General features: G+C 41.2%; 2 protein-coding genes across 5 annotated transcripts; both read left to right on the forward strand.

Moving 5' to 3' along the window:
• Nucleotides 1-2,652: 2,652 nt before the first annotated feature.
• On the forward strand, nucleotides 2,653-33,412 carry LOC101746814 (apyrase). Of its 3 annotated transcripts, none has more exons than XM_038012060.2 (11): nucleotides 2,653-5,302; nucleotides 23,102-23,324; nucleotides 23,620-23,817; nucleotides 24,612-24,742; nucleotides 25,025-25,172; nucleotides 29,040-29,166; nucleotides 29,722-29,876; nucleotides 30,375-30,465; nucleotides 30,969-31,115; nucleotides 31,911-32,077; nucleotides 32,884-33,412. In XM_038012060.2, exons 2-11 carry the CDS (start codon nucleotides 23,298-23,300, stop codon nucleotides 33,019-33,021), a joined length of 1,329 nt encoding a protein of 442 aa, XP_037867988.1. In that variant the 5' UTR covers nucleotides 2,653-5,302; nucleotides 23,102-23,297; the 3' UTR covers nucleotides 33,022-33,412. The 3 variants fall into 3 exon arrangements, with proteins under 3 accessions (XP_037867988.1, XP_037867987.1, XP_037867989.1); XM_038012059.2 differs by lacking the exon at nucleotides 2,653-5,302 and adding an exon at nucleotides 20,688-20,940; XM_038012061.2 differs by lacking the exon at nucleotides 2,653-5,302 and adding an exon at nucleotides 20,951-21,095.
• Nucleotides 33,413-35,752: 2,340 nt separating this feature from the next.
• LOC101746956 (apyrase) lies at nucleotides 35,753-49,843 on the forward strand. Of its 2 annotated transcripts, none has more exons than XM_012694840.4 (11): nucleotides 35,753-36,062; nucleotides 37,725-37,947; nucleotides 39,238-39,435; nucleotides 40,004-40,134; nucleotides 40,725-40,872; nucleotides 41,677-41,803; nucleotides 42,607-42,761; nucleotides 43,135-43,225; nucleotides 43,746-43,892; nucleotides 45,101-45,267; nucleotides 49,669-49,843. In XM_012694840.4, exons 1-11 carry the CDS (start codon nucleotides 35,965-35,967, stop codon nucleotides 49,804-49,806), a joined length of 1,623 nt encoding a protein of 540 aa, XP_012550294.1. In that variant the 5' UTR covers nucleotides 35,753-35,964; the 3' UTR covers nucleotides 49,807-49,843. The 2 variants fall into 2 exon arrangements, with proteins under 2 accessions (XP_012550294.1, XP_012550295.1); XM_012694841.4 differs by lacking the exon at nucleotides 45,101-45,267 and adding an exon at nucleotides 46,968-47,134 and having other exon boundaries at nucleotides 35,754-36,062.
• The last annotated feature ends 22,246 nt before the right edge of the window (nucleotides 49,844-72,089 follow it).

Consider the following 72,089-nt stretch of genomic DNA (forward strand, 5'->3'; position numbering starts at 1 on the left):
TTTGAATTTATACAGGTGTGCAAAGGTCTACAGGCTGCGTCTGACTTGCGTGCGTATCGCGTCTGTATCGCTACGAAGGCGCGTCGATGGCGCGTTTAAAAAACGTGGTGTGCACAGGCCCTTAGGTTGCTTAACTTTTCATCGTGTTCCAAATCACACGAGCGTTAAGATTTTAATAGCGAAAGCGTAGTCAATATAACGATGATTCTTATGCTCTCCCCGACCGTATATTTTGGCCTTGTACTGCGGAGTTACGCAAACACCATATCCTTAAGAGAAATACCGTGAGCACACTGGAAGTATTTGCTTCACAGGACTTCGCACTTCGCAAAGCTCTTAAACGTGTTTAAATATACACTAAAGGTTTTTTTTTCTCTCTTTTTTATAACTAAAGTCATTCAGAAACGAGAATTCAAGTTATTTGTCTTTTTATTTATTTCAATTGAGTCTGTAATGATATTACTGAAGTTGGACGTTCTTAAAACATTTTTTAGGTGAAAACTGTGGCCTCAAATGACGAATAATTGTTTAATCAATATATTAATACGTGAAGCAAAAACTTTGTACCCCTTTTTACGAAAATTGCGCGGACGGAGGAGTATGAAATTTTCCACACTTATAGCGAATATAGAGAAGGAGTGCAGAACGCTAATATTTTTTTTTAATTATGCTTAAAAAAATACATTAATTAAATCAACAAAGAAAACATTACACACACTACCATATATTTGACACAGCACATACATATAACTATACTCTTTGTGTATTGTCAATTGTCAAACTTTTGTTATTCTTTAAAGTCAAATTCAAATTGAGAATAGATTAATTATGGTTTGTCTTTATTAATATCTTTATCTAAAGTGTAATCTTGGCGAAATTTTCGATTATAATATAAAAGTATAATAGTATTTGACAGTAGAATCATAATAGTGTACAAACTTATAATTTCAATTAAATATAGTCGAATTTCGACTACTGCGGGGACCACTAGTTTATATTATATTCTGAATAATTATTTTGCCTGATTTATGTTACAAGCAGTTTCATTTCGTTCTTTTAAACACGAACCAAACAATTTGAGGCGCGATGTATAATTAATGAGTATGAAGAAATATACGCAGTGGCTTAATCAAAAGCATTAAAAACTTATTTCAATGATATATACGTGACTGCATCGCGGTGAATATAGGCAAGAAGGTAGTGCCTAACCCTGAGGGCTTACAACGCATCGTACAGCCAATCAAAAAAATCAGTTTGCGAATTATAATTTAGTTTATCTTCTATACTATAATAATATTATAAAGAGGAAAGATTTGTTTGTTTGTTTGTTTCGAATAGGCTCCGAAACTACTGGACCGATTTGAAAAATTCTTTTTCCATTAGAAGCCGACATTGTCCCTGATGAACATAGCCTACTTTTTTTTTTTTTTTTAATTTTTTTTTTTTTGGTTTCATGTGTGTTTTAATGTTTCCGAAGCGAAGCGAGGGCGAGTCGCTAGTTCTTCAATAAACAACCTTCAAAAATTTATTATTTGTTATCTTTGAAATATTACAGCGCCAATTCAAAACGCTATTTAGAATATCGTACAAGAATCAGTTTCAAGTTCTGCAACACATTAAGATTTCCAAGTTTCGGGGCCACGTAACGTCATTTCGTTAGAATCAAGTCTAACGCTTAGTTCATTAGGTTAAGCGAGGTATTATTGTGATTAATCACTTAACTTTAATGTTTATGAAAGCGGAGTTTCGCTTTAGTTTCTTGATATACGTAATTTACGAGACTAGTGGTCCCGCAGTAGTCGAAATTCGACTATAATTAATTGGAATTTTAAGTTTGTACACCATTATGATTGTATTTTATACTTCTTTAATCACAAATTTCGCCAAGACTACACTATAAAAAAATATTAATAAAGACAAACAATATTTAATCTATTCTCAATTTGACAACACACGTCAAGAACAAAAGTTTGACAATAAATAATAGTATGCATGCGTGTGTGCGTCAAATACATGGTATGTAGTGTGTGTAATGTTTTCTTTATTGATTTAATGTATCTTTTATACATTATTTAAAATAAATATTAGCATTGTGCACTTCTTCTCTATAAGTGTGGAAAATTTCATACTCCTCCGTCTGCGCAGTTTTCGTAAAAAAGGGATACAAAGTTTTTGCTTCACGTATTAATATATAGATACCCCGCGTGATACATTACTGCGACCTAAATATTATGTTCCGTTTGAAGGGTACTTAGTCTTATTGTTAGATTACTCATTTCGTGAAGATGATTTAGCCTTAAATGAGCTTAAGGGTGAATCCAATCGTTTTATTTTACGGGCTCTGCCCCTGGCATTGCTGAAGTCCATGGGTGACGGTAACCACTCACCATCAGGTGGGCCGTATGCTCTTCTGCCTACAAGGGCAATAAAAATAAATAAAAATAAACTGAGTTTTCCTAATAACAATGTGTATTGTATAAACATATACTAAAAGTGTTCGTCGAAAATTAAATTACAAGTGTATTAAAACGATTAGATACATTGAAATTGATTTTACACCGAAAATATTGTACTGTAAGGAGCCTCCGAAACATCGTCATCGAATACTCGGCAAACCTATATAAGGAGGGTACTTAGATAATTCCGCACATCCTGCTCGTTACACTCGCAGTGCACGGACGACTTGCGATAATTAGTGTTGGTTGCTAGCAAGGTCACGTAAGCCATTTTGTTATTATTTTTGTAAATTGATTGTAGAAGTTTGCAGTAATTGGTTTAGTAATAATAGTGTTGATTGTACTTGTATAGGTTAGATTTTATGATCTGAGTTGTAATTATACGGATCGTTTGTTAACTTAATAATTTCTTTATAACATTCCACTTCTGATTCCTAATATCAGAAGTGGGATAAAGGACTCAAATAGCCCACAGTAGCGTAAAACTCTGAACTTTGTTTTGTTTTACAATGACTGCTTACTTTGATGCTTTCATACTTTATTTGTTATTTTTATTGTGTGATTGCAAATTTTAACTGTGATAATGAGACATACTGAAACTCCTAGTACACGGAGGCGACCGTCTCGAGATGATTCTCGTAATCGAAAACGACATGCTTTCGCGATCACAGAGATGATAGACAAAATCGCGATACGAACGATAGAGGTCGTACTTCACGAGATGGCTTACGGGTCCGAGACCAGCGTGATTCTCGCAGTACTGATGTGCGTCGGTCACGTGCTCGGGTTAGGCGCGGGTCGCGTAGTAGGGACCGCTCTCGTAGTGTGCCCGTCGCGGAAGGGCGAGATCGCGCTCGCGCACGGTTGAACCTGCTGCGACACGTTCTAACGATAAGGCGCGCGCTGAACAGACCACCGATATTCTACGGACAGTTACGACTCCCATGTCGAATATCGTTGGTTCGCAACAAGGTCGCGTAGAATCTAGTATCCCTGGTTCTGAGGCGTCTACCCTCGCCAGTGCTTTAATAGAACTTTAATAGTGATACGGGGCATAATGGGCCCTCAGGTTACAGCCGCGAACGCTAATCTACTCACGATTTGATTTCATTTTTAGTGGAGGTCAGGTTAGGCCGAGTCCTCATAGGGTTCAGGCACTAATTGAGTCACCAGTGACTCGTAATGTCACACAGGTAGATAATTCCTGAGGTTGACTGCATACTTCCGAAGGTGAATTCGGGACTATGTTGGCAAAATGGTCAATTCAACTTTTGAGATTACAGCTCATTCTGAACATCACAAAATGCAAGACAACAGACATCCGCCCTGCAGCTTCTGGTAGGAACAGACTCCACCACACCTGTGGTGAGGACTCTATTTAGTGATGTCACGACTGAGGTGTTTCGGAGCCGTGAAGTTCGTCGAGAACTAGGTCGAGGTAGAGCTCATCAATTGGTACCATGGAGTGAAAAGCGACATGATGCTCGCGTGGACAGGCACCGACGAGCAGCAGCCGTTTTTAATGTCGATAATCTTGTTTTGGTAATAACTCACAGTCTACAGGAAATCTAGATCCGGCAATCCGTGGACCTTGCTGAATGGTGAGGATGGTGCCTCACGGGCATTGTCGCCAGCTCGGGCCCCTCGATGGTTCCTGCGACAGTAGCACGCAAGCGACGTGCCGGTAGCTGTGTATTATCGGTCGGCAGCGGCAGTTATGTCAAAACTACACAGGCAGCTGCACAATATATGGCATCGTGACGGGGCGAGTGGACCCCTGAGACATGTGCTGCCTTCTTTGAGAGTAAGCGAAGTTGATGGTAACCATTGTTCACAGATATACGTATTCTTATGGTGAACCTGAAGGGTGAGCTATAGATGATTGCTCTCTAGTTACGTATCCCTCACTCGGAGTCACGGTGAGATGCCTCAATACGATTGGTCTAGGCTGGCGTATTGAGAAGCCTCGGCACGTTTGAGTGTGGTCGGCGTGTCGGGAAGCTTCACACGTTTGAATACGTTCTGCGTGTGGAATGCACTCGTACGTTTTTAATACGATCTTCGTACGAGTGGGTCTGGGACCATTTTACGTATCCCTCACTCGTCTGATTAATTCTACACGGTGAGATGCCTCAATGCGATCGGCCTAAGCTGGCGTATTGAGAAGCCTCGGCACGTTTGAGTACTGTCGGCGTGCCGGGAAGCTTCACACGTTTGAATATGCTCTGCGTGTGGAATGCACTCGTACGTTTTTAATACGATCTTCGTACGAGTGGGTCTGGGACCATTTTACAGGGATCACTGGTAACCAAATGCAGAAGACAATCAACGAAGGGCGACGCACACTGGCCCTTGGATACTAACAGGAATATGCGCATTAGGTTTTATACTTTCGAGAGTGATGTATGTGTGTTATATGAGCAAGATTTATGACAAACGATGTATGAATTAATTGACTGTGGACAGGATGATTGTGCTGTAAGTTCGAGTGCCCCTAAGCTTCTCCGAATTATTGGTAATGGTTTTGTTCTGTTTTATATGATGGTGATGAGAACACTATGCAAACGAAGCCCGTTCCTTTGACCGGTCTGTCTATGCCCTTGCTTGATGACTACGTGGAGGCTAACCCGCCGACTTCTCCGGTGGCGGGTTCAAGCGGAACCCAAAGGATTTGTGTCGAGGACGACTCAACGTCAGGAGAGGCCGTGTAAGGAGCCTCCGAAACATCGTCATCGAATACTCGGCAAACCTATATAAGGAGGGTACTTAGATAATTCCGCACATCCTGCTCGTTACACTCGCAGTGCACGGACGACTTGCGATAATTAGTGTTGGTTGCTAGCAAGGTCACGTAAGCCATTTTGTTATTATTTTTGTAAATTGATTGTAGAAGTTTGCAGTAATTGGTTTAGTAATAATAGTGTTGATTGTACTTGTATAGGTTAGATTTTATGATCTGAGTTGTAATTATACGGATCGTTTGTTAACTTAATAATTTCTTTATAACATTCCACTTCTGATTCCTAATAGTACAATATATTTGATTTTACACCGAAAATATTGTATAATATATTTGTTTTTACACCGAAAATATTGTATAATATATTTGTTTTTACACCGAAAATATTGTATAATATATTTGATTTTACACCGAAAATATTGTATAATATATTTGATTTTATACCGAAAATATTATAATATATTTGATTTTACACCGAAAATATTGTATAATATTTTTTTTTTCAAAGACCAATATGTTTCCTTTTAGAATCATTAAGGTGAAAATAAGGACGGTGTTTAGAAAAAGAAAAAGATACTAGTTAGATAGGTACTAGGGTAGTATTTTGCTTGCAAACGGGTAATAGCCACAGGTCTACCTATTTTGGTCACGCATCATAAAAATTAATATATCTAATAGAGCGTTCCAGATTGCCGTTACATTTGAGACACCGACCTCAATTCTGAAGGTAGTATTCTCATTGTGACATCTACGATCCTACGATCCCGGTAACCACTCAACCGCAAATGAGTTGAGAGCTCGCTCTCATCTATGAAATAAATAATAGACTATTTATTTTTTATTGTATTGTTTTCGCTAAAGTTTGACCTGCCGAAGAAGGAAAAGGGCGTGTCTAGCCTAAAACACTCAAAAATGTACAATTTGCACATAACGTCCCTACGCAGTCTGTAAACATTTAAGTCAGCTTGAAGTCACTAGAAATACCTAACTCTCAAACTAGGTAGATCCATTAATCAGTAAAAATCTATGGAATCCGTTTTGCATACAATTATTTTTGGTAAATCGCACCAGTCGATGCGGGTTTACGATAAGACGTACCCATGGAGAAATTCCAATGATGAACCAATTTTTGTCACAACCAAATCATAATCATTTACTCGTTACAAAGGGAAATATGAGAAATGCACTGGACATAGTACACTCAGAGAGCGCGGAGCAAAATCATCCAGTTCCCTAACGTCCGACCAGAACTGAGGAACATCAAAGAATACAATGAACTATGTTGATGCACGTCTGCACATTGTTTCAAATCTCTTGCATTACATAATTAGACTTCATTTTAGAGTGGAATGGCTTTATTACTTTATTACTATATAATTTTTCTAATGAAATACGTACTTAACAAATGTTCACGATTGACTTCAACGGTGAAGGAATAACATCGTGCAATAAATATGAAACCCGCAAAATTATAATTTGCATAATTACTGGTGGTAGGACCTCTTGTGAGTCCGCACGGGTAGGTACCACCGCCCCGCCTATTTCTGCCGTGAAGCAGTAATGCCTTTCGGTTTGAAGGGTGGGGCAGCCGTTGTGACTATACTGAGACCTTAGAACTATATCTCAAGGTGTGTGGCGCATTTACGTTGTAGATGTCTATGGGCTCCAGTAACCACTTAACACCAGGTGGGCTGTGAGCTTGTCCACACATCTAAGCAATAAAAAAAAAAACTAATTTCAGAACGTATTCCCCGTATATTTCTTCAACCAGATTGTGCAATTTCCGTAACTTCTTACAATTTTTTATTTCATTTCACTTGTCGTTTTCCCGGAAAATTTACTCGAGATAAAACGTATTCATAAAACGAACATGACGTTTTTTGCTTGACGTAAAAGTCAACTGAAGTTAAATTGCCAGATTTTGCCAACATAATAATGTTAATTGGTTGCTCAACTGATTGACGTATTACAAGTATTCGTTAACATTCATTTCAAGAAACTCCCTAAAAAGGCTATTTACAATTTAGAGTTTAGATAATAAAGTTATATTTTTTTTTCGCATCGAAGTTCATAAAAGACTATATTCGCCTTCTGCCTCTCCTTATCTCTGTCTTTCTGTAATTTTTATTGTTTTATTGCGCATATGTCTGAGAAGATTTAAGTATCAAAGTTTGAAAATAGATTTAAATCTTTAAAATAATTTAAAAGCCAATATTAAATCAATGAAAATAATCGAATGTCTCCATTAATTAAACTTTTAATAAGAATAGAGAAATCCCGCCGCAAGTTAAACATTTCTCGTTCACGTCACATAAAATTCATTGTACAAAGTTCTTTAATAACTTTATTGGTCAATCAGACTTTGGTCCATTAAACCGTTATACATTTTAAGCACAAAAGCTCCCCGCTAGTTAGTAAGCGATAGTTACTTAAGATGCAATGTTCCGTAAAATTGCATAGACTTCGAGTGTGTCGAACTACTGCGCAAGAAGGATCCTTTTAACTTGGTCATGTTATAGAAAACTGTTTCAAGTTGTGGGAAAAGTTCTTGATATAGTATAACCTCAAATTTAACTAGTCTGTTTAGCTACTAAACAAAGAAAATCCCTTTTATCATCATCATCATCACATAAGCTGCCGGGGTATACAGTTCTTCTAATATATCTCTACTGAAAGAATTTCTGTGACAAAAGCAATGTTTTTCTCAAAATGAGTTTCCGATTTTCAGTACCACCATACTATATTATTACTTTACCTCATCCACTAGTAGGAGCAAAGGCATCCTGACGCAAAACGTCCTGAGAGATAGAAGTGCTAGGTAATTGTGTACCAAGCTGCTATAGTACCAATACTCACCGTTTTCATCACTCAACTCCTCATCATAATCATAATTTTCTGTCTATAGCCCGAAAAGCTCCATTGGTACACTTGGTACGTTCATTCGCTTTACACGACCTGCCTAATGATTTAATTTAACAAATTATGCTATTGACTGACTCAGTGGTAATATTTAGTGCCCTGACTGCTGAGCTGAAGGTCGTAGCTTCAGCTCCCACACCGAGCAAACATTCGTTCAATGAACAGGTTTGTTTATTAGGGTTGGTTTACGAACTTCTATATTTAAATGTACGTAAATATGCATGTCAGTATTTATAATATGTAATAAATAAATATTTAATAACAATCACGCCACGTTAACTGGTCCCGTGTTAAGTTCATAAAGAACTTGTGTTACAGGTACCAGATAACGGAAATAAATGTAAGATTTTTATTATACACGTGCATATATTTAATATACATCCATAACCCTGGAAAAGACATTTATATTTAATTTTATCATACAAATATCTTCCCTTGGCGGGATTCGAACCCGCTGCCCCTTGTGTAGTGACCATGTCGTCTTATATTGCAGCGAACCCTAGTTTGGGCCCAGATGATCGTGTGTGATTTATTCCCGGCTATTATTATTGTTGTAAGCTCTTTGAAGTGATAACTGCCATATGATGAGCTTGCTCTTGAAGATCTACAAAATGTTTTCATCTCTTTTACCTTCTTATTTATTTATTTTATTTTATACTTATTGTACACAAAAAGAAAATACAATAAAAACCGATTTAAAGAATGTCTAAATACTATGTACAAAGGCGAGCTTAACTCATTCATGAGTTTTCTTCCAGCAAACCATTAGCAGAGAGAAATACGATGTATAAGAGGGGAATAGTGTACAATATAAAAGCTATTAAAGCATGACTTTAAACTAAGCTTTAAAAAAAATCTAATATAATATGAAAAATACATATAAATAAACATACATAAAACAATAACTTAAATAACCTTCTTTACCTTTAGTTCTCCCCAACATTGATATAAGAGATTTAGAATAAGCTTGTACCTACATTTTCTTGTTGTGCCAATCGATTTGAATATTTTCTGTAATAATATTTTGCATTTGTTTTGATTTCATATTGGTGTACTTATAAATACATACAATAAAACACAGTCTAATATTTGTACCATTTTACGAATATGTACATTACTGGTATTTATCGTATATTACTGGTATTTAATGGTAGGCAGCGGCTTGGCTCTGTCCCTGACAATGCTGAAGTCCATGGGCAACGGTTACCACTCACTATCAGGTGGGCCGGTATGCTTATCTGCCTACAAGGGCAATTAAAAATATCTTTGTACCTATTTTTGTTAGTAACGATTGAAGAAAAAATACTGGTATTATATTATCGTTTTTAGTTATACGTATTCCGTTTTGATCAATACTATTAAATATTTGATGGTAACTACCGTCAGCAGCTGAAAAAATTGGGTGACGTTGATAAAAAATAAGATCAGAAAAAAATTGCAGCTTTTTGTTTTAATATGTTCGCATTTTAAGGCCAATTTGAAGTAGAGAATGCTCTAATGCTCTCCCATTAGCCGAAGACAAGATCAAATGGCACAATATTGTAAGGACGAAAGTCATGGATGGAGTTGGTTAGGAACAGAGCAAAAGGAGATACCGAATCACGTTACATTGATGTAGGTATAAATATTGATAATTGTACCGGTGATCTTTCAAACAAAATCTAGCAATAGCCGATTTAAATTAATTAAATCAGTTTCAAGGCCTAATTCTGAGTCAGTTCCATTCGTTCTCAAAAGTGATATTCCAAATAATACAAAATATTTAGTCAACAAATTTGGAATGAACCTGTGAAATTTATTTTACCCACAATACAGAGAAAATTTGTTCTTTCTTACATCGTATTAGCTAAACTAGTGCAGCCTCGGCGAGCTTCTGCCCCGCAGGTACTTATCTAGCGCACTCAGCATTGGCAGTTTGCCACACTCGCAGCGAGATTGGCGCTGCATCCATAGTTTCATTGAGGTAGGTTTGGTCTTAACTGGCTTTTAACAATAAGTTTTTATTGGCTACTTTTTAAAAGATTCCCTTTTGGCTTTTTTGGTATATTGCTTTAAGGTTTAATGAATTGTGGTTTCAGTTCGAATTAGTTTTTCGGTTAGAACTTAAGTACATACTTTTTTTGGGACGTGAGTAATAATTTTTGTGTTCTTTTAATATGTAATAATACTTAATAATAATAGCTGAGAATAAACCACGCATGGTCCAATTTGGGATTCCCTGTGCTATTGGTACCAGAGACTGATAAACGTATGTATGATAAAAGTATGTTTAAATATATAAATATGTAGATAAAAAAACGGTGCGTGCGAGCAACTTGGTGCACGTGAATGAAGTGAAACTTCTTTTTCGTAGTGTATGTAGTATTGTGGTTTTCTTCATTTTTCATCTTTAAATCAGATTGCTCTTGTAATAAATAGGAAATGCTGTGTATGCGAAGAGATGCGACATCTTCAACATATATATTTTATATATTTTAAATTATAGATAGAAAAATAAATATATATTTAAACACTTCATTAAAATATTGGATGCTACTCGTTTCTTTCTTCGGGGTCGTCGTACTCCCTTACGGGGGCACGGAGCGGGCCTCGGGGTAAACCCCACTACCCGGGCAGACGCTCCCTGCCACATAGGGCAGGGGTGAAATGGATGCAAGACTGGATTGGGGGGGGGGCTGTTCGCAGCGTGCTTCGGCACACTACATCGACAAAAATACATACATATATATAATACGACGGGCTTGATGATGCAGGAGGAGTGATGCCCGTGGACGACGCTCCCCGGCGCCGGCTGCCGTCCTCTGCTTCCTAATGCAATTTTTTTTTTTTATTTTTTTTTTTATTTTTTTTTTTTTTTTTTTTCCCTTATTATCTAACTACAACTAACTAAACTACTATATACAACAGGGACAACAGTCAGCAACCGTGGGGCCCGCCACCGGCCCCATGCCGCGGCCCCACCTCTACAAACCAGAGGAGGAGCCGCGGCACTAGTTTGGCGCTCACCCGTTCTGGGCTCCCCAAAAGGAGAAGACCATCGCGGGGAGGGACCGATATGAAACACTCCCCAGACGGGGGAGTGGTCCACCCAACGGGGGTGGAAAATGGGTCCCCATAGGGGGGCACCCCAACGATGTGGGGGGAAGTGAAGAGTGTGGACAGCTCAGTCCCATGGGGGCACTCATTATGAGCACTCCCATATCACTCCGGTTAAGCCGACTATCTTACCATAGCCGGGGGTTCCAGTAGCTCCCTTGGTAGCGCCCGACCATCAGGTGGTCTGGCGTGCAAGGGAGCTATATTGTGGAGGTGCTCGTGGGGTCCACCGTCAGCCCGCTCGTAAAGATTACGAGCTAGCCTCCGGATGAACTCCTCGAGCGACTCCACATCCAGATCCCGGGCGATTACGTCATTTCTGACGTAACGCCCTGCTCCGACTATCGTGCGAAGAGCCAGATTTTCCTGGACCTGTAACCTCGCCCGCATGCCCTGCGGGATGAGGTGATACCAGGCCTCAGCTGCGTACGTGATACGGGAACGAACATACGTCTTATAAATGCCGAGCTTAGTCCTGACCGGCAACCTAGAGGCCAACACCGGCCGGAGGAGGAATCTCGCACAGCGAGCGGCCGCCAACGCCTTATTGGCGTGGGCGGTCATCCTCAAACTCCGGTCGATATCGACCCCCAAGTACCGGACGCTGGATCTAAACTCGACATTAGCGCCACGGAGACTGAGCTGTCCCGGGACGACTGTTGTGCGGACCGGACCGAAGAGGATAGCCGCAGTCTTCCCCACGTTGACCGCGACCCTCCATCGGTCCAGCCACTGGGGCAGTAAGTCCAAAAGCCTCTGCATCCTCAGAATGGCCGCAGAGGGGACGTTGGATGACGAGAAGTAGGCGCTGTCGTCGGCAAACAGCGCCAACTTCACGTCTACTTCCCACGCTTGGAGGTTACCCTCGAGCGTGGGAATGTCGTTGGTGTAGAGAGCGTAGAGGAATGGAGCCAGGACGCTTCCCTGAGGAACTCCGGCCGTGACTGGGCGCACCGACGACTTGGCGCCCTCGACCGCGACAAAGTAGGATCTTCCCTCCAGGTACGACCCCAGCAGTCGCACGTAGGCGTGCTGGAGGTCCGTGTTCTGCACCAGCTTGTGGATCAGTCCCGCATGCCAGACACGGTCGAAGGCTTTCTCGATATCGAGAAAGACTGCGGCCGTGTACTGGCGCGCGTTGGACCGATCCGCCAAGTGATGCATGACGCGGACCAATTGCAGCGTTGTCGAGTGACCGCTGCGAAACCCGAACTGCTCGGGTCTGGGAAGGATGTGCGGCGACACCCTTCTCAGCAGCAGCCTCTCGAACAACTTGCCCACATGCGACAGCAAGGTGATCGGACGGTAACTGGAGGGATTTCTCCTATCCTTGCCGGGTTTGGGCAAGGCGATAACCTTGCCCAATTTCCAAATTCCCGGGAAGTGTCCTGTGGACAGAATGGAATTGAACAGCCGTGTCATATATGACACGACCGTTTCAGGGAAGTGGAAGAATGCGAGGGAGGGAATACCGTCCTCACCCGGCGCCTTGCGCCTCTTCATCCGCTTGATGGAGAGGCGCAATTCACTGGGAGTGATGAAAGCATCATCTCCCAACGGAGGCACCGGGGAGGAGAGTAGGTTCGCTACACTCTCTTCCACCGATTGGTGGAATGCGGCCTCTGAGGGTGCAGAGTCATTTGGAACGAACTGCCGCTCCAGCATTGCGGCCAGGACATCGGCGCGGGCCTGAGCCGAGAAGCATCGGTTGCCCCTCTCGTCCACGAGTGGACAAGTCGGGGCAGACCGATTTGAGAGCTGGCGGCAAAGTCGGTGGAGGGACACAGAAGAGGGGTCCTCACGGGCCTCCTCAATCCGTTCCTCCCACGCGTAGCCCCGGAAGGAGCTAATCTTCGCCGCCAACTCCGCTTCCAACTCATTAAGCTCGCGCTTGATCCTGGGACAACGAGTTGTCGCCCAGAGCCTCCTCAGGCCCCTCTTCCGGCGAATGATCGCCTTCAGATGGGCCGGGAGTCTACCTCTGGGCCCGCCGCTGGGCACAAGAGTCGTCGCCTGGTCGATCGCTCCCCTGATGGAGTCGACAAGGCGGACTGCCGCATCGTCGACCCCATCAGGGGTATTGGGGTCCTGAATCACGGGAAGGTCGACTAGTCGTCTCTTAAAGAGCTCCCAGTCGACCTTCGGTCGTAGGGGCGAAGTCGCAACCCGGGTAAGCCCCATTCCCAGTGTCACCAGGATAGGGAGGTGGGGAGTACCCAGGTCGTACAGTGCCTCGATCGTTACGGGGCACCGTAGCCCCTTATGAACACACACGTCCAGCACATCGGGCTGGTATCGCGCGGCGGTAGGGACGTGCGTGGGTTCATCAGGGCCGACCACAGAGTAGTCGCCCCTATCGGCATCTTCTAACAGCCGCCTGCCCACTAGAGATGGCGTTAACGGTTGAATTTATTTATCTGTTAACTGGTAATTGATAAAAAAAATTACCGATATTTTTATTGGTTGAAAATACCGGTAAATCTTTTCGTTGAAAAATTAATTTTGCTAATGTTAAACTTGAATGGTACTAGCACTTTTCGAAATGATCCCATATTTCTGCATTGCGTTTCGGCATTTTAAATTAGATATACAATTTAAAAATCCACAACAACAAAGTAAGCAAAGTCTCAAACACACAAAAACAAAGTCAAAACACACAAACACAAAGTACAAATCTCTTAAAATACAAAAACACAACTTTACCAAAATAATAGAAAAGATGCACTGAGCCACCAAAATGTCAAGTACCAAACAAAATATTACGTTTAAAAAATCAACCAATCACGTCATCTTCGCGTTCGGTAAAAATATCGTTTCATTTCAATTTTTTAACGAAAAAAATTATCATTAACTGTAAAATACACCAACTTAAATATTGTGCTTTATTTTGAGGGGTATAGAGCATACAATGAAATCATAAAATTCAATATTTTTTACATGATAAGTTGAAGACATCTGCAAGGCGAAAATGAATCTTACGTGTTGAAATAAAGTTGAAACTTGCATAAATATAATTTCCAATAATTGCCTATGCCACTACACGCAGTGTGTTTGGTAAACGGTATTTTTAACCGTTTTGGGTAATTTTATTTATCGAATAGAAGTGTTAATTTTTTTTACCGGTAAATTTATTGGTTATTGGTTATATTAGCCACCTCTACTGCCCACTGCTGTGTTAAGTCGGGAGCCCCACGCGACGTGCTTCGCGTTGAGGTCCCCGACCAGCAGAGCTGGGCGGCTGTCGTAATTCAGGGCCCGTCTTATATCCTCAGGGTGAAACTCAGGCCCCGGGGGTCTATACGCGGCATAAATCCGCATATCCCCCCCCGAGGTGTGTACCCTCACACCGACCGATCGTGTCGATGAGAAGGACAGCAAATCCAACTGATCATGCACCACGTCCCGCCTGACGAGGGCCGCAGTGCCCCTGAACGGCCGCCCGGCAGGGGTAAGCTCGTCACGTCGGTACATGAAATAGTTGGGAATCCTGAACTCAACCTGAGGACTTAACATGGTCTCCCCCAGCAGTAAAACCTCAGGGTTGTACTCCCGGGCGAGGACCAATAGCTCGTTTTTCCGGGATCTTATCCCGTCGGGGTTCCAATAGATGACGCGAAGCTCTTGGCTAGCCATTGAGCCTCGCTATCAGCTGGTAGAACCCCGACAGGATAGCCCCGACAGGGCTAGCGCCCGAGGCGATCTCGCGGATCACTCCGGAGATCACCTCGGCCAAGTTCTCCCAGAGCGCCAGCAGCCATGCAGCAAAGCCGGCAGGCTGGGAGGCCTGTCGACCGCTGCGGCGCTCGCGCTGAGGGCGGGGGGGAGGGGGGGCTGAGATGTGCCCGAGATGGCTGGTTGGGCCTGAGGCAGTGGGGTCGTTTCCGGTATTGAAGCCGGTTGCGAAGGGTCGATGGGGGGGTTTATATCAACCTCCATTACTAAATTTGTTGACGGGGGAGCCGATGCAGTAGGAGCGTTCGCTACTGCGTCCCGTTGCGCTCTCTTCTTTAGTTTTTTTTTTTGTTTTTTTAAGCCTGTTTTTTTTTGTTTTAGGACCTGGTAATTGGGGGGTTTGTACTCCAGCACGGGCTGGAGCGCTGCGTTGTGAGAGGGGCGGTCTGCTTGCAGCGTTTAGACCACGAGGGGTAGGAATGGGCATACCCCGCCGCGGAGCGTTGGCTTCAGCCATCAGCGTTGCCGCTGATGGATTTGCCTCCACTGACACGGCAGGGGGGATGGATAAGGACGGGGGAGGGGGTTGGGGTTGGGAAGATTTCCCTTTCCCTTTCCCCTTCCCCTTCGGAATGGGAGCTACAGAAGGAGGAGGACCTGTGTTCCCGGATCGAGGCACCAACGGCGCAGGAGGAGGGACGGTTACTCCCATCATCCTGGCCCTCTTGCGGTAGACCGCGCACCGCCTGTCGACGGCAGCGTGATCTTTCCCGCAATTGGCGCAGGAGAATGGGCCGTCCCTCGGCCTCGGGCAGTCCGCTACGACATGCTCCACGGCACATCGAACGCAGCGGACCGCTCGGTGACAATTATTGGAGGCGTGCCCGAAGGCCTGGCAGCGATGACACTGCGCAGGCCCGCGGGTTGGTCGCCATCCCTCAATCGTCACCCCCGGCAAGTACAGCAGTTCATTGACTGCGTACAGGCGGGCGAGGTCGTCCTTCGAGAGGTGGTCCAAGGCTACGTGAAACACGCAGCCCGGGCGCCCTCTCTGGGACCTGATGCACCTGGCGTGACGAGCCGGAAACCCCAGCTCCTTCAGGGCATCGGTTACTTCTGCCGCGTCAGTATCGGCAGGGAGGCCCCGGACAGCCACCTTAGTCGGAATCTCCCCTGTCAGGGCATAGCAGTACCATTTTATGGTACCATCCCTGGCAGAGGCCTCCGACAGGTAGGCCTGGACCGCCCTGTATTCCTCTACCGACGTCGGCAGGAAACTAAAGCCGGCGCCGAAGGGTCGCACCGAGGGGGCGCGACCGAGGCGCTCCCTAATGGCCGCCATGTGGCGGGACCAATTAGGGAGGGCCTCCACCATTATTGGCGGATGTCGGCGCAGCTCCTCTTGGGCACGACCCTTCGGCCTCGGGGGAGGGACATGAGAGGATTGGGATGTCCTCTGGGTGGAAGGAATACTCGGCCTAGCTGCCATGGCAGCATAGGAGGTAGAGGGAATGGGGTTAGGCATAGGGGCATGACGTGGTCTGGTGGACTCGAGGTCCATGTACCTGGTGGAGTCCAGGTTACCCGCCGTGCCGCTTAGGGCGGGGGCACCTCGGGTAGAGTCCACCGGGATTGGGGATAAAGTTGGGGAAGGAGAGTGAGGAGGGGTTCTCAATTGCCTAGGAGCAATCCCTGTCCTGGCGGGTGCTCTAGGCTTGGGAACGGGTTGGACTGGGATTGGACTCCCAGAGGGGGAAGTGGATCTTGACGAGGAAGGAGTGATAGACTCGGTAGAGGAGTGATCCGTGGACGTGGTCACGCTCTCTTCTCCCTCCGACCTGGAGGAAGGGCCTATACGCGGGCGTTTATCTTGGTCACCCGATGAGCCTCGGTCAGACTCTGACCTGGCCTTCTTCCGCGGCCGAGAGGGCCCGGAGGGATCGGCCGACGAAGGAAAGTTACTTTCCACCGGTACGATCCTCAGGGATTCCCTGGCCGCGGCCGAAGGCCCGGACGAACTGCCCGCACCGGGTCCCATCGGGGCCATACGGATTGCAGGTGTTGGGGTTGGTGTATGACGTTCCGGCATTGCCTGTCGTCCCTTATGAGACGGGCCGGGTGTGCTGATAGTTGGGGGTGGGTTCCCCCCCGACATGATTTGGCCGAACTATGAACGGCCACTACGGCTGGCGGTACATCCGTACTACTATTAACGACAACGACCGACCCACCTTGTTGTTAGGATTTTTAATATGTACTGATAATACTGATAATAATCGTTTATCACTAAGATTAAAATATAAAATTTAAATGAATAATGTAAATGAATAATGTAAATAGAAATGGGCCCGAGCCACTCTGCGGGCACCCTCCGCGACCGGCTTGCCGAGTTGTATGTGGGTAAACCAACCTATGAGAAAGAAAATAAATAACAAAACTAGGCTAACTTACCCTCAGGAGCTCCAACTGGATCGACTTGTACAAAAATATGGTAAAGAAAAACTATGATTCCACCCCAACTTAAAATAAGAGGGGGATAGAATGCTACCAGCTAAATTAATACTTTAATAAATATGAAAAAAGAATAAAATTAAAATGAAAAAGAAAATTAATACTAGTAAAGTAAAAATAAACCGGCCACGACGGGAGAGCCCACAGTACGTCCCGTGAAAAAACAAAAGAAAATCACAAAATCTAAACCTAATTATGAGTAAAACGACTGAAATACTAGAATGGTCACTTATAAAGGTCGGTCGGTTCACCAGTGTAAGATCAAAAGAAAAACACAATTTATACTTTACTAAAAAAATATTAAAGCTATAGAGGGTATATCTAATTTAAAACTAAACTAATTAATTGTAAATAAATTGCCACAGTGGCGCTAGTATGCAGTTGAATAACTACCCTATATTAATGATTACTAAATACTACTAATAATAAATTTATTATATTATATCTTAGGTTAATTGTAAAAATAATAATACGGGAAAGAATCAAATTAGAAAATGGACAATAAAACTATATTCGAACTAAAACATTAACCTAAGCACGGAACTAAATACGGGGTTCCCGTCGCCGCCGTGAACCGCCACCATAGTTCAGCTACGCGGGTTTAATAACAGCCCCTCCTGACCCCGAAGGGTAGGGGAGGACTGGGAACGGACACAGATGGCCAGACTCAAAGGCGCTAACGTAACTCGGTTTTTATTCTTAGAATAAAATGAGTACGCAGCTTCTCCAGGCTGATCGACAACTACCCGCAATTAACTGATGTTAAAAAAGAAAGTGTCGAACAACTCACCTGTTCCCGGGTCCTGCGTTACGTTGCTCGGAACGTCTCCGCGCCGAAACAACACCGCTAGATCGAAACACTCGCACTTTGGGCACACACAATCGCACAGCACAAACAATAGGGGCCACTTAGCACTGGTGTCCCGGGCATCTGCTACTCGTTGCTAACGCTCGCGCTGGCTTGTAGCAAGTATACTACGCGCATGCGTTCGAGTGTCACGCATTCACTCTCGCTCTGTCTCTTTCTAGGTAGCGTTTAACGTTTAACACAACTTTGTTGGAAGTCGCATTAGAAGTTTCACTTCATTAAACACGCAGACCAAAAGCAAACAATCTGACATCATGACACAATCTTTGTCAGAAGTGGAAATCAAAGAATCTCGGCACAACACTCAGGGCCGCTTATTACTGCACCGCTGTCAGTCAGTCGTATAATCTGTTAACTTTGTATTGAAGCATCATGCGTTCCCATTTGAAGGGTAGGACTTCCGTTACACAATATAATTGAGACTTGGATCTAATACTTTAAAGCGGAAGACGACCATTTTCACAAGATCTATCGTGAGGCTATTTATCCATTTAGTAAAAAGAAAATAATTCTGGAATATTAGGAAAACCTTGAAGTATGGGGTGAATAATAAATAAATAAATAAATATTTACTAACAACCACGCCACGTTAACTGGTCCCGTGATAAGTTCGTAAAGAACTTGTGTTACAGGTACCAGATAACGGATATAAATGTAAGATTTTTATTATACACATACATATATTTAATAGACATCCATAACCCTGGAAAAGACATTTATGTTTATCATACAAATATCTTCGCTTGGCGGGATTCGAACCCGCGACCCCCTTGTGTAGTGACCATGTCACTTACCACTACACCAGACGTCTACTAAACCGTGTTTCTTTACAATTCATTAGATCGGAATTTATAGTTCAGAATAAATACGTTAAAGATAATAAACAATATAGTAACTAAATTTAAGCTAATTTAATCTCAATTAAAATAAGTTGATAAATTAACTCAATATTAATCTAGATCAGCGTAAGTACACTAAGGAAAACAGAAAACAAAAAGAATTGTACATTTTGAAATTATTTATTTATGAATAAATAATATATAATTATGAATAAATATAATATTACTGGTGGTAGGACCTTTGTGAGTCCGCACGGCTAGGTACCACCACCCTGCCTATTTCTGTCGTGAAGCAGTAATGCGTTTCGGTTTGAAGGGTGGGGCAGCCGTTGTTACTATACTGAGACCTTAGAACTTATATCTCAAGGTGGGTGACGCATTTACGTTGTAGATGTCTATGGGCTCCAGTAACCACTTAACACCAGGTGGGCTGTGAGCTCGTCCACCCATCTAAGCAACAAAAAAAAAATACTATTATTCCGTATAGTAAGTAGATTGTCATGCAAATTTTGCTATCAAAGCAAATATAATGTCGTTTGATATGTTATCAGAGATTTTATGCTTAGTGATAGGTTTCGGTAGGTTTTGTGTTTCTTCAAGAAAAATATCACGAAGAAATAAAAGGCCTATTTTAGTTCGTTCTTGAGACTTTTGGAAGACTAACTACTATATTATTATATTGCCTTATTTCGATCGTCTGCTTAAAATTTTACATCAAAATATTTTAATGGCACCAATGTGACCAGATGCAAAGAAACTAAAATGCAGAATACAAGCCACAAAGTCTCATACAGCCAATTATATATTTGCTAATTATCGATGTAGAGAACTAAAGATTATGCCGTCAACCATGTAGCTTTTAGGCAGCGGCTTGGCTCTGTCCCTGGCGTTGCTGAAGTCCATGGGCGACGGTAACCACTCACCATCAGGTGGGCCGTATGCTCGCCTGCCTACAAGGGCAATAAAAAAAAATTACTATACCATCCTATATTCCTTGGACTGACTATAGGTCAGAAGATACGAATTGATGACCTGCAGTTACTGCAATCACTTCGTAATTATCCATTAGTAATGATAGCAACTTCATTGAGAAGTCCCGAACTCTTAACCTCAAATATTGTATCTAAAGTACCATAGCTCGTGAGGAAGTCAAGTGTTCCGGCTTTGTGTGATGCAATGAAGCCTCTTGTCTTAAGACGATCAGTGTGGCGATGATTAATGGGCTAGGATAAGTAACTGTAATAGATTATTTCTGAACTAATAACTCCAGTTTGAAGGATGGAATAATAATTTTTATAAGTCAATTGAATCTTTGACGACATGCTTTAAAGTAGGGGCTTGCATGCTTTGGTATCTATAAACTCCAGAAAGTCTGTCTACTGAAAAATTGGTCTTTGATACAAACGTCCAAAATTCTTTAATCATGTTGAACGGCTCATAGATATTTTTGTTGAAAATTAATTATAAAGTTATATTACCATCAGTAAATTATTATAACTAAAATAAAAAATAAAAACTATTCTGAATATTTTCCTCAAAAAATCGTCATTCATACATTAGTATACCTACAACTCAAGATAATATTTATCGTTGTAGATTGTTGATGTGATTTGCTACTATGATATAAAATTTAATAATTAAGTAAAATCTGTTTAATTATTTGAAGCTGCTTCAGCTTTCACATCGTAGTAAATGTTAGCACGTGCCTCATATAAGTTTAATTTATTTAAATATTCAGAAAATGATATTTTATTATGTTTTTACACTGTTTGGGGTTGTGAATGCTCAAGAAAGTAGATTTGCTTTGAATATATTGCACTATAATGATTTTCATGCTAGGTGAGTGCGTTACTTGAAGTTTCCGTGAGAGTGAAGTGACAGAAAGAATTTTTCTTAGTGTAGAAGGTTAGGAAACTTCTAGAAAGCCTTCGTTTCTATCAAGACTTGTACTTCAATGTCTTCAACGGTGTGAACTTCACTAGCAGCAAATTGAGGTATTGAAATGTATTAGTAGAAATTAATGAAAGTTCTAAGCCCATTCTTGTTCAGCGCCGTCTGAGCCACAGATTTTCTTTATTATTATTAAATTATTTATTTCAGATAATGATCCATATAAATGTTAGTAACAGTTATTTCTTAAAAATAAGTTAATAAAGACACAGTAATAAAAGAAAACAACAACTTTATGAACAATCAAAATTTAGTAACGTATTTTAATATTTCTTATTATCTCGATCTTCATTTTCTTGTTTTGTTATATCTAGATCATGATTCTGTAACGTTTTGGACTTATTTTTTTTTTTTTTTTTTTTATTGCCTTTGTAGGCAGACGGGCATACGGCCCACCTGATGGTGAGTGGTTACCGTCGCCCATGGACTTCAGCAATGCCAGGGGCAGAGCCAAGCCGCTGCCTACCGCTTAATACTCTCCACAAGCCTCGTTTGAAGAAGGACATGTCATTATTTACATTCCTTACTCCAGATAATATAGTATTACCATTTTTATTTTCGTTTGATACTATTAGCAATAATAAATGCTAAATCAAATGAATACGGTGTTCTAAAATTAAGACTGACAAGTCATAGCTAAATAAGAGCTAAGGGGATCTAAAATAATCAGTTCAAGTAGATAAACTCTTATTTGATTTATTTAGTGCTATTATTGCATACTGTCACCTATACTTTTTAATGCATATGGAGAGTACATTATGCGGCAGACTTGTGAAGATTGGTCGGGAGGTGTGCACATTGGTGGAACTCATATTACAAATCTCCGATATGCCGATGACACGACCCTGCTAGCTGCAGACGAATCTGAAATGTCTCTTTTCTTCAGCAAAATGGAACGTATCAGCAACAGCCTAGGCCTCTCCATAAATAGATCAAAAACGAAATTAATGGTGGTGGATCGTGCAAATGTTCTAAGATTGAGTGGGGCGCTTGGATTAGAGGTTGTAGACGAATTCGTGTATCTCGGGTCCTGCATCAGCAACAAAGGCTCATGTGAAACTGACGTGCGCTGACGTATCGGAATGGCTAAAAGTGCGATGTCTCAGCTACAGAAGATCTGGAAGAATAGAGGAATAGGCCTGAAAACTAAAACCAGACTGGTGCGGACTCTTGTTTTCTCTATTTTCTTGTATGGAGCTGAGACATGGACGTTGAAAGCAGCAGACCGAATGCGCATCGATGCTTTCGAAATGTGGTGTTGGAGACGCATGCTAAGAATTCCGTGGACAGCCTTCCGGACTAACGTGTCGATATTGAAGCAACTGGGCATCAAAATCAGACTGTCTACTGTATGTCTGAAGCGGATCCTCGAATATTTTGGTCACATTGCGAGGAAAGACGGCGATAACCTGGAAAAACTTATGATCACAGGCAAAGTTGAAGGCAACAGATCTAGAGGCCGCAGCCATACTCGTTGGTCCGATCAGATTCGCACCGCTTTGGACAGTACAGTGTACAGCGCGCTGCATGACGCCGTGGACAGGGGAAAGTGGAAAAAGATCCTAAGATTGAAGCTCATGGGTGATGGTGGTCACGACCCTCAGACATGAGGAACACGACTCGAGGAGGAGGAGTTGCTATTATGAAAGTCTCAATACAATTTAGTATTGTTTTTTCGTAATTCTGTGTTTTTCGTAATAAGCAGGTCAATGTCAGAAGATCTAAGGACATCAACTACCAGTTGAATTAAAAATTCCTTAAACGGAAATTGATATTTTCCTAAAAAGAGTAAAACATCAACAATTTGCGTAATTACTTTCGGTAGGACCTTTTGTGAGTCCACACGGATAGCCACCACCCCGCCTATTTCCGCCGATTGGGCAGCCATTGTAACCATACTGAGACCTTAGAACCTATATCTCAAGGTGGGTGGCGCATTTACGTTGTAGATGTTTATGGGCTCCAGTAACCACTTAGCACCAGGTGGGCTGTGAGCTCGTCCAACCATCTAAGCAAAAAAAAAAATAAGATTTTTCAAATTGTTGATTAGATTCGTAGAAACCAGCCCGGCAGGCACGACCTGTAATCCAGCCGAGGCGCCATGTATCGGAGGATTTGCTAGACTGGCTACTAAAGTGAGGGAGAGACAAGCAGCTGAACCAGATTCCTTATTACTAAATGCAGGGGACAGTTTCCAAGGTACCATATGGTACAATATCTTGAGATGGAACGTAACCCAAGACTTCATGAATATGCTCAAACATGACGCTCATGTAAGTGTCATTTAGAATGGGTAATTTTGTTATTAATAGTAATTTTTAAAATGGCAATATTTTTTCACGACCCAATGAGACTAGTCTAGTACTTAGTAATGTCTGCAGACTCTTACGCGTTTTGTAGTAAGCGAGGATGGTTGATTCCATCAAACCTCACATGGGCCAGTGCATGCTACACGCGCAGACTCAATTTTGACATTCTCAAATCTCACACTTCTTCGCGGACGCAATATGCTCAAATAAGGATACAAGGATAAAAGTAAAAAAAATATAGCAACAAATTATTTTCTAGGTCTTAGGGAATCACGAGTTCGACAATGGTATTGAAGGCGTAGTACCTTATCTTGAGCACTTGGATTCTCCTGTAGTCACTGCCAATATTATTGATGACGATGAACCAACTATCCAAGGGCTGTACAAACCAAGTATTATAGTAGAACGAGGCGGACGGAAGATTGGTATAATCGGTGTTATTATTGCCATCACTGACGTGAGTTGTGTTTCCCTACCAATTTATTATTTTATGTCTATTAACTTAGACAGGCAGCGGTTTTTGTTATAGAAGACCCGTTGCAGTCGGCCGTCGTATACAGGATGGTCTTGGAAGGCGTTGTTGGAATTTTGCGAATTCATTATCTCGCAAAACGAATCGGCGTACTGAGAGAGAAAGAACCCTCTCTCTTCGCACCGATTCGTCATCGGCAAGCTCGAAGCCAGTGAAGGCAGTACAAGTATATGTCTTGGCTTTTATAGGTGATAATTTCCTACGGTTAAGGTCATGGAGGGACCTGAGGTGCAGGAGACGACGCGGTGCGCTACAAGTATTAGCGCGTCACCCTGTGGTAGCATAATCGTGAAAAGAGCGACTGATTGGCTACGTATTGCGTCCCAACCTACGCAGACAGGTTATGACCCCGCGGGATATCCCGGGACACTAAAAGCATTGCCTGGTCCACCTAATAGACTGTCCTACTGAGACGACCGACTTTTCAGAGCCATCAATTTGCCTCGAAAGCTCCGTGATTCCACACACCCCTCGCGCCCCTAAGCCTACGAACTTGACGAAGGTTTGGGCCTCAGCTCAAAAAAAAAAGCGGTCTATCTGTGCTTTGAGAAATGCTGGCGTGGTAAACGAATACATTCGAGTTGATCTTTTGATCTTCTGTTTTCCGCAACAGTAAATATTACGGCTCGCTTAACTCTAAAAACGTTCGACATACTAGAATTTTATTTTTAATATCACCAGATATGAGAGTCAATGATTCATTAATCGATTAATTTTAGCAACTAGCATCTACTGGAAGGCTGAGATTTACTAATGAAGTTGAAACAGTCAAAGCAGAAGCTGAGAAACTACACCAACAAGGAATCAACATCATCATAGTACTCTCACATTGCGGTCTGGATATTGATAAGTAAGAAAATTCTAATGACCTAACAACGTGTTCTTCTTCAAATGCAAAAGGTACTAAGGAATCAATACATATTGGGAGCTTACTACATATGTTATACGCGACACTAATTTCTTGAGTCTATCTATTGAAGCGGTAAAAACGGTTCCACTCTAAAAACTTTCAATTTAGGTATACAAAGCTTGTGAACTAAATACAAAAGAAATTCTGTAGCACGTAATCCTAACGAAATGAGACTTTGTTCCATTTGAGCACCCTAAATTAAAGGTAATAATAATTTTTCAGAGAACTAGCGGCAAATGGCGGTCCTCACATCGACATCGTTGTAGGAGGCCACAGTCACACCCTGCTCTTTAATGGCGAGCCTCCAGAGAACAGCGGGTTTGTCCCTCGTGGTCCCTATCCGGTTATAGTGGATACTGATGGCGGACCGGTAATATCGATTTATTTTTCAATGCTCTATTGCTCTGGTGCTTAAACTACCAGTCCTATAGCAACGATTACCATGGCGACTTTTAGTCACACGTCTACCTTACTAATAATTATGTATGTATGCGACGATAGTTAAAAAAAAACTCAATAGGATTTAAGTAAACTTGGTTCTTAGTTAGTGCACATTGCGAAAAGAGTGTTTATGGCAAATTTAAAGCATTTCGGAAGGATGATTTCGGAGATCTAGCGATGAGTGAGGGGTGTTTCGTTTGTTGATATGCAAGATTCTAATTTTACCCTCTGGGACTTTGTATTCATAAAATATATATGACGGCGTTAACAATATTTCTAATAAACATCACGAGCAACAGGCGTGACTCACACAAGCCGGGTGCGCCGGCCGTGTCGTTCCACTCGTGCAACAGAAGTGACTCATAAGCCAGTTGCGCCGGCTAGTATAAAAAGGCGGTGCGTGCCTTGCGAGAAACATTCGTTGGACTGCGCTTGCCTGGTGCACTTACTATATCCTTGTTACGTTGTGTGATTCAGTGACTGTTGTACGTACTGGTTAAAGTTGGACAAGTGTTAAAGTGAATTGTTAAGATAACATATTGTTGATTAAATCAGGAATCAAAAGTGACATCGTTTTACTTGGTGTTCAACAAGATAATGTCTACCCTCTAGCTTACATCAGAAGTGAGATCAGGACTCTACTCTCACTGGCGTGACGTGTTTGAACATGTTCGAAGTACAGCAAAAAAAACATGATGCAGATCAGAATACTAGTAGTGGTACGCCACAAGAGCGTGAATGCAGCATACGTAAGTCGTGTAATAACGTCTCTGTTACCTCGATGGAAGATCTGAGCCACGAAGAAATCGTCACATCTTACGTTCTGGCTCATGTTGCCCAGTTTGACTGTCGACGTCATCACATGGCGTTTACTAACGGAAATACAACACGTAACAAGCTATTGCAAGAAATTAAGGCAAGTGCAAATCTCAAGTGAAACTTCGATCGCAATAATGGATCTGTCATGACGAGTGGGTAGTTCCGACACGAATCGTTTTTAAGCCAATGACTACTGCTAGAGTTATATGGCACTAGTACAGTAAACCAGGACATGAGACTGTGAATTGTCGCTGAAATTTTAGAATCTACTCGATTCAATACCAATAACACTACACGTTCGATGACTTCGGGCTCCAGCAAGCAAGCAAACAAGAAAGCAAGCAAGTTTCCGTGGGGAAGAAAAATTGACACATCTGAAGTCGTCGTGACCTGTAAGATAAGACGTCCGGTGCGTTCGTGTCTGGCGATGCGGCGGTGTTCGGGTTCCGCTGGCGGATGCAGGTTTTTCCGGTGAAGGCGTGCTTGTGCGTGCTTGACAAGTGTTCGCGGTTGGCTTCCTCAGTGTGGGAGTAACATCGTTCTGCACAGGTAGCCGGAGGTGAGACTTCCGCGGTCGCGGCCCACCCAGTCCGCGAGAACCGGGCAGATCGCCTCGACGGTACGGAGGCCGGCTGACGGGTCCGCCAAACGACGAGACCACGCCTCCAGCACGGACTGCCGATATTGGAGCCCCCGCGCTCCGGCTGCACTTGCGCTAGGGCGCGCCGCCTCGTAGGAGACTGTGAGCCTGCAAAACCTGAACAACCTCCTCATCCGTGGGCGCCCGGCTCTCGCCTGCAAGTCGGCTGTTACGTGTGCGGTGATGCGAGCCATGTAGCTTCTGGGTGTTCCATGCGCTACAAGAAGAAAAACGACACTGCTCCAGGTGCTGTGGCAGGTCCAACCAGAGACGTCAACGTGTGTTCCAGAGCTTCAGTGTGTTACAGATAAGTGGTTTTGGCTTCCCCTTTATGTTCCATTCAGGGTCAGAATGTAGTCTTATAAAAGTCATAGTAATTTATTCAATGGTAAGCGGTTTCATGAACAAGTCACTCTTTAATCTGAAAGTAACTTAGACCAATCATGATGGCAAGAGCACTTAGGGGATATTCAACTCGCCCTTAATAGTGCACGTTGTCGAGTAACAGGGTTTACTCCAATAGAATAGACGTTTGCCGTTCAGGGTAGTTCACTTGAAATATCTAAAGTTTCAACAGAGTGATAATCCCTCTAGATTAGATCTTGATTTAGCACGGTCGAAGACCGGCGAAAACATAAAAAAGGGCACAAACAGAAGCTTGGTTTAGTCGAGGCAAAGCTAAAGTCAAACTCTTTTCCGCTGGGGATTTTGTTTTCGTAAGTTGACCGAAAATGTAAAGGTCCCTTCAACATTACTGCAGTTTTGGAAAACGATAGGTATAAATTGAGACATGTAAATAGTTCTAATAGAGTGTACAAATTTCCCCATGAAAACTTACGTGAAATACCTCGAGGCCCGTCAGGCCTACTAGAAATTTCTGAAAATTATAGTGACGATGACGTGACGGCGTACACAGATGGGTTAATTAATCTTGTTCATGAAACTGATCTTAATGATGACGACTCTATCACTGACAATAGAAGCGACATTTTTGTCCGCAAATAGCGATACAGCAAACATAGTCTGTGGGTAGTGATACAATGTCTGTAAGCTCAGGCACCTCAGGTGCAGGTGTTGGAAATGTAGAAAACGATGGTCGGTCTCGCACTATTTCTGAAGAAATTCCGTATAAATGTTCTGGTTTAAGAGATGTTTTAACAAACGCTACCGTACACGCAGATTAAAAAAAAAAAAAGAGAATTGTATGTGGCTAGAAGAGAGATGTTAATCCGGACTAGCAAAAAAAAAAAAAAAAAGAGAAAAAAAAAAGAAATTGTAAGTCATTGAAGGGTGTATCCGGTCCAATGACTTGGCTAAAGGGATGTTAATCCGGACTAGCAAAAAAAAAAAAAGAGAAAAAAAAATGTAGGTCGTTGAAGGGTGTATCCGGTCCAACGACTTGGCTAAAGGGATGTTGATCCGGACTAGCAAAGAATAAAAAAAAAAGAGAAAAAAAAAAGAAAAAAAAAAGTGTGAAGTCATTGAAGGGTCTGTCCGGTCCAATGGCTTGGCTATAGGGATTTTCATCCGGACTAGCCACAACAATTAGCTACAGGGATTGCGATCCGGTCTAGCATTATCCGGTCCAGTTCGAAAAACTGAAGGGATAACAATTCCGATTTAAGTTAAAAGGGACATACTTACATACCTGAAGAGATTTAAATGAACTGGCCCAGGTATGTAAGCAGTCAGTATTTATAGCCAGTATAGGATTTTCTGAAGAATTATGCGAACCGAACCGTATTAGATTGTCAATATCATAGACCACGTTTTAAGTTGCATCCGTTAATGTCAGGATGAACGAATACGCTTATTGTCTACAGAACAACCATAAAAAGGCGCACGAGGACGAGCGCATGTCAGTATGGCCGTGACGGCGTTAACAATATTTCTAATAAACATCACGAGCAACAGGCGTGACTCACACAAGCCGGGTGCGCCGGCCGTGTCGTTCCACTCGTGCAACAGAAGTGACTCATAAGCCAGTTGCGCCGGCTAGTATAAAAAGGCGGTGCGTGCCTTGCGAGAAACATTCGTTGGACTGCGCTTGCCTGGTGCACTTACTATATCCTTGTTACGTTGTGTGATTCAGTGACTGTTGTACGTACTGGTTAAAGTTGGACAAGTGTTAAAGTGAATTGTTAAGATAACATATTGTTGATTAAATCAGGAATCAAAAGTGACATCGTTTTACTTGGTGTTCAACAAGATAATGTCTACCCTCTAGCTTACATATATGATATCCTTTTGATTAATACAGTCTAGAAATCAACAAAACATCTGTTATCTTTGATATAAAATGTTGATCGGTTTTAATTTTCATTCTCCTTTTTTTAGGTACTGATCGTTCAAGCCGCTGCGCATACGCAGTTCCTTGGCGAGATCAAGGTATTCTTTGATGATTCAGGCAATCTACTCGATTGGGAAGGTCATCCTCATTACATCGGAAATAAAATCGAACAAGGTATTTGACAAGATATCCGTCTTGTTGAGGAACTTGATATTCATATGAGAGTGTCAGTTTATGAATATTTTTGCATTGAGTTTGACTTACAATGAGTTTGGGAATCAATAAAGAGGTTACATCACAGGATGGATATTTGCAGGGAGCCATTTCTATAGATAGATAGGATTCTCAGTACGACTTGTGTTTTTAAAATTATATAGATACATAATATGATGTGAGGCTTTCTCTCGTGAATTTTAGAAAGAAAAGCTTGCTTGCACAAAAATCTGAGTTATATTATTCGATACTTTAAAATCCAACAAGTTTGGTAAAAAAAATCTTTTTTCCTTCATAATTTTATTTATTTGAATATATTTCCCATCACAATTGCTTTGAATATTCAAAAATGTGATAGTATGAATTGAATTGTTGAAAAACAAAATCCTGACTCTTCATATTATAGTTAGTATAAGTCTATGCTTTTCACATTCTTTTCTATTATTATTATTATTATTATTCGGAGCAACATCCTTCTAGTTTTTAAAAATGTAATAATGATTGTTATTTTCGCAGCACCCGATGTCCTAGATAAGATAAAAATATACCAACCATTGGTCGAAGAACAAGCTTCAGTAGAAATAGGTTCGTCGCTGGTGCATTTATCTTCAAGGTGCGCTTGTGGTGAATGTAATCTGGGCAGTTTTGTATGTGACGCCTTCATGCATGAAGTAAGTACTCAATTTGAATAGATAAAAATATCTGTGGGCATATACCAGATAAATAAATAGATATATGCATCCATATATTTATATCATGGTTATAACCTTAGAACAGACACCAATCTTTGTATGTATTGTGCCTAACGGTTCGCGTATTATTCCAAGTATAACTCCAAAAATCAGTCTCTATAATACATACTAACATACTTTGTAATAATTGCCTCCAATTATTAGCGTGTTTATATTATGATGGTGATCATGATAATGAATAGTATAAAACAAAGTCACCTTCTTTTAGACCAGTTTTTGATACCATATTCACTAATAGAACAGGCAATAAACGAAGGTTTGCTATGTATGTAATTTGTAAATAGTTTGGACAAATTGGCTGAACTATAACGATGTCAAAAAAACTATTTTCGCTCGCCTAATCTTAAGAGAAAGTATAGTTAGCCCGGGTAGCCGAAACTGGCGGTGGAAAACTGCTATCATCAAATTATGTTTCAGGTCATGGCCAGAGCTCAGGGTGATAGCTGGCATCATGCCCATTTTTGCGTTATCAACCGAGGAAACGTTAGGATGGATATCGCACCCGGAAGTTAGTAATTATCTTACACACGTAGAAGAGAAATCCCTTTAGCCATCAGCTCCACTTTTTTATTTATTTTTTATTGCCCTTGTAGGCAGACGAGCATATGGCTCACCTAATGGTGAGTGGTTACCGTCGCCCAAGCCGCTGCCTACCGTTGAGCACTTTATGGCTTTTTCCTATACTTTTTTCTTTTTTATTGCATAGATGAGTGAACGAGTTCACAGCCCACCTGGTTGGTGTTAATTGGTTACTGAAGCCTAAAGACGTCTACAACTTAAATGCCGCCACCCACCTTGAGACATGAGTTCTAAGATCTCAGTATAGCTACTTCGAGTGAACGCTTTACATAGAGTACGTTATAGTAGACAACATAAAATAAACCATTTTCTTCCATATTGATTGGACCTGGAATATTGGGAAAGTTATAAGTCACCACCGCTATTACTTCATAGGCTCAATCGCATAAACTATTTTATTTTTCGTAATTCAAAATATGTCTGTAATTTCAGAAATAACATTCGAATCAGTGATCGTATCTACACCGTTCGAAAACAACGTCGAGGTTTTCGATTTAAGAGGAGACCACATTATGGAAATGCTCGAATTTTCTGTCGCTAATGTACCGTTTGCTGGTGCGAAAATGTTGCAAGTCTCTGGTAAGTTAAGGCTTAGGTAGTTGTTAGCATGACGTATCTAGAGACACCGGAATTATTAATCTAGCTTGAATAATATATTTAGAAAGACTTTATTTCGGTATATGAGACTTTGATCATACAAGGTACCCAGTATATTCAATAATTATGGCACTATAAGTTTAAAGTGTATCAAAATTCAATCCTAATCTTTGGTAGTATAAGAGGCTTTTCCAACTACGCGTGAACTTATGGGTTAGCTCTCGGGGCTCAATCTGGGAGGACATGTTAACAATAGCCTTATTAAAAGCGATGCCGCGCTAAATAGTGGTAACACCAGATCAGGACTGAGACGAAGACGATAAGAGAAGAGCGTATCCGTGGCTTAACAAGGGCTTACAAATAAGTGACGAAAACAAGATTGGAATATCTCAGAAGTTCAAGTTGTCGAAAATTAGTTTATGAATATGAAGATATTTTTTTATTGCTTAGATTCGTGGACGAGCTCACAGCCCACCTGGTATTAAATGGTTACCGGAGCCCATAGACATCTACAACGTAAATGCGCCACCTACCTTGAGATATAAGTTCTAAGGTCTCAAGTATAGTCACAACAGCTGCCCCGCCCTTCAAACCGAAACGCATTACTGCTTCACGGCAGAAATAAGCAGGGTGGTGGTACCTACCCGCGCATACTCACAAGAGGTCCTACCACCAGTACACACAGTTACACAGACTTTTTTAAATTGTATTCAACAAATTTTTCATTGACACAAAAGCCATCAAGGACTACGAGTCGGATATTCCACTTTTAAACAGGATTGTTGCTGACATTCGACGGGTCGAGGCCGCTAAATGAACGCGTCCTGAACGTGGCCGTCAGGTGCATCGCCTGCGACGTCCCCAGATACGAACCGCTGGAGCTTGACAAGTATTACAGAGTTGTCTCCCAGAGTTTCATCGGAGCCGGCGGAGATGGATTCACAGTGAGTAACGTTCCATATTCTTTTTCTATCTTTAACTTGGCACATATCTTTAACTCAACAATCCCGCAATGCTCAAAGACAAAAGTCTTCAATACTTGCGTGCTACCAGTCATGATATGACGCTAAAACGTGGACATTGACTGTAAGTTCAAAGTCGCTCAGAATGTTATGGAGAGAGACATGCTTGGAGTTTCTTTGATGGATCGAGTCAGAAATTAGGAAATCCGTCGAAGAACCAAAGTAACCGAAATAGCCCTAAAGATTAGCAAGCTGAAATGGCAATGGGCCGGACATACGTGTCGCAGAACCGATGGGCGATTTCCACTTAAACAAGTTCCGAACAACAACATACGGACCGTCGTTCTACCAAGCAATATCACCCACTCGGTGGAAGATCTTCAGGCATCTGTCAAATATCTTGTGTTCTGTGATGGCTACTCCCACAATATTATGTAATGGTTATGGTACTCCTCAAAACCGGAGGGCTTTACGGCTGAAATAGGCAAGATAGTAATACTTATCCGTACAGGTAGTAGTATTAAACGGTAGGCAGCGGCTTGGCTCTGCCCCTGGCATTGCTGAAGTCCATGGGCGACGGTAACCACTCACCATCAGGTGGGCCGTATGCTCGTTTGCCTACAAGGGCAATAAAAAAAAAAAACATAATAGTCTTATCCCACCAACAAATACGAATTGGTGATCGCAATTGATATAATACTCTGGAAATGCTCCATTCTTGCGCAAATTTACCAGGAAGATGTGGGATTCCAGACTGATACCACACACAATGTTCGGTGTGTTCCCAGATGATTTCAAACAACCGTAAGAACGTCGCAGTCGTGGGCGTCGACTATGATCTGCTGATGAAGTACGTGAGGCACCGGTCTCCAGTTTTCGCGGACGTAGATGGAAGGATATACATCGACAATCCTTGTGTAGTTTGACATGTATACACAGTTTACATGATTATTAAGTAGTTTCATTCACTCTTGTTAAGCTAATTGTTAGTAGCTGATATAACTATTATGGTTTCTTGGAGTATAGAAAAATATTTGAGGATAGATCTTAAAGTTTCTTCATAATTATTTTTTCTAGGATCTAGGTACTTCCGACTTGTGATAAACACGATTTGACGGTAAATTTTAGATCTTATTATTTCAATCCATGAATGTATCTTGAGTTTTAAATATATTTAACTTTGAAAAGACAATATAGATATATATAAATACATTGCATATAAAGTATACTCGTATGTAATGTGTACTAATTAAAAAAATTTTTTGTTTATGTAAGAAGAAATCGTTAAATGATATTAATTAAATTATTATATATTAATTTTTGTTTCAATCGGTACGTCTCCTAAACTTGGACTCACAAATTTTCATCAAACATAGCATTAGTATTCAGTTTGTGGTTTTTTGGATTATCCTATCGCGCCACATCAGGCCATTTTCGTATAAAATTTAAACAATTGAATCGAAGTCATCGTGGTCTAGTGATTACTGGTGGCCCGGAGGCCTTTCCGGTTTCACCAGGACAGGTGGGCGAGCAAAGGCTCAGCCAGGAGGGGTGGGATTTGCTAACATCTACCCGAGCGCCTCCGAAGGAGACCTAACAGCTCAAGAGTTCAGCTCAGCTTCGCGAATGAATCTACTACCGGATCGGAATCGCGACCCGCTGAGAAGATCCGGCGAGAAACTCAGCGAGCTGATTCATGGGTTAGGTTGCACGGCGAACTCTTTGTCGAGTTCGACGAGTACGGTTACCGAGGTCCCTAAGCCTGCTCCTAGTGTTAGAGCTAAAGGCGTCTAATGCAAAGGTTATTGGATCTGATGGATCCGTAAGGGCGTGTCTAGGGCGTCGACGGTGACTGGCTCCTGCGTGATCAGGATTCGGGGAGTAGTCAGCGGCGGCAACGATAAGGCGATTATCATGACGCATAGCCTTATCGAAGTACCGTTCCGACGCTGACTTCATGTATTTCTGGATAGATTCGAGGCCCAGGTAGTCGTGTAGGTCAACGTTCCTCACGAACCACGGAGCTCCGACGGCTAACCTGCAAAAGTGGGATTGTAGAGATTGGAGGGTGTCTATGTGTGTGCGGGCCGCGTGAGCGAACACCACATTCGCGTAAGTCATGACGGGCCTTATGCAAGCTTTGTAAAGTGTCACCTTGTTCCGAAGGGATATTTTACTCCGCTTACAGATCATGGGGTAGAGTCTACCGAGAATAAACGCGGCACGGTCACGGACTGATTTTATATACGGGCGGAATGTCATAGATGCATCCAGGGTAACGCCCAGGTACTTGACCTTCCTGGCCCAGGGTATGGGTTGTCTAAATAGAGTAATCGGGGGTGTGAGATTCCTCCTCCTAATCCCCCCTCTGAAATAGCACCGCAGTACTTTTCGCTGGGTTGATGTCTATGTGCCATTTTTGGAACCACTGTCCTAGGGCTAGGGCTGCGCTCTGAAGCTCCTTCGCGATTAGGGACTTGTTTCTACTGGAATAGTAAACAGTCGTGTCGTCGGCGAATAAAGCTAAATGGGTCGGCGGCGACCGGGGAATATCGTTAACGAATAAGCTACATAGGAGGGGTGAGAGGACAGAGCCTTGCGGGACTCCAGCTGTGAGAGGTCGTGGGGAGGAGCGGGTTCCCTCGACTCGATATCGAAAAGAGCGGTTCGACAAGAAGTCCCGTATGATGAGCACGAGACTATCCGGCAGGCCCATGTTGAATAGTTTGAAAATCAAACCGTTGTGCCAGACTTTGTCGAACGCTTTTGCGACGTCGAAGAAGAGAGCTCCCGTGTATAACGGTTTTGGTCGATTAAGCCCCACAAGAATGCGCTCCGTGAGGCGGTGCACCTGTTGAACGCATGAGTGATTTGTACGGAATCCAAATTGTTCATCGATGAGAATGCCCTTGGATGAGACGAAGTCTCTGAGGCGTTTGTAGAGCAGACGCTCATACAGTTTGCCTAGAGACATGAGGAGGCTAATCGGGCCGTAGCTCGTCGGATGATTTTTTGGTTTACTGGGTTTATGTATGCCGATAACGTCCGCTTCTTTCCACACCGCGGGAAAGATACAGTTCGCCATAGCGGCATTGAAAATAGATGCCAACATCACGATGAGTTGGACGGGTAAAAGTTTAATAACGCGGTTGGATATACCGTCGGAACCGGGAGCCTTGCGAGGACGTAGGTCTTTGATCAAGTCTTTAACTTCCATCGGGGTGACGCGGTCGTCGTGGCCTAAAAGATAAGACGATCCGTGCATTTGTATCTAGCGATGCAACGATGTTAGAATCCCGCAGGCGCCTAGGTGGGTGCCAGTTACTCAACAATAAATGTTCACGATTGACTTCCACAGGGAAGGAATAAGAGCATCGTGTAATAAAAATCAAACCCGTAAAATTATAATTTGCGTACTTCCTGGTGGCATTACTGGTGAAGGAGTGATTCGGTTTGAAGGGTGGAGCAGCCGTTGTAACTATAGTGAGACCTTAGAACTATATCTCAAGGTGTGTGGCGCATTTACGTTGTAGATGTCTATGGGCTCCAGTAACTACTTAACACCAGGTGGGCTGTGACCTCGTCCACAAATCTAAGCAATAAAAAAAAAAAAACTTCAGAGCTAGAAAATAAGTCATCGCTAAAAACATGTCAGTTACAGGACTGAAGTCGAGATATAAACATTCCGAAGTGTCCTATCAGAAAACTGCGGGTGTTTGAGCATACAAGACACGTTGTATCATTTATAATTTTACATTATCAAACGAATATAATGTTCACATAATCCCATATTATCTTTCATGTTCATGTGTTATCGAATGTTAGCATGTGCCCAATTTGAATTTAATTAATCAGATTTTAATCGGAAAATGAATTGGTATTGTGTTTTGACATTGTTTGTGGTCGTGAGTGCTCATGATAATAGATATGCCTTGAATATCCTGCATTATAATGATTTTCATGCGAGGTGAGTGCCTGATTTAAGGCTTCTTGAATTTTGTATGTAACTGACCTAAAGTAATAAACCAGGAGTAGACGCTTTGCTATTATATTTTGTGACTATCTGATAGTCTAAGGAACTAATAATAGCGGTTCGTCAAAATTGGATATATGGTCTAGGAACCCATGTATACAAAAATATATTTTTTATTTATTATACAGAGATAGTTTATGTGCGTGTAAATTTAAATCTAAAAAGTAATTTCATAAGGTCGCTATTAGAAACTGCTGTTTATTGAATAAACCCCGAATTTTTACTATCCGATTTTAAGGCATAACAATGATGGGTAACATTTTTATTCATCAAAACTACAGTTGATACTTCAGCCTTGTCTCAAGGTCAGTGACGATACTTTTATTGGGACGCCTGTAAATTCAGATAGCCATTTAGCACCCGGAGGCCCGTGAGTTCGTTTGCCCATGAAAAAAGCTAATTAATGGCTTGATACGATGGGACGAATACTCATTTGTGTTCAAATAACGATTATAGCGCCCTTAAACCAAAACACGTGTTCAGTTCCCAGCTCGCACTCGTAATAGAACTTAAGATAAGTAGGAATTTTCAAGGTGGGTGGCGCATTTACGTTGTAGATGTCCATGGGCTCCAGTAACCACTTTACACCAGGTGGGCTGTGAGCTCGTCTACTGACCTAAGCAATAAAAAAAAAAGGAATTGGAAAGATCCTCTTCCAGGAACGTACAACAAAAAATAAATACGATAGAAATAATGTTGAAGTAGTTGTAAGGGAGTGTTTATTAGGAAAATCTGAGAGATTTATTATTACTGAACAGAATTTGGTAAGTAGTATCAGAACCTAAAAAAAGCGATAGATAGCATCTATGACGTTAACACTATTAATGTCCATGCGGATAACATGGCACTCAGGTGTGATGTAGACTCTGCTTCTGACCCAAAAAAAAAGTAAAAAATACCTACTTAAATAATTTAGGCATTTATTTTTTATTATTTTTGCATTTAGGCATTATATTTGCATTAAATAATTAATTCTAGGCGATGCGACGCCACAATTGTTTGCAGTTATTTAAATGCGAAGACATTTAAATGGTGCTTAGTTGTAAGGTCAGATCTTCGAGCTATCTTTGATAGTCCATCTTGTATCAGACGCAATACAGATATGAAGATACGACAACGAATGTTTATAACGATTTATCTTGATTGTTACACGCGTGAATTTGGCGTGCAATGTACGTAGTGCGAGTGTGTGATCAAAATTACCCGACGACACTCTTTCGACATTCATTCCTTTTTTTCTATTTTTCTTACACTTGTAGTTTATCAGTATCGCGTTTGTTAAAACTGAGGCTTAGAACTAATGCTTCAAAGTGGGTGGCGGCATTTACGTTGTTAATGACCACGGGTTCCAGATAATCCGTCCGATCGGGGACACATCAAAGGAAAAACAAAATTGTTTATTTTTATATAATTCCGAGCTTTTTTATATTTTCTCACCTTTTAAACCTTCCCTGGACTTCCACGAATAATTCAAGACCAAAATTAGCCAAATCGATCTAGCCATTCTCGAGTTTTAGCGAGACTAACGAACAGCAATTCATTTTTATATATAGAGATTATTCTTAAATTTTTACCTTAAATTTGTTTTACCTTAAGATTCGTAGAAACCAGTCCAGCGGGCACACTTTGTAATCCGACCAATGCACCATGTATTGGAGGATTTGCCAGACTTGCTACTAAAGTAAGGGAGAGACAAGCAGCTGAACCAGACTCCTTGCTACTAAATGCAGGAGATAGCTTCCAGGGTACCATATGGTACAATATCTTTAGATGGAATGTAACTCAAGAGTTCATGAACATGCTCAAACATGATGCTCATGTAAGTTTCTCAAAGTTTTTTTTCTTCTTTTTAATGATAGTATTAGTAGGATACGAATATTTTAGGACAAATTATTATTTGATATTCAATCTTTTCGTAAGAGGTAGCTCTGTGTAGAATTTAACAGCGAAAGCTGATAAAGTTATCCATCTTATGTTGATTGCCAGAGATTATGGAGACCGGCAATGTCCAGAAAATAGCTAAGTCACTGCTTATCGCAAATGATTATTTTATCATCTCGAAGAAACATGTACATCATTGCGCTCAATAAATACCGAAAGGGGAGTACATTCAAAAGCCTGAATAAACACAGTGATTCTAGGTAGTCAGAATTAACTTTGGCATCTCAAAAATCTCAAGGGACTAAATGTCGAACAATTATTTGATCAGCCCTTTAATAGGGTAACTCGCATTCAACAGCCAGTAGAGTCAATAGTCAACACAACACAAGTGCCAATATCCAATTTTGGACACCATTCTTCACATCATAACGTCCAGATAATGATTATAAAGACATTGTCCTTCAAATCAGAACGTCCTTTTGTGCTAAACAATGACTTTAAAGACATAATCTACCACACACACTAATGACCTAGACAAGTGTTCATGGAACTAGAATTAGCAGTGCGTTTGGGTATTGAAAGAAGCTAAACGTACTTCAAAGAAGCGTGATGACGAATGATGAATGGTAATGTGAAGCATTGGTAGCAGCTGGAAGTCAGTCTAATTACCCTACAGATAAAGATATTTAGTGCAGTTAAATATAAATATCATTTACATCTACTAGATACTTATATCATCTATCACACAATAAAAACAAAAAAATAACTGCATAAAAACGGATTTATTCCCTTTGGTACCCACAAAGCGACAGATAATTACAGATGGAACTACTCTTATGACGTCACGTTTATAAATACAGGAAATTATAGAAGATTATCTAAACAATTATATTAATGTAATTCATATATTATATAAGTATTATTATCTCAATTCAGATAAGAATGTTCTAAACTACGATAAATAATGAAGGACGAACACCTTGTTAGTAGCAATGAGAATACGCGGATATGTTTATATATATTTAAAATATGTGAGCAGAGCTTTTTTGCTTTAATCTCCTTTACTCCTTTTAAATTTCCGTAATATTTCGCTTCCATTAACGTTTTCCTTACCCACTACATGTGTTTCTTTTTAACTTCGCTTACCTTTTGTTTTGTTCACCATTCATTTGTGTCATCCAAATCTAAATTAAAAAGTCGAAGAATTTGGGACCTTGTTATGTTCTAGGTCTTAGGAAACCATGAGTTCGATAACGGCATTGAAGGCGTAGTACCTTATCTTGAGCACTTGGATTCTCCTGTAGTCACTGCCAATATTATTGATGACGATGAGCCAAGTATCCAAGGGCTGTACAAACCAAGTATTATAGTAGAACGAGGAGGACGGAAGATTGGTATAATCGGTGTTATTATTGCCATTACCGATGTGAGTTATGTTTCACTAGTTATTGGTTATTTGAGGTTTATTTTTAGTTCATATGGGCACATTTCCGGATACAACAAGGCGGTAAATTTATAGTATTGATAACCTCGAAATTAAATGTTGAAGCATAGCTTACTAGAAAAATAAGTACTTTACTTCGCAAATATTTTTTTTGGTTGCCATGCCAATGATAGTAGATACGATAATCAATTCAGTATCCTCAGAAAAATCTTTAGATAAATTACTACACAGAGAGCAATTTGGACTTTTATTATAATCTTAACAACTGAATTTATATGTTTTATTTCGGCCACTTTTATCGTAAAGCAATTACGCGCATTTGAAGATTATCATAGTCAATATATAATAAAATTGATATTTCATCATCGTTTTTTAAGATGGGAAGCAGCATCCACCTGTTAATGCCTCCTGAACTCCAGTAAACACTCAATAATAGGCCAAGATCTCGACTGCCGATATATTCCAAAAGAAACGAAAAAAGCTATACAAACTAACTAATTATTCTGATCATATTAGGAATATACCTTAATAACATAATCATAAATTTCAGCAACTAGCATCTACTGGAAAACTACAATTCACCGATGAAGTTGAAACAGTCAAAGCAGAAGCGGAGAAACTACACCAACAAGGAATCGACATCATTATAGTACTGTCACATTGCGGTCTTGATATTGATAGGTAAGAAAATAGAAATGCATGATATGTGAAGGGTGGGGCAGCTGTTGTAAGAAAGGTGGGGCAGGCGTTGTAAGGAAGGTAGGGCAGCCATGTAATATAAAAGCACTTAACACCACGAGATCGCGCAGAGTGTGTACAGAGGGGGAAAATATTAATCAATGGAATTAATGGAAATCAAGAGCACACATTTGTCTCACCTGAAAAATAAGTTTGGCAAATTGGTTGCTTGGTCAATTTTCAATGAACAAAGAATTTTATTTGTAATTAAATATTCGAAGTTTTGGGTCCCTCTACCTCATGCTAATATCGACGCAGCACCTCACTGAGCGATCAGAGGTAATTAATTCTAAATCAACGATCAAACTGAAAATAATCATGATTCTTAATGGTGCACGTAAATGTTGTTCATCGTTTTAGCTTTTAAAAGCCTTTTACCAGTAGCCATCGTCAACTATTATTTTAGATGCCATATAATAAGGTAACATTGTGTATAAACCGAGATAATTAATGTAAATTCTATGGTGGGTATACAATTCGAATTCACTGAGGTTTTGAGCACCCTACAATTAAAGGTAACAATAATTTTTCAGAGAAATAGCGGCTAACGGTGGTCCTCACATCGACATCGTTGTAGGAGGTCATAGTCACACCCTGCTCTTTAATGGTGAGCCTCCAGAGAACAGCGGGTTTGTCCCTCGTGGTCCCTATCCGGTCGTTGTGGATACTGACGGCGGACCGGTAATTGTAATCTAAAGTATTTAGTACCCTCCTTTTCGATGAGGTTTTTTTCTATAGGTGGACTGAAATACAAAGTAAAATCCGATCGAAAACCAAAGAGATAAATTGTTTTATTTTGTGTAAAACATAGCCAATAAAAAAAAGGTAAAGAAAATTTAAATATTACTGTTGGTAGGACCTCTTCTGAGTTCGCACGGGACCCTGCCTATTTCTGCCGTGAAACGGTAATGCGTTTCGGCTTGAAGGGTGTGGCAGCCGTTGTAACTATACTGAGACCTTAGAACTTATATCTCAAGGTGGGTGGCAGCTTTTACGTTGTAAATGTCTATGGGCTCCAGTAACCATTTAACACCAGGTGGGCTGTGAGCTGGTCCACCTATCTAAGCAATAAAAAAAAATCTATTACATTTAGTGGGGTGGCATATATCATATAGCATTTAATGTGAGAGAGAAAACGATCACTAAGATGTTTCTTGTTAATGTGTAAAATTATAGTTATAGAGATAAATACCATTTTTCCGGATAAAGGTACCCTATGTCATTTTCTGTACTTCAACGTGATCGATACAGTATTTAAAACGGGAAAACGCTACAAACAAACTACATTTTGCATTTTGAAGTAGTAAATATCAGTAGATTCAATAGATGAAAACGTTACACCACAGTCAGGGCAGTATCAACTTGGCATATTGTAAAATCCAACGCTACTATTGCTAAGTATTTTACTCCAAAAACATAAGTAGTCCGGTGTTATTCTGAAGATGTTTGTCAATTTTAATACTTTTTCATTCCACATTTCCTTAGGTATTGATCGTCCAGGCTGCCGCGCACACACAGTATCTTGGCGAGATCAAACTGTTTTTCGATGACTCAGGCAATCTACTTGATTGGGAGGGTCATCCTCATTACATTGGGAATGAAATCGAACAAGGTATTTGACCTTTCGCTAAATTATACGTTGTTCTAAGGGAAATGAATGCGATTTTGTCATGAGATAGTCAATTCGGGAGTATAATGGAGTGCAGCTGTATATTAAATGACTTGGGGAATCATTTGATAGGTTTTTTTTAAAAAGGATACGGAATTTCAAATTTTTTTGTTAAGATGCCTTTTCGTTTTTTTTTTCGGTTTCAACGATATCGGTTCTGAAATTTTAATATGGAATTTATAGCGTGATTCATTAAAAAAAAATACAAATGGAGTGGTCGAGACGAAATTTAAAAAAAAGAAGCTTTTGAAATCTAAGTCTAAGCCTCAGTCCATGGTTCTCTTAAAATATCATCGTATTGCATACATACTTATAAGATACGATATTAAAATATAAGTCAAACGAGTGGACGTGGGCAGTGCCAGACCGATCACTGGCAGACCTTGGGATAGGGTAGCTCAGCAGTGGATGTTTGCCGGCTGATGATGAATCAAACCTCCATTTTAACGCATTTATCATCTGGAATCAGCTTATACTATTTATGTTATACTAGCGATAAGCCTAAGTTACTCCTTATATCATCAGCTACCTATTAGTGAAAGTTTCGTCAAAATCGGTCCAGCCGTTCCAGAGATTAGCCGGAACAAACAGACAGACAAGAATTTAAAAAAATGTTATTTTGGTGTTTGTACCGTATATATATTCATATGCATGTAAAAGCGGTTATTTCAATATTACAAACAGACACTTCAATTTTATTTATAAGTACGTATAGATGATTTAACGTAGCAGTATACTATCCACAGCGCCCGATGTTTTAGAAAAAATTAAAGTATACCAACCATTGATCGAAGAACAAGCGTCAGTGGAAGTAGGTTCATCGCTCGTGCACTTGTCTTCAAGGTGCGCTTGCGGTGAATGTAACCTTGGCAGTCTTATCTGCGATGCTTTCATGCACGAAGTGAGTACAGTGTCTATGGAATCTTTTAAAAGACCGCGCATTTGAGACTATATTAATTGGTACGATACCTTGTATAGTCTGATAGTAATAAAAAATATTATACAGTGGCCAACCTCTGGTCTACCAAAATTTGCGAGTAATTAATAATCAAGTATCTCAAAGCTTATCTCACATTATGTGGGGTCTACGTAAAATCTACTTAGGGTGCTGCATAAGGATTTGGCATGAGCTTTACAATGGGATGCCCGATTGAAGTCAATGATGGAAGAATGACACCTATTAAAAAATATCAGTAAATATTTTATGAAGTTCCTTTCATCTTGCGATTAATATAATATAAAGATTGCGGTGATGAATATAAGTCATGTTTCAGGTCATGGACAGAGCCCAGGGTAACAATTGGCATCATGCTCATTTCTGCGTTATCAACCAAGGCGGTATCAGAGTGGACATCGAACCTGGAAGTTAGTTATGATATTAGCGTACACTGATCAACGAGCAATCTTTTATAGCGTTCATCTCGATACCTCCAATAAACACTACGCTAATTCCAAATTCGTAGGTTTACAGGAGGAGCGTTTAAACGAAAAAAGTTGATAAAATCATTATTATTGCAGATATATTTATGGTTTTTTTTGTGTAACTAGCTGATTTACTCTTGCTTCGAACCCCATCAATAATAATTTGTAATACTTTTGAAATAGTGAAGCGATTGGCGTGAAAAACGAAAATTTCAAAATTTTGAGTTAGAGTGGTGTTCATTGGAGGCATCGATCCGATCCCAGCAGCTACCCATTCTAACTGAGAAATATATGTATTTATTTTTAACTTGCCATTTTCCATGATAATTGGCATTGTACTATTACCATTTGAGTGTCCTTGTTTCTGTTGTTTAAATCTCCGGCACCGATAATACAAAAAAAGCCTTACCTTGGAGCGGTTCGCGATGTGAAATGCTTAATGAACAAAGATCTCTAATTTCAGAAATAACGTTCGAATCTGTGATCTCATCGACACCGTTCGAGAACAGCGTTGAGGTTTTCGATTTAAGAGGAGACCACATTATGGAAATGCTCGAATTTTCTGTCGCTAATGATCCCTATGCTGGTGCGAGAATGTTGCAAGTATCTGGTAAGTAAATTGTATGCTGTGTAATTAAGATTTCAAACTTCTATGAGTAAGTGATTGAGAGAATTCGTATTAAGTGTGTTTTCACAATATTTCTCCATAACTTATTTTACTAAAGACCCATACGGGCCCATATTGGCCATAGTCGAAGATTTAAGTGAAATTCTTTTATCTAAGAAAGGAAACTTTAAATTTTTTTGCTCCTAAAGTCAATCAAATCGATTCGCAAGCTCCCCAATGTACAAGTAAGCTTGATATTTCCCATAGCATTTTTAGATCCAAACTTCATTTATAATTACGGACTTTTGTATGGGAAATGTTGTATTAAGCGTACTGTTGTTAAATTGCATTTTATATAATAATATGTTAAAAAAGTATTTTAATTTCGTTAATTGCTTTTGGATTTTAACAGTCCATGAAGATAAAACGGTTTACTGTTCGTTTTGATCGCACGCTTAATGATGGAGCTACAATTAATTAATTCTATTCTTTTCATAATCATTTTAATGAGAGGCGTTTTAAATAAAATGAAATGGTAGTTCATTTTCAAAGGTATTTTGTTTCGTTTGGTTATATATAAAAAAAAAATTACAGATCATGCTTTTATCCATTTAAATTTATAAATATTTTTAAAATATACATTTATTTATATCTATCAAATTTATGTTTATCATTTATCATTATAACAATATGTGTTTGTCTGTTTTAAAATAGTTAGGGCCTTAATCTTAACTTTGTTGTCTTTCTCATTAACCTAGAGTATCCATAGATGATTTACTTATCTTCTCTTCTTTGAAACTCTATCTCTTGATATTAAGATTTGCATTAGAGACTGCAATAGGTGATACTGTGTTTTTGATAGGAATATGTTCAGAGAAGTAATATTTTTTACAATTTTCACACCTAAAAGTTGAATCCGAACGTTTAAAATCACTTTTTCTAGTAAATTCTTTAAGTTGTGATTTGAAGTGTCAATATCAGTCATTATAATTAATTAGTCTTAATAATAATAGATAATCTTCGTACTCACATATCATGGATGTCCATTATTAATATCGGCTTTGTAGTTTTATTTATTTCCAATCCAATTCCATTCCAATCCAAAAATGCAATATCATAGATATGTCTCAATCGGCATATCCACGAAAACACATTTTCATTGACAAAAAATCAATCAAGGACTACGAGTCGGATATTCCACTTTTAAACAGGATTGTTGCTGACATTCGACGGGTCGAGGCCGCTAAATGAACGCGTTCTGAACGTGGCCGTCAGGTGCATCGCCTGCGACGTCCCCAGATACGAACCGCTGGAGCTTGACAAGTATTACAGAGTCGTCTCCCAGAGTTTCATTGGAACCGGTGGCGATGGATTCTCTGTGAGTGATGTTTGGTCGATGACGTATCGCGTTAACCAAAGCCTTTTTTTATGATTGAAAGATTACTGGTGGCCCGGAGGCCTTTCCAGTTTCACCAGGACAGGTGGGCGAGCAAAGGCTCAGCCAGGAGGGGTGGGATTTGCTAACAACTGCCCGAGCATCTCCGAAGGAGACCTAACAGCTCAAGAGCAATTGCTTCGCGAATGAATCTACTACCGGATCGGAATCGCGACCCACTGAGAAGATCCGACGAGAAACTCAAGGGGCTGATGCATGTCCAGTTCGACGAGTACAGTTACCGGGGTTCCTAAGCCTACTCCTAGTGTTAGAGCTGAAGACGTCAATTAACCAATGCCCGTCGCCTTCGACAATATTCAAAAGTAACGAAATCAGCTAGTAGTTATTCAATAGTGCAGGACGCCTTCAGGCTCGGTGGAGTGGTGATCTGTGCCGGGTGGCTGGCAGGAGCTGGATGAAAGAAGCCAAGGATCGTGCTCAGTGGTGAGCAATTGGAGAGACCTATGTCCAGCAGTGGACTATTATAGGCTGATGATGATGATAATGATTTTATTTTTATTGCCCTTGTAGGGACTAATTTAAGGAACATCCCGTTGGTTTTGTTGATGCCGATTTAGTCCAGTGTAAGGTCAATGGTCCCGAATTTGTAGGGTGTATGATGTGATGTATCATGATTCTGTTTTCGGAAAAATCTAGAATTCATGAGGTTACCTAGGTACTATAATAGATTGGTTGTTTGCGGTGTGACATTTTTTGTTAATTGTTGAAAGATCAAGTTAGATATTACTTCTTTTAGTGAAATATCTGCATAATTTCGTTACCTATAATTTATATATATTATTATTTATAAGCACTTTTAATAATATGTATATTAAAACTATATATTATACACATGTAATTCCTGTTTATATAGAAATATTTTTATTTATTCATAATATTTTATTTGTGATAGTGTCTGATCGGCATTACGACAAGTAAAAAAATCTTTGTCGCATTCATTACTTTTAAAAACATCACCATAAATTAATGTGGTCACTTTTGTTTGATACGATATTCAAAGCAAAGATCGGTTGGTTTTTATTTAATTTTTTTAATGTCACGTAATGTAATGCAATTTGAATGAATAGCTCACCTTCTTTATCCATTGCGGGTGCAAATAGGAAATCACTTATTACTGCTAGGTATTGCGACAAATATTTATGTTAAACTTACGAAATTAAAACTGAATTTACGCTGGAATTTATAACTATTTCGATCTCGGGATCAGTCGTATTATATCAAGTTTTCTTTATAGGAATGTCGCAATTCCAAGCCTTCCTGTGTTAACATCCTCACAGAGTTCTTTTATTTATTTATTGCATAGGTGGATGGACGAGCTCACGGCACACCAGATGTTAATTGTTTACCGGAGTCCATAGACATCTACAACATAAATGCCGCCACCTACCTTGAGATCTGAGTTTTAAGGTCTCAATACAATACAACGGCTGCACCACCTTTCAAACCGAAACACACTACTGCTTCACGGCAGAAACAGACAGGGTCGTGGTACCTACCCGTGTGGACTCATAAGACGTCCTACCACCAGTTCGTTAGCAATCAATCAATAAGCAACATAACGTCTTATAAAAACAATCGCCTTGATTTGATCCGCCTCATAACTGAGTTCCCGGTTATTCTAGGGATTCGACCGGTTTTCGATGGCTCTCGACCTGTAGGCAGCCGGTTGATCAGTGTGACAATTCGATGCATTGAATGCAGCGTTCCGGTATACGAACCGCTGATACCAGACCGCTATTATAGGGTTGTCACGCCAGATTTCATTGGTAACGGTGGAGGCGGATTTTATGTGAGTAATTTACGGAAAATATATTTAAATAACGTAAACTATACGTAGTAATAATAAAAAAAATGAATTTATTTTATGAGGACAACAGCTGCGGTACCTGGTGTCGTCTCTAGTGGAATTTAACATTAGATAATATGCACACATAACACAGATCATAGTTTCATTGAAACATTATTTTAGTGAATCGAAACGCATTTTGAAAAATCAACAAGAATATAATAATATACTAGTTGTTACCCGCGGCTTCGTCTGCGTGGTCAAGGAACAGTGTCAGTTTAGATTCCGATGGGTTTTTTTTTAAATTTTGTTTCATTTACTTCAGATTTTGCATCTATATTACACTCATTAACATTTCATATATTATACCAGAATTAAATTAAAACAATAACTACAATCTCGGAATAAAACAAAAGCAATAATAATAATAATAATAAAAAATAAATGCTTTTTCGGAATAAAAGGTTGCCTATGTTACTGTTCTGGCCTCATAAAAAAAACTGTCAATCCATCGCTTCGTTTCGACATGACAACAATGACAAACAAATACAAACAAACACACATTCACATTTATTAAATTAATATAGAATTGATAAATAAGAATTATCATTAAACGAAATTATGCAGATATCTAAGCTAAGCTATGCCAATAACATTTTTGTAAATTAAATAATATAAAAGCACTGAAATAATGATTATATTTTTAAAGTCACGCAGCTATTAGAATGGTTTACTAAATAAACGATTTAAAAAAGCGTAAATGACAACTTTAACATTTCCTTAAGTTTCAACAAATTGACCAACAAACTTCGCAATACCCGGCCAAGAAAGATGCTTAACTTAGTCATAAATAATACCAACGCTTCCTTATTTATATAAGCGGCTCTTAAATTTTAGAAGCTCATAAAAGTTTCCATTTATAAAATTTGGTATTGGGAATCAGTTTGAACGTGATAGCTGCAATTCTCTTTTTATTTTTATTTTTTATTGCTTAGATGGTTGGACGAGCTCACAGCCCACCTGGTGTTAAGTGGTTACTGGAGCCCATAGACATCTACAATGTAAATGCGCCACCCACATTGAGATATAAGTTCTAAGGTCTCAAGTATAGTTACAACGGCTGCCCCACCCTTCAAACCGAAACGTATTACTGCTTCACGGCAGAAATAGGCAGGGCGGTGGTACCTTCCCCCGCGGACTCACAAGAGGTCCTACCACCAGTAATTACGCAAATTATAATTTTGCGGGTTTCATTATTATTACACGATGCTATTCCTTCACCGTGGAAGTCAATCGTGAACATTTGTTGAGTACGTATTTCATTAGAAAAATTGGTACTCGCCTGAGATTCGAACACCGGTGCATCGCTCAACACGAATGCACCGGACGTCTTATCCCTTAGGCCACGACAACTTCAAACTTCAACTTCTCTTTGTTTATTAGTAAAATCACGTAACGAAATCCTTTTTTTACTGAATAGGTTTAAAACGAAATTTACAATATGCTATTTGTTCTTGTACCTTCATTCAATCGATGTCGAACACCAGTTGTAGTGTTGCTGTTGAGAAAACATATTGCGATAAAATATTTTTATTTATTTTTTTATTTATTCGTGCAGGCAGACGAGCACACGGCCCACCTGATGGTGAGTGGTTACCGTCGCCCATGAACTTCAGCAATACCAGGGGCAGATTTAAACCGCTGCTTACCGTGAACTTTAACATGAATTTTGACATTAAAATATATGTCAGATTAAGACTTAGACATCAGGAATTTATTACTATTCAATAATCACTGATTAATTTAAATGAAATAAAATGAATGATTAATTTAAATAAATGAATGAGTTTGAATAATTTAAATAACCCAGTAATTTAAATGAACTATAAAAATGCATACTGAACTAATTAAATGACAATTGTGAATGATAACGATCACATAGGGCAGTACTATCTGTCATGGACAGAGTACCTGCATCCACTGCAATAGGGACAGTACTGATCGTCAAAGACAACATTCCACATCCAATATCTATAGCATTAGCTACCAAACTAATGACCGTTTCCGACTTCATTTAGCTACCAAACTATTGACAGTCTCCGACATACAAATGTTTAACGAATACCCGCAATGTTATTAAATTAATAACGAACTGAAGCGCGAGGTCAACGGCCGCATGAAGGCGCGGGTTCGTTGAACTTTTTATAATCATTGCTTACCAAACGAGCAGTATTACTGGTACTATTGGTGGTAGGACCTCTTGTGAGTCTGCGCGGGTGGGTACCACCGCCCTGCCTATTTCTGCCGTGAAGCAGTAATGCGTTTCGGTTTGAAGGGTGGGGCAGCCGTTGTAATTATAATGAGACCTTAGAACTTATATCTCAAGGTGGGTGGCGGATTTACGTTGTAGATGCCTATGGGCTCCAGTAACCACTTAACACCAGGTGGGCTGTGAGCTCGTCCACCTATCTAAGCAATAAAAAATTAATAAAATATTTACGCTTAGCTAACCATTCAATTTCCCTGTGTGTTCCCAGATGATTTCAAACAACCGTAAGAACGTAACAGTCGTGGGCGTCGACTATGATCTGCTGATGAAGTACGTGAGGCACCAGTCTCCAGTGTTCGCGGACGTGGATGGAAGGATACACATCGACAATCCATGTATAGTCTGAGTACAATGTACGGAGTGAAATATAACGTTTATTTGAATTGTTTGGTTTCATTTACTCGTAAGTAAATTAAATGCCATTTCTTACAGGGTTAATTGTGACGTTTCCAATATTATTATTATTTATTGCTTATATGAGTGGACGAGCTCACAGTCCACCTGGTGTTAAGTGGTTACTGAAGCCCATAGACATCTACAACGCAAATGCGTCACCCACCTTGAGATATAAGTTCTAAGGTCTCAAGTATAGTTATAACGGCTGCCCCACCCTTCAAGCCCAAACGCATAACTGCTTCACGGCAGAAATAGGCAGGGTGGTGGTACCTACCCGTGCGGACTCACAAGATGTCCTACCACCAGTAAAAATTAAGTATTAAGTATTAAGTCCTCCTATCTCTTCTCCTGGGAGTCGTAAAATTCGATTCACCACAGAATAGTTAGCAGCGTTCTTTGAGTATTAAGCTGTTGCCTACTGCGTACAACATCAAATATAAATAGTTTAATATTGATTATAAAATTTCCGGAATTGTTTCGGATATTCCGCGCATCCGGCAACCCTTTCCATACAAGAGTACTTGCAACAATTAACGGGACGTGAGTGTACCGTACAAAATAATAATTTTCCATCGTGTTACTTTTTCTTTTTTAAATAGGAACTCAAATTTTATTTATTTAATATATTTTGTACACACAGCTGTTAGAAAAAACACGACAATAAGGATACAGAGTACAAGGGCACTACTTATTTCATGTTGAAATCTCTTCCAGTAGGCCCGCAAAAGGAAAGAAGATTTAGGGACACAAACCTAGTGCATACAGTAAACATTACATATAATAATATATAGATATTACAAGATTCAAAACAATATATTATATACATACAAATACGCACAAACACACACATATACTTACTTTATATTATAATACATTATACAAATATACGTCTCGTTTTTACCATCGCACCGCTCGCCACCGGAGTAGAGTTCATCCATACTACCTGGAGACACTGCGGTCATCCACAGTGCGTTTCCAGAGGTCTTTTTTGCCACGTACCATCCGGCTACGGAATGAGCTCCCCTCCACGGTGTTTCCTGAACGCTATGACATGTCCTTTTTCAAACGAGGCTTGTGGAGAGTATTAAGCAGTAGGCAGCGGCTTGGCTTTGCTCCTGGCATTGCTGAAGTCCATGGGCGATGGTAACCACTTACCGTCAGGTGGGCCGTACGCTCGTCTGCCTACAAAGGCAATAAAAAAAAAAAAAAACATATGTATACTTTTATTTAATATGGTAAGAATAAATAGTTTTCTTTAACAGATTTCTTGAACGCTGCTATGGTTTTATTTTTATTTTTTATTTTAGATTAAATTATTCAAAGCTTCCTCAAGCACGCCACGTATAAAAACAATTTAAATGTAAGCATCTGTTTCTGTGAACGAAATCGCTACGAGATATTGTTTTATCAACATAAAATTAAATGGTGTTTACTTAGGACTTCTGGAGGCTTCACGAGAAAATTTTACGCGAGAATAAACGTAACGTTCTAATGTCTAATCAAATATCGTAATGTTTTCCAATATAAATATATCATGTGAAAAATTATGTACATATTTAATGTTGTATGCGAGTTTGCGTTTAGGTTGACTATTTTGATATTTAATGTGAAATTTCGTAGTTTTTCTATTGTTAAACTGAGTGGACGAGCACACGGCCAATCTGGTGTTGAGTGGTTACTGGAATTCATGGACATCTATGACGTAAATGCGCCACCCACCTTGAGATATAAGTTCTAAGGTCTTAGTATAGTTACAACTGCTGCCTCACCCTTCAAACCGAAACGCATTACTGCTTCACCGCAGAAATAGGCATGGTGGTGATATCTACCCGTGCGGACTCACAAGAGGTCCTACCACCAGTAATTACGCAAATTATAATTTTGGGGGCTTGATTTATATTACACGATGTTATTCCTTCACCGTGAAAGTCAATCGTGAACATTTGTTGAGTATGTATTTCATTAAAAAAATTGGTACCCGCCTGCGGGATTCGAACACCGTTGCATCGCTAGATACGAATAAACCCGAACGTCTTATTCTTTAGGCCACGACAACTTCAAATTCAATACAACGGCTGCCTCACCCTTCAAACCAAAACGCATTACTGCTTCATAGCAGGAATAAGCAGGGTAGTACCCATCCGTTTGGCTCACACATGGCACAGCTGACTGCATATTGGCAGAGATATACGTGACGGAAATAACAGCCCCGTATGGGTTTTCAAAACGCCGTGCCATTAGTAATTGCTCTAATTATTAGACTACACTATTTTTATTTGTATAGCGCGATATTGTCTTCATTGTTGCTTATAAATACGTGTTTTATACTATTACGCGCTTGGGATTCTAAATAAATAAAACTTCCATCGAAGTACAAATTAAAACTTTATTTAACACATAGAATACTTTATAATTCGTAAATAATTTCTTCCCTTCAGATCATCTGTTCGCTGTTTCGCTTCGAGTAGAATTCATTACTTACTGCTTTCATGTCATCTCTGCAACGCTTTTATACTCGACACGACAAATCTACAATTGTCGAGAAGGTTACAGTTAAGGCGAGTCGTTTCGATATTTGTTTCCGCTATTTGATAATAGATGGAGTTACATTTCTCGATAACACTAGTTCTTTTTCGAGTCTGCGATTCGGCAACAGATGGCGTTACTATACCGGTGTAACGATACGTATATTTTATGGCAGACGTACCTATTCACCTGCTGTAGCATTTTAAGCCCAGTGTAATTGCATTACTCGATACAAACCCAACAAGGGACCTATACCTATATATGGCCTAGCATCTTGACCTAATGTTATTTCAAACATACATTTTTGTGCTGTTCTGGTTGTAAGCGTAATTGAATAGGAAAATAGTTTGTTACCAAGTACGCAGGTGTTGTAATGTGTCGCAAGCACGGGACACGTAGGACGGTAACGACTGCGGTCGGCACGTGTCTTTTCGTCCAAACTTTACCGGTCATATGTGGAACGTGAAGCGTTTTTACAAGGTTTTTAAGGTTAACCCGTTATCCGGATGGCTCGAAGTAAATGCTTGTCGGTTTTTATGTTATGATTTTCGGTGATATTTTGTTTTGTTTACTGTAATCACGATGTTCCGTAATTATAAATTTTTAGTCTAACGATTACGTTTCTTGGCGCAATAACAAGTTTATTGGTGGTTGGACGTGTTGTGACTCGGCAAGGGTAGTTACCAATACTCTGCCTATTTCTGCCGTGAAGTAATGCGTCTCGGTGTGAAGGGTAGAGCAGCCGTTGTACTGTGAAAACTACTTAACACCAGGTGGGCAATGAGCTCGTCCACCGATCTAACCATTTAAAAAAAAAGCTCTTATTCGCGTAAAGTTTGAAGAGGTTTTCTGCGAATGACAGTATTTTAGGAAAGAGTGCGACTAATCGCAGTCAAAGTTGTATGTAGCCAATACCTATGTAGAGTATACCTATGTATATTATTTCGATGACTCTAGATTTATACAGAAGATGTAGCGTGGGTAGGTCTCCTGGTGGACCGAAGACCTATTCAGATTCTCGGAGATCCGCTGGATGCAAATAACCCAGGATTGATCATTGTAACGAGGCTTGGGAGAGACCTATGTCCAGCAGTGGACATCTGTAGGCTGAAAGATAGATAGATTCTAGATATTTTTTTAAATCACGATCTTGTCAACGCCGCAATGGGAAACCAATGTGGTCACGGTGATTTGTGAAAGTCATAGTTGTCAAATGAAGATTGAATAAACTTTGTATATTTCGCGCTAAAGATTATAAATTATTAACAAAGTGAAAATAGAGTGTTCTGTTATATCCTACTGGTTCTGTTCTGTCCTACAGGTGGTAGGACCTCTTGTGAGACCACGCGAGTAGGTACCACCACCCTGGCTATTTCTGCCGTGAAGCAGTAATGCGTTTCGGTTTGAAGGGTAGGGCAGCCGTTGTAACTATACTTAGACCTTAGAACTTATATCTCAAGGTGGGTGGCGCATTTACGTCATATATGTCTATGGGCTCCAGTTACCACTTAACACCAGGTGGGCTGTGAGCTCGTCCACCCATCCAAGCAATAATAAAAAATAAAATATTAAATTTGGACGAAATAATTATCTTTGCAAGAATTTACAATATATTAAAGCACCAAAGTAATTCCTACGAAACACTCACTGTCTGTATTAAATATAAAACTACCTACAAAATAGAACTTGAATTAAATAATCAAGTCTACATGTTACACACGGCCTTTAATCTAAAACCGGCAGCAAAGTAATTGCAAAGTATGTACGCGTTAATTTGCGAGCTTCGAAGCGCATGAACACACTGCCGTGGCGTTCGGACAATATAATATATTATATGGTGTATTCAAACGGTTGTTCAAAACGAAGACGCGTGGTAGACGGCACGCAATGTATTAAAATTGAAAATCAAACACTGAGAATAGCGGGTCATCTTGGCTTATCATTGCTTCACATGTGGTTACGGGTTTACAAATTTGTTATATAGTACACTGGTGGTAAGAGGCCTTGTGAGTCCGCACGGATAGATACCACCACCCTGCCTATTTCTGCCGTGAAGCAGTAATGCGTTTCGGTTTGAAGGACGGGGCAGCCGTTGTAACTATACTGAGACCTTAGAACTTATATCTCAAGGTGGGTGGCGCATTTAAGTTATAGATGTCTATCTATGGGTTCCAGTAACCAGTAAGTTCCAGACTTATACATTTATTTATTACTAGCTGGGTCCCGCGATGTTACCCGCGGTTATTGTCGTGCCGCGGGTGACGCCGCGGGGTGAAGCTAGTCAAAAAAAACTAACTTAAGTTACTCCTTATATCATCAGCTACCTATCAGTGAAAGTACCATCAAAATCGGTCCAGCCGTTCCAGAGATTAGTCGGAACAAACAGACAGACAGACAGACAAAAATTGTAAAAAATGTTATTTTGGTGTATGTACCGTATTCATGTGCATGTAGTAAAAAGAGGCTATTTCAATATTACAAACAGACACTCCAATTTTATTCATATGTATAGATATCGTTGAATAGACTCTACGACTGTATGATACAATGTAAGCGAGTACTTACAACACGCTATCAAGACGCCGTAACATCGATTTCCCAGGCTATTGAACATGGTTGCTGAATTGAAATCATTTCATGCTCTAATTCAAACTAGACGTCTGTAATTTGGCTCTTCAAAGTTTTTATGTATACACAACTGCGATGATTGGCAATTGAAATGTGTATACGGATAAATAATTTAAATAAGCGTCGGAATGAATATTTGTATTTTTATTGCTTAGATTTTTCGATGAACTCACGGCTCACAAGGTGTTAAGTGGTCAACGGAACTCATAGACTTCAACCACATCAATGCCGCCGATCATCTCAAAACATGAGTCCTAAGGTCTCAGTTTTTACAGTTCAACAGCTGCCCCACTCTTCAAACCGAAAAGTAATTTTTAATATTTTAAAAGCAAAATTATTTCCGTTTTTAATACGCTCTTATTAACTTCATACGTATGTTAGTATGTATCGGAATCTTTGAACATGGATTTGAACCCCTTTCATAACGTCGGATTAACTTGAAATTTGGCATATTTATTAAGAACCGATGGCATTTCAATATTTTAAACAGTTTGATCCGTTATCCTTACTAGGATAATCAGGATTGGCGATTTTTTGTTTTCCTGAGATCTGGAGTGTCTGCGTTAAGACCAAGAAGGGAAAGTACCAGGCTTTATATAATGATATAGATGCGTGGTATCGATAGCTATTTATGAACAGATATGAGTAGAAGGGTTATTTTGATAATATCCTGAAAAGCACCCCACGCTTTTTTTACAATAAAATCATCTTTTCTTACACTATCTCTAATTGAAATTTATTAAATTTTATTTTCTATTTTTTAGTTGGATTTTCTATAAAAGCATTTTTTTTTTTGTTTTTTTTAAACTATTATTTATTGTCATTGCTGGCAACGTAGATATTCACAAATATATTTTTTAAACTGTAGTTTAAGCTGATGCGTGACTGCGCTGTGGTAACCATAGAAATACGAATTGTGGTAGGTACAAATCCGTGTGGGCTTATACATTTATTTATTACCATTCGTAAGTAGGTTCTTGAATACATGTTAAGCTTTTAAATTTATATCGTCCATATTCTTTTTGTTTCCTTATATAAAAAAAAATGGTAGCCGTTTGCTGGATTTGAAATCCAGTACTATCCGTATCATTTGATAGGCTTGCACCGTGTGCTTTATCTTATAAGCCATTCTGACCTTGTGATGACAGATAAATGCTTAATTCACATAATAAAAACCCTGAAGATATTCATTTTATAGAGCTTTAATGACTTGAAACTGATTGAAAGACTACAAAGTTTCGCAAGTCCAATTTCGTGCTTGCATTCAATGAATAAGTTTCAATTCAGTCACAAAGTGGCTATTGACTTAGTAGAAAATAAAAGCTCAAAGCTGCAATTACTTTAACAAGAAACTTTGTAGAGAAACTTTCACAATTGAACACTGTCTTTGTGGATCTAAGATGTACTAGTATAGAATAGTGTATAGCTATTTTTTTAATTATCTCAATAGATGTTCTTTATGATGAAGCCTATTTTCAAAAGTGAAACATTTCTTCGAGAGAGCATATATTTAATGTAAACTGGGTTAATGCAATTTTCAGATTTGTAAGGAACAGGTAGAAACAGCAGACTTTATCAGGACGACAGCCTTGTGAGGATACAATTGAATTTTTTAGGTTTTGGGTAACAAGATGTCCACGGACTCTTGTTCCCTAATACCATAGCAGATTTCATGCGACCTTATTTTTAATTGTGGAGCAAGGGTCGTAGATGAGACAAGAGATCCCTAAGGGTTCATATGTCATCCTCATTTAAGTCCAGGTCCGCCATACAAGATAAGACTCAAGACAAGATAAAACTCTTGAATATACCACAAACTATTTTACTTTTAACGGCGTATATGCTAATGAACACATTTTCAAGACAGAATAGGACTATTTCCGCACTTCAATAAAAATCCTTTAAAAAGGAATAAATATTTAAAAAGTTGTTTTCGCTCATAATCGATAAGTATATCATCGAGCTTTGAATCTTTAAATTGAGAAAAACGTATGTTTTTTGGTGACATATTGACTTAGATTCACAAGATAAGAACTTAACAAGATTAATTCTGTCTATGTACAGCTAGGATTGCACCTAGTGCAATGTGTGGAGTAGTTACCGCAGATTATAATCAAAGCCCGTAGTACGACTCGGGGGTGGGAGATGGATATCTAACGTAACTGCATGGGACGGTCCACAGACCAAGCGAGGCGTCGGTAGACCGTACACGCGTTGGGAGGACGACGTTAGAAAAGTTGCTGGACCACACTGGATTGAGAGACCGCGCCAGAGACAAAATAATATGAAAATCTTTGGAGGAGGCCTTCACATGAGACCTGCACCCTTCCATGCATATAACATAATTATACTTAAAAAAAAACTGTTATTGCACAGAATAAAGGCCTTTTTTATTATAATCAAAGCATATAGCTGAATATCGTCATTAAAAAGAAATAATATTGTAGTTTTATGACTAGTTCAATTTTAAATATGGCTCATTTAACCTTCAAACAAAATTGTTAACTCGGTGAAGTGTCAATGAATCATTCTATTATTACAGTTAGTGATCAGACTTACAATTGAATTGTTTCTATTTGCGTTTCTAAGTATAATGATAAAATTAATAATAAAAAAATTGGGAAAGAATAGCTATTTTCGTCGAAAAATAAACAAACAAACAAACGCCAACCGCATTGGATTTAATTGAAAAGTATCCGTTAGTACAGCAACGTGCGGTCCTTAAAACTTTAACAATTACCGGATTTTGTGAGTTTTCGAAAATTTCGTACGTGTTGCTTAATTTGCTACAGGGTGACCATATTTTGATTTTGGAATGCTGTCTTTTTTTTTGGAACTCGAGCGGTTATTAGAATAAATGGGGATTGTTAGATGAAAGATATCATTAATCTAAATGTGCATGATGAAGAGTTTTGCCGTGTGGAGGTTTAGGTTAGCAACGCCAGGCGTGGGTGTCGTAATAGCAAATAAGTGGACCAGTAGCTTTCTCTGAGAATCAACCACTGATAGCAGAGCTTATGTTAGTTTGCATCGGTACGTTTTATGGTTTTGCTTATTTCTGTCCTGAAGTACAAATAGTTTTACTTTGAAGAGTGGTACAGCTGCTATACCTTCAACCTCATGTATCGAGATGGGTGGCAGAATTAACGTTCTGGGTATTTATGGGCTCCAATAACCGCTTAACACCAGACGCAGTAAAGAACAGACACAAGACGCAGTATAGCAGTAATGCGTTTCGGTTTGAAGGGTGGGGCAGCCGTTGTAACTACACTTGAGACCTTAGAACTTATATCTCAAGATGAGTGGCGCATTTACACGTTGTGAATGTCTATGGGCTCCAGTAACCAGTTAAAACCAGGTGCCTATTCTAGTAGCCTGGAGGGGTTATTCTAGATTCACCTAGCTAATAGGTGAGTTCACGGGGCTCAAACCGGGGGTGTTGCTAACACTGGCCCTAGCAAGAGCAGTGCTTCGCAGAATCTACCACCGGATCGGAAACGCAACCCACTGAGAAGATCCGGTGAGAAACTCAGTGGACTGTGTCTATTGGCGAATTGTATTGGAAAGATATGCCACGTCATACTGCAACATGTGATCATGTGATCATTACTCTGAACAAGTAGGTAACCCTGCAAAGACCAGATCCGTGCGGATAAAATAAATAAACAATGTTTCCCTATTATTCTAGGAAAATGTAGACCTAAGAAAAAATGGATGGATTGCGTGAAAGACAATATGTGTAAGAGCGAAGATAAGGTATATGATAGAGGAGTATGGAAGGAGTAAACATGTTGCGCCAACTCCAGGACAGGAGAATGATGATGATGAATGTTTTTTTTATTTTGTTTATTGCTTAGATGGGTGGACAAGCTCACAGCCCAGCTGGTGTTAAGTGGTTACTGGAGCCCATAGACGTCTACAACGTAAATGCGCCACCCACCTTGAGATATAAGTTCTAAGGTCTCAGTATAGTTACGACGGCCTTCAATTTGAATCGCATTACTGCTTCACGGTAGAAATAGGCGGGGTTGTGGTACCTACTCGTGCGGACTCACAAGAGGTCCTATCACCAGTGATATTTGGTGAATGTTTCCTTATTACTATAAATAGGCAGACGAGGGGCGCGACTATCACAATCACGCGTGTTAATAATATGTGGAATTTATGTTGAAAATTTCAGGTACAAAGTATATAGATACAGGTCAAGCTAATAAAAGTGCTTTTATTATTATACTATAGTTTATTATAATAATAATATAATAATAAAAGCCTTTATTCAGACGCAAAGGATATTTACAAATAATAAATTTAAATTAACGACTCTGCCGAGTCGATGACATCGACAACTTCGTCTGTTTGCCCAACTTTGGCAAAGGCCTCCTCCACTATAGTTTATAGTATTATCTAAATTTTACCAAAATCATGGTGGCATTAGTCTGATTTTAGTTGGCAGTGCGAACTGTTGACTTGCGCTTTGCTCTCCACGTTATTAGCCGCCAACAAACAAACTATTGTGTAACAAGTTCATTTGAAACCACCTGGTTTAAATTCCGGAGCATTCCTAAATGCAAAGCTATTGAATCGGTAAATTAAAATCTATTTAAGCTTACCGTAGAACTTTAATTTTATATACATATTTCTATGATAACAATTTCTTAATAAATGGTTTTTTTATTTTTTTTTTATTGCCTTATATGCGGACGAGCATATGGCCCACCTGATGGTGAGTGGTTACCGTCGCCCATGGACTTCAGCAATGCCAGGGGCAGAGCCAAGCCGCTGCCTACGGCTTAATACTCTCCACAAGCCTCGTTTGAAGAAGGACATGTCATAGCGCTCGGGAAACACCGTGGAGGGGAGCTCATTCCAAAGCAGGATGGTAAGTGGCAAAAAAGATCTCTGGAAACGCACTGTGGATGAACGTAGTGGCTCCAGGTAGTATGGATGAACTCTACTCCGGTGGCGGGCGGTGCGATGGTAAAAACGAGATGTCGGTATCATCTCGAACAATTCCTTAGAGCACTCCCCATGGAACATACGGTACAGAATACAGAGGGAACCGAAGTCCCTCCGCAGACCCAGAGGCTCCAAACGATCCGTGAAAATGGGATTGGACATATTTGGCGAATGGGACATACGCGTGTGAATACCACCACTTGCCTATTTGGCAACGAAAAACTCATTACAATTGAAAGTAGTGGCATTCACGTTATGATGTTTATGGACTCATTAATCTATTAAAACAAGGAGGTAAGAGAGTTCAATCTTGAGAAAAAAAACAAAACTAAAAAAATTATCATCAACAATCAAAGAAAAATAATTTCTTCGTGCTTTCAGAAGGACACCTTAAATCCATTGAAACAACATTTATCTAAATCATCTCGGGAAAGAAGAAAAAAATATGAATAAATCAAGAAAGATGCAAAGCAAATTTCTTAGGGAAAGCTTTTAGAATTTCCTCGGACGAAAAAAAAAAGACGCCGTTTAAGTTCTGAAAGCTGTTTTACATAAAAGCCACGGGAATACGCTATGCATTTTTATGCTCACGGTATTGAATTCTGCTGGTTTTGTTAGAAGTTCGACTTCAGTATATTTTTATGGCTCTTTTAGAGACTGGCAGGGAAATGCACTGTGTTTTCTCAGATATTGTATCTAAAAATGTACTATAGTATAGTTTTATAAAGTATTGATAAAGGGGTTATATATTTTATGAAATAATAGTTAGCTTTTCGTCAATGAATGCCGCTGTACGCATTTTTGAACGTGCTTACGGGATTTTTCCGTAATAAATATAAAAAAATCTTTAAAAAATATTAATTGTAATGGTCCAAGAAAGTAATATTCAATTATAGCTTGCTTTAATCGCTTTGCCGAAGAAATGGTGTGAGGGTTAACCTTTTTTTTTCCGTTTTTTTTTTCGGGTTGAGTGCCGAGCCTCCTACGAGGTCCCCGCGCAAAAGGGGCGCCCGTGGTATTGTTGACTGTTTTACTACATTTAATATTCATCATATAAATGTTATATTATTAAGTCTTTACCTATGAAGTTGGCGTTTTATTTATAACTGGCATTCAATTCTAAATTTTTATTTTTTATTGCCCTTGTAGGCGGACGAGCATACGGCCCACCTAATGGTGAGTGGTTACCGTCACCCATGGACTTCAGCAATGCCAAGGACAGGGCCAAGCCGCCGCCTTTTTTTTTCTTTTTTTTTTGGGGAATCCATTTACGGATACCCTGTCGAGGGGGGTAAGAGACTGGGTTATGTCGAACTCCAGCGCCTCCAGAGAAGAACAGGGAGAATAAGAATACAGGGGTCCTCCTCTTCTTCCAATTCCTGCCGGGAGACTACGCCTTGAGAAAGGCGCGCGAGGCACTGCGCGGCGTCAGCCACGCAAGAGCAACCCCGCAAAACCGACTACCGACTAAACCCCATCGAGTCCCACCACTCCGACTCCACGAAACCCACCATCAGTACTCTCCATAAGCCTCGTTTCATAGCGGACATGTCATAGCGCTCGGGAAACACCGTGAAGGAGAGTTCATTCCAAAGAAGGATGGTACTTGGCAAAAAAGATATCTGGAAACGCACTGTGGATGAACGCAGTGGCTCCAAGTAGTATGTAACCCAAGTTACTTGGGTTACATGGAGTATGTAACTCCATGTAACCCAAGGTGTAAAAAAATTACCTAAAATATTCTTTACATCATGTGCCCTGCGAAAACTATTGATGACAGAATAAAATAATGTACCTACTACGACTTTGTAGAACACATTACTATTTACAAAAAGTGTTGCGACAGCATAATTATGTCTAACTATTATAGTTATGTCGCAATAAGTATTCTTTTATTTAAAAACATAAAAGAACGTCAAATACCTTTGAAATTTTTGTTAAAGACCCGAGCGGAGCCGGAGCGGGCCGCTAGTATATATATGACGGAACATTAACCTCCGTATTGTTTTTAAAAAGTGTGACGTCAGCATTGCTGACGTCACAGTTATTACTTTCATGATGATGACTCATGTCGGGCTTCTGAACGAAAACTTCACGAGAACTTCACGAACACTGTTTATATTTCGCTACAAGCGTAACAACTTTCCGGAGAGATCCGTACTGTCCTACGGCTCGAACACGAATGAATCGTCGTCTTTTTTTTTTTTTTTTTTTTTTTCCTACCTAAGCTGATAGCCCTAGCGGCTATTTCAGCGTAGCCTTAACTTTAGTAGGTGAGCTCACGGGGCTCAAACCTGACGATGTTGCTAACACGAACCCTTTTTTTTTTTTTTTTTTTTTTTCGGGTAGAGGGCCGAACCTCCTACGAGGTCCCCGCGCAAAAGGGGCGCGCGGGGTATGTGAGACTCAACGATCTGCATGGTGTTGTGAGCAGACCGCGGGCCCAAGGATTTTAGAGCCCACCCACTAAACGACTCCTCTGCACTCTTACACCCGACGTCCGATCCCCTCCGAGGTCAGAACCCGGATGAGGTAGGGGGGCTACCGCGGTCAACACTACAACCAGACGGCGCGGCTCACCCCAAGGACGCCCAGCCGACGGAGCCTTCGAGGCGAATCGAAGGCTCTGAAACGTCGGCCGTCTCGGTACGGCAGCCCGTCGGGCCGCCCAGACGGTGCCGCTGGTGTCCCGGAATACCCCGCTGGACCAGAACCAGCCTGCCGGGTCGGGACGCGATACACCGTCGACCGGTCGCTCTATTCATTCCACGGCAGCGCGCTAGAGTGCTGGTAGCGCGCCGCGCGGCCTCACCCCCTCAGGTCGCCCCTTGACCTTCACCGGGGGGAGGCCGCCACCTACAGGGGCCGGGACGTACGGGCGTATTCCCGCCTCCGGCCCCCGGCTCGACGGCGACGGATCGGTGCGGAAAGGGAAGAGCTCTCCCTCTCTCGCTCCGCCGCCTCCTTCTGCGAGATGGTGGACTCGCAGAAGTCGAGCATCGCCTTCCAGGACGCGTCGCTGCCGAGCATCGTAGCCACGACGCGCGGCAGCGAGAGGTCCTCTCCTATGACCGCGACGAGGGCGGCGCGTTGCTCGTCAAATCCAGAGCAACGCGCCAGCGTGTGTTCCGCTGTGTCTTCCTCGTCGCGGTCCGCGCAGTGGTGGCACTGCGCCGTCGGTTCCCTTCCGGCTATCTTATGCAAGTACCGGCCGAAACATCCGTGGCCGGTAAGCATTTGCGTCAGCCGGAAGGTGAGGCATCCGCGGTCGCGGCCCACCCAGTCCGCGAGAACCGGGCGGACCGCCTCGACGGTACGGAGGCCGGCCGACGGGTCCGCCAAGCGGCGAGACCACGCCTCCAGCACGGACCGCCGAGATTGGAGCCTCCGCGCTCGAACTACTCCTTCGCCGGGGCGCCCTTCCCCCCTAGAGCGAAGGTCGCTACGCCACCGGTAATCGGCAGCGAGCGCCTCCGCCTCCAGGTCCCAGGGTGGCGCCCCGGCGAGCAAGCACGCCGCCTCGAAGGAGACGGTGCGGTATCCTCGGATCGCCCTGACCGCGATCGCGCGCTGCGGACGTCGCAGCGCCGCGACGTTCTTGCGGGTCAGGGCGTGGCACCATACGGGAGCCCCGTACAGTGCCATCGACCGCACCACCCCCATGTATAGGCGGCGCGCCGCCTCATCGGGACCCCCGACGTTAGGAAGAAGCCGGCTCAAAGAGCCGGCCGTCGCGATCAGCCGAGGGCCCAATTTCTTAAAGTGAGCGCGGAAGCTCCAACGACCATCCAGTTCGAGGCCGAGGTACCTGAGACCGGTCACCCCGACCCCGATGCGAACGCCTCCGATCACGAGGTGGGCATCCGCAGGCGGCGCCCGTCCCGGCCCGTGAAATAAGAGGGCCTGGGTTTTTTCGAGCGCCACCTCGAGCCCCAACCGTCGGATCCTTGCGACGACGCTTGCCACACCTGCGCAAGCCAGACGGGCAGACTCCCGGTAGTCCCCTCCCGGGGCTACGACCAGCGTGTCGTCAGCATAGCTGACGACACTTAGCCCGGGGAGGGAACCCCATAGGGCGCCCCGCAGGACCCAGTCGTAGCCGATGTTCCATAGCAAGGGGCCCAGGACAGACCCCTGCGGAACACCGCGCTCGACGGGGAAGCGGTAGACCGCCCCACCGTGTCCGACGCATACGATCGACCTGTCCTCGAGATAGGAGCCGATCAGCCGGCGGAGGTACGCGGGGACGCCGTGATACTCCAGCGCCCCCGCGATCACCGACCAGGGCAGGGTGTTGAATGCGTTCCTTATGTCCAAGGACACTGCCATTGCCACCCCGCCCCGGGTGACGGCCTCATCAGAGAGGGCACGCACGCGCAAAATCGCGTCGATCGTTGAGCGCCCCTCTCTGAAGCCGTACTGCTCCGTCGAAAGATCGGGACCCGTCTCGGTCAGGTGCCGGACGATGCGGGCCGCGACGATCCTCTCGAGCATCTTGCCCACCTCGTCCAGCAACACGATGGGGCGATAGCCCGCGGGTGAGTCCGCGGGGCGCCCGTCCTTCCGCAGAAGGACCAGTCTGCCCGTCTTCCATTTCGACGGGAACCGTCCCGACTCGAGGCACGCTTCGAAAAGCCCCCCGAGCCGGTCCCCTAGGGCCTCGAAGGCCAAGCTCCAGACCCGGCCGTGAATGCCGTCAGGGCCGGGGGCCGCGTCCTTCGCCCTCATTCTGGACACGGCCGCATGGATCTCCGCCCCCGTGATAGAGGGAGGGGGCTCCTCGGCAGCGGGAACGCTGGGGCGACTCGGAGGCGTGCCCCACGTGGCGTCCATCTGGGGGGGCTCAAAGTCCCCCCCCGCTGCCGGCGGGAAGAGTGCCGCAACAATTTCCCGCAGCTGCCCAGGCTGGAGCCGCTCGGTCACCGGGAGCGCCCACGGTTGCAGTTTCCTGCGAACCATGCCACATGTTAATCAAGTTCAGTGTATAAATCCAATTTTCGATAAACTGGATTGTGATCTCACAAATGAAGAAGATATCGCAAAATTACGCACCCTTCTAAACAAATATCAGCACCTGTTTATCAGAGGGTATCCAACAACTCGTGTCAAGACAGGTGAACTGGAAATCCGCCTGAAGAATCCAAACAAATATGTAGAACGAAGACCTTACAGGCTCAGTCCAATCGAACGAGAAAGGGTGCGAGCCATTGTGAAAGAGTTGATGGAGCATGGCATTATACGCGAAAGCAAGTCCCCATACTCCAGTCCCATCATCTTGGTGAAGAAGAAGAATGGTGACGATCGCATGTGCGTGGATTTCAGAGAACTTAACTCTAATACCTTACGGGACCATTACCCGCTGCCACTAATTTCAGACCAAATTGACCAATTGGCCAAGGGGCAATTCTTTACAACCTTTGACATGGCCGCAGGGTTTCACCAAATGCCTATTGCAGAATCATCAATTGAAAAGACAGCCTTTGTCACACCGGATGGGCTGTATGAATATACGACTATGCCATTTGGATTAAGTAATGCATGTTCAGTCTATCAACGATGCATCAACAGAGCTCTGAGCTCGTTAATAGGGAATGCAGCTCAAGTCTACGTCGACGACGTATTAAGCAGATGTAAAAATATCGCAGAAGGGCTGTCAAACATAGAACGTATTCTAATAGCACTACAAGATGCGGGCTTTTCCATTAATGCTGATAAATGCAGTTTTTTTAAGCGTTCAATCGAATATTTGGGTAACGTAGTATCTAATGGACAAGTCTGGCCAAGCCCACGGAAAATAGATGCTCTGGTAAAATCGCCTGTACCAACAACACCCAGACAAGTAAGACAATTTTGTGGATTGGCTGGCTACTTTAGAAAATTTATAGCAAACTTCTCACGCATAATGATACCACTATACGAGTTGACCAAATCAGGGGCTAAATGGGAGTGGGACGAGCGCCATGAGAAAGCAAGAGAGAATGTCATTCAGTGCTTAACATCAACTCCAGTACTAACACTATTCCAGGAGGAAGCACCTATTCAATTGTACACAGATGCAAGTAGTTTGGGATTCGGAGCAGTACTGGTACAAGTAATTGCGGGACGACAACATGCAGTTGCCTTTATGAGCATGAGAACTACTGAAACAGAAAGTCGCTATCACTCTTATGAATTAGAGACCTTGGCAGTAGTCCGAGCGATAAAACACTTCCGGCAGTATCTTTATGGACGTAAGTTTACAGTTATCACAGACTGTAATGCACTAAAAGCATCCAAACACAAAAAGGACTTACTCCCTAGAATCCACCGTTGGTGGGCATTTCTACAAAACTATAATTTTGAGGTTGAATACCGCAAGGGTCAACAGCTTCAACACGCAGACTACTTCAGTAGGAACCCAGTCGAACTCACAGTGAATATAATGACCAGAGATCTAGACTGGCTGAAAATTGAACAGCGACGTGATGAAACACTACGAGCTATAATGAATGGTATGAGTAATAACAATCCAAGCAACGGCTATATGCTAGAAAACAATGTCCTCAAGCGTATCGTACAAGATCCAACCTTCGGACACCGATACTGCACAGTGGTACCCAGGTCCTTTCAGTGGAGTTTAATAAACTCCTTCCACACCGCACTGAAACACCCTGGCTGGGAAAAGACGTTGCAGAAAATTAAGGACAGCCACTGGTTTGACAACATGAGCACGAAGGTACGAAAATTTGTTGACAATTGCGTGGTCTGCAGGACATCGAAAGGAGCATCTGGTGCGGTACAAGCTCAAATGCACCCGATTCAGAAACCGTCTGCTACTTTTCAAGTAATACACATGGATATAACAGGCAAGATGGGAACATCCAACGACCAACAGTATGTGATTATCACCATAGATGCTTTTACAAAATACGTGCTATTCTATTATGCAACTAACAAAAATCCACCCAGCACATTAGCTGCCCTAAAGCGTACGGTTCATCTATTCGGTACTCCTATCCAAATAATAGTAGACGGTGGAAGAGAGTTCCTCGGTGAATTCAAGACCTACTGCGATAGGGTAGGTATTGACATTCATGCTATAGCACCAGGAGTCAGCCGACCAAATGGACAAGTAGAACGCGTCGTAGCTACACTAAAAAATACTCTTACTATGATCAAGAATTATGAAACAGAAGAGTGGCACACAACGATTGCAGAACTTCAGCTAGCAATAAATTGCACTCCGCATCGTGTGACAGGCGTGGCTCCACTTACATTACTCACTCAGCGAAAGCATTGTGTTCCTCCAGAGCTACTCAATTTAGTAAATATTGACGAGCAGACTATTGATATTGAAGCACTCACTAACCATGTTCAACACAAGATGTCACAAAATGCAGAACAGGACAGGCAACGTTTCAATTCAAAAAAAGCCAGGATCCATCATTTCCAGCGTGGTGATTATGTGCTCATAAAAAATAATCCTCGTAATCAAACTTCGTTGGATCTCAAATTCAGCGAGCCATATGAGATAACAAGAATCCTGGACAACAACCGCTATTTAGTAAAAAAGGTGGTTGGTTCAGGGCGTTCAAGAAAAGTAGCTCATCATCAACTGCGTCGGGCACCGCAACCTGGAGACCAGATAGCCGTATCGGCGGAAGAAGACGACCCTCCAGCATCAGCCGATGAACCTATATGAGCATGTTCAACAATCAACTGATTAATTAATACAAAGGTAAAAGTTTTTATTTTTGATTACCAAAATTACACCACAACATAAGTACCACAGTATACGCCTCAACAAAAAGTACCACAGTGTACGCCTCGGCAAAAGTACCACAGTGTACGCCTCGACAAAAAGTACCACAGTGTACGCCTCGACAAAAAGTACCACAGTGTACGCCTCGACAAAAAGTACCACAGTGTACGCCTCGACAAAAAGTACCACAGTGTACGCCTCGACAAAAAGTACCACAGTGTACGCCTCGACAAAAAGTACCACAGTGTACGCCTCGGCAAAAGTACCACAGTGTACGCCTCGACAAAAGTACCACAGTGTACGCCTCGACAAAAGTACCACAGTGTACGCCTCGGCAAAAGTACCACAGTGTACGCCTCGGCAAAAGTACCACAGTGTACGCCTCGACAAAAGTACCACAGTGTACGCCACAATAAAACACTACACAAAATAGGTTACTTTCAAAGTAACCTAAAAAGGTACACAGATACCAATCTCAGAAAAAGGACATTCTATTATTTCAGATAGACTCCAAGAACTCTCTGGTGATTCACCATACATGAGCGGCTGGTGCAGAGCGCGCACCGCCTGTCAGTATGGCCGTATCGGCGCGATGGATGATTCACGCATTTAAAAGAATCACTTTTAGTTACATAAGAACTGTTTAGAATCAATTGTGATGTAATGACACTCATTGTAATGTAAAACAACACGTGATTTATAATCACCACGTGTTATTTCATGACTTAACCTAAAAACTCAAACACGTGTTGATTTGCAAAAATCACTATAAATACCGGCCGCTCTGCCGACGACGATTCCATTCCCGATCCTGCGGACAGAATGGAAAGCAGTCGACGTCGCCCTAAACACGTCATCTCGGATCCTCCTGATCCACTAACGGTGCTTTTAGGTACTTCAAGCACCGGTCACCGTTCTCGTCGAACCCGTCGCTTGCGACGAAGGGCTCGACGAGTAAATTAACTCTCAGACACAGCCCACTGAGTTTCTCGCCGGATCTTCTCAGTGGGTCGCGTTTCCGATCCGGTGGTAGATTCTGCGAAGCACGACTCTTGCTAGGGTTCGTGTTAGCAACATCGTCAGGTTTGAGCCCCGTGAGCTCACCTACTAAAGTTAAGGCTACGCTGAAATAGCCGCTAGGGCTATCAGCTTAGGTAGGAAAAAAAAAAAAAAAAAAAAAAAGACGACGATTCATTCGTGTTCGAGCCGTAGGACAGTACGGATCTCTCCGGAAAGTTGTTACGCTTGTAGCGAAATATAAACAGTGTTCGTGAAGTTCTCGTGAAGTTTTCGTTCAGAAGCCCGACATGAGTCATCATCATGAAAGTAATAACTGTGACGTCAGCAATGCTGACGTCACACTTTTTAAAAACAATACGGAGGTTAATGTTCCGTCATATATATACTAGCGGCCCGCTCCGGCTCCGCTCGGGTCTTTAACAAAAATTTCAAAGGTATTTGACGTTCTTTTATGTTTTTAAATAAAAGAATACTTATTGCGACATAACTATAATAGTTAGACATAATTATGCTGTCGCAACACTTTTTGTAAATAGTAATGTGTTCTACAAAGTCGTAGTAGGTACATTATTTTATTCTGTCATCAATAGTTTTCGCAGGGCACATGATGTAAAGAATATTTTAGGTAATTTTTTTACACCTTGGGTTACATTATTGGAGTTTTAGTAAGGATCCGTAATTTTTTTCAAAAAATGTTATAGCCTCTATCACTCGGGAATAGTGTAGCTTCCAAATAGTGAAAGAATTTTTCAAATCGGTTCGGTAGTTTCGGAGCCTATTCAATACAAACAAACAAACAAATATTTCCTCTTTATAATATTAGTATAGAAGTATAGATATAGTTTAACTTTGTAACCAAGCTCTAGCTGGTTGGTTTAGCTTGGGCATTACCCTAAAGATTTTCTTGGTTAAAGGTGAATTAATTAAATACTTGCTTGTCAGATAAGGACTGTATATTCATAACAAGACACGATAGTTAGGGTATTTATTATTTCACGATTTTCATGAGTCATAGACATAATTAAAACTACATATTTGTACGGTTAAATTTCTAGTTTTCTTAATGTCATTATGATGATAATTTGCAGTTTTCGTGGTCATCAACGACTAAGGTATTTGAATGTTGTGCTCACCATCAAGTACCTTTCCCAAATATGTAAATATATATGACGAACAAAATTGAGAAATTTTACTAAATCTATTCATATAAACAGATTGACTTGAACTGGAGGAAACATGTATATAATATTTTATCATTATTATTTATCTCTCTAGACCACATTTGGTTGACTGGTACAGAATTCCTTAGGTATTAAGTCTGCCACCATACTCTTTTGCATGAATCTAAATAAACAAGAAACAGGTCTATAGGTCATAATGTGATGAATTGCGCGTACGATAAATTGTCCAAACTATTAACATGATTTAAATTGTAATCCTGTTGAAAAAAGGAACATATCTTATAATAATAATTGACGATTCACTTTTAGTGCGCTGGACTATACTAGTCGCAAAAACCAAAACACAGGTCACCGCACTCGTCAAATTCCCTGCAGAGCTCAACGTGATGTTTAGCCTATAGAGTCACCGCTATTTGATATTCGCCGGACCTTTCTCATTGGGTCGCGATTTGGAAATAGCGGTAACTGCATTTGTTTTTTTTTTCAATTTCCTCCCTATTCTAGTGACCTCGATGACCTAGATTCACTGAACGAGTGGGTGAGCTCACGAGGCTCTAACCTGATGACGTTGCTAATACTAGCCCTAGCAAAAGCAGTGCTACGCAGAATCTACCGCCGGATTGGAAATGCGACCCATTGAGAAGATCCAGCGAGAAACTCCGTGGGCTGTGTTTGGTGACCGGTGCTTGAGGTACCAGTAATGGATCGGGAGGATCCGAAATGACGTGTTAGGGCAACGATGTTTACCGTTCGGTCCACAGAATCGGATATGCAAAATCTGACCATCTACAAAATTAAATATGAAGATTGTGGCAGCAAATAATTAAATATTAGGTACTGTTCATAATATATATAGCCGCGGAGGTATAAACAGATCGTAGTAATAATGCTAATTTAAAAAATTTGCGATTCTAATGCAGTTATAGTCGTCGTGGCCTAAAGGATAAGACGTCCGGTGCATTCGTGTTGAAGCGATGCACCGGTGTTCGAATCCCGCAGGCGGGTACCAATTTTTCTAATGAAATATGTACTCAACAAATGTTCACGATTGACTTCCACGGTGAAGGAATAACATCGTGTAATAAAAATCAAACCCGCAAAATTATAATTTGCGTAATTACTGGTGGTAGGACCTCTTGTGAGTCCGCGCGGATAGGTACCACCGCCCTGCTTATTTCTGCCGTGAAGCAGTAATGCGTTTCGGTTTGAAGGGTGGGGTAGCCGTTGTAACTATACTGAGACTTTAGAACTTGTATCTCAAGGTGGGTGGCGCGTCTACGTTGTAGATGTCTATGGGCTCCAGTAACCACTTAACATCAGGTGGGCTGTGAGCTCGTCCACCCATCTAAGCAATAAAAAAAAAAAAAAAAAAAAAAAAAGTTGGAATCACGTCAGATTGCGCGATATGAATAAACTAAGCTGTTTATCTTTTAAGTCACGTAAACCCACTTAGGGTAGGGTAAATGGTAAGAGATCTCGTGGACGAATCCCCATACGCTGGACTGATCAGGTGAAAGACCTTACTGAAACCCCACTCAACGAATGCGTGCGCCAAGCCTCAGTTCGCAAACTATGGAGAACATCTGTCACAGCTTTAATAAACAAGAATTCCAGATTACCACGACTGCTCTGCCAAGAGCAACCAACTATGATGAAACCCACTTAACTCTATTTAAGCTTTTTTGATGTGAAACATCTATAGCCGCACGTAAAACCGATTTCTGGCGTGGCGACGCATACCGTGGCGACGCGTCTCCACGCTATATTATGGTATATATCTACAGTCTATATGGAGTAGTGTGTACGGTGTGGCGACGCGTCGCCATGCGCAATCGACTGTGCGATTCTCTCCCACTCGATCCGGCGTTAAGCCATCTCTCTCGCTACACTGAGCTCGGATACCTATAGTGTATACTCCGTAGTGTATACAGTGTTGTTTACTACCGCCCGATTAGCCTCCTCATGTCTCTAGGCAAACTGTATGAGCGTCTGCTCTACAAACGCCTCAGAGACTTCGTCTCATCCAAGGGCATTCTTATCGATGAACAATTCGGATTCCGTACAAATCACTCATGCGTTCAACAGGTGCACCGCCTCACGGAGCACATTCTTGTGGGGCTTAATCGACCAAAACCGTTATACACGGGAGCTCTCTTCTTCGACGTCGCAAAAGCGTTCGAC

This window comes from Bombyx mori, chromosome 7, assembly GCF_030269925.1.
Source record: "Bombyx mori chromosome 7, ASM3026992v2".
In the NCBI taxonomy this organism is placed as follows: Eukaryota; Metazoa; Arthropoda; class Insecta; order Lepidoptera; family Bombycidae; genus Bombyx; species Bombyx mori.

Bases quoted from the DNA above. Each gene is read 5' to 3' on its own strand.
- LOC101746814 (XM_038012059.2), top strand. From the start codon at position 20,843: ATGATATTTTATTATGTTTTTACACTGTTTGGGGTTGTGAATGCTCAA. The intron at 20,941-23,101 runs GTGAGTGCGTTA...ATTGTTGATTAG, and splicing joins TATAATGATTTTCATGCTAG to ATTCGTAGAAACCAGCCCGG. The intron at 23,325-23,619 runs GTAAGTGTCATT...ATTATTTTCTAG, and splicing joins TGCTCAAACATGACGCTCAT to GTCTTAGGGAATCACGAGTT.
- LOC101746956 (XM_012694840.4), top strand. From the start codon at position 35,965: ATGAATTGGTATTGTGTTTTGACATTGTTTGTGGTCGTGAGTGCTCAT. The intron at 39,436-40,003 runs GTGAGTTATGTT...CATAAATTTCAG, and splicing joins TTATTATTGCCATTACCGAT to CAACTAGCATCTACTGGAAA. The intron at 40,135-40,724 runs GTAAGAAAATAG...ATAATTTTTCAG, and splicing joins TGCGGTCTTGATATTGATAG to AGAAATAGCGGCTAACGGTG.